Source organism: Erithacus rubecula, assembly GCF_903797595.1.
Source record: "Erithacus rubecula genome assembly, chromosome: 16".
Classification (NCBI taxonomy): domain Eukaryota; kingdom Metazoa; phylum Chordata; class Aves; order Passeriformes; family Muscicapidae; genus Erithacus; species Erithacus rubecula.
This window is the reverse complement of record NC_136668.1, coordinates 8,783,169-8,855,257: the sequence shown is the minus strand read 5'-3', so window position 1 is coordinate 8,855,257 and position 72,089 is coordinate 8,783,169. Positions and strand designations below refer to the sequence as shown.

Here is a 72,089-nt window from a genome sequence, read left to right as displayed (position 1 = left end):
CACTACACCCAAGTTTGTCATCTCAGTTCAACATCTTCCCTAATGAGCCACATGGTGCTGCCCACCCTTTTCCATTCCAAGGGACCATGAACAGAAACCTGTCCCTGTGTGACCAAGGAGCTGGATTTGCCCCTAACCTCAGACATTGCACCCTTTGCACTCACACAAACAGGGTAAAAAATGCCCATACTTCTGATTTGATGGCTTCTGTCCAAATCCAACCATCAAGTGTTACTTGGGATTCTTCTGAGACAAAACCATCCCCAGAATAGCAAATTACTCCTGTTCTTAAAGGTGCTGGGATTTACAAAAGAAAGCCACTTCTGAAGGTTGAGGACAAATTTTTCCTGAGATAAACCTATAAATCCTTCAGGATCCCTCTCTAGTGAGGTTAGAAGTAGAAACAGGAAAAAGTCTGCAAGGCTGTTTGGCTGGAGAAGCCACCCACTGCTGGCACTGCAGGGATTTGGGAGCTGCAATAGCCAGATCCAGCACAGGCACAGAATGAGAATCACAGAATCATAAAATGGATTGGATTCTGAGGGACTTTAAATGTCATCTAATTTCAACCCTGCTGCCATGGGCAGGGACACCTTCCCCTAGAGCAAGTGCTGCTGGGGACATGAACCCAGACAGAGCCACCAGGAGGGAGGGACCCACTGGGGACACTGCAGTGCCCAGAGCCCCAGAGCTGGTCACAGGCAAGCGGCTGAGAGCTGCTCTGAGCCTGAATTAGGTAAACACATATTTAGGGAGCTTTTACAACAGAAAGCACTCTCCTTATCACCTCTCAAGTCCTCCTTGGAGTTGTTAGGGTCTGTTGTGTAAACACAAGGGAATGGACACTTTTTAAGTTCTTCACCCTGAGGGAAAAGGTTTCTAATGTGGTAGTTTCATACAAAATCCCTCCCCTTGGGTGCAGTTTGGCAGATAGATTATATACCAGAATAATCATTTGGATAAAAAATAATATATCAAAATGATGTATAATATAGTAATATATTATATATTATATATTATATTATATTGTATTATATTATATTAGTAACATTTATAGTTAAAGTATAATTAATTATATCATTATTATAATTATTTTATAATTAAATTGACATATATTCTATTAATAATATATATATTATAATTTGGATAAAAATAATAGATCAAACTATTTAAGCTACTAAAATAAACTTCCAAGAAGATCATAATTGGGAAGATACATTATTATCCTTAAAAAATACCTCAGAAAATATACTTACATTATATTGTATTGTACTTTGGCTATTATATTAAAAATAACAAAATATAAAAACTTATCTGGAATTTCTATTATTATATAAACTCATAGATACATTAGGGAAAAAAATAGAGGCCTAAAAGATATTGCCTTCTTTTTAATTATTTTATTCTTGCCTTTCTGATACATTCAATGTGATTTTCCAGCTGCAGAATCTTCTGCCTGGAAAAAGCTGCTGTTCACCAAAATGAGTGTAAATTGCTGTTCTCCTTATCTGCCTAAAAGCACATTTTCTCCTATTCATAACTGGGTATTCCTATACTGTTGACCCAAACAAGGAGAGGACAGAGGTTCATATTATCATTTTATTCTTCACATAAGCAGAAAGCAGAATTTATGGCTCTGCTTTGGGGAAGTCCTTTTCCCCATACATGGTAGCACACAGAGCTGTTGTGTTTTCCATATTAAGCCATGTACAAGGGCAGCAAACAGGAGGGGTTGACTGCACCCATTACAAAAATCAGAGGCAGATGAAAAGTACTGGTTGGGCTGGATGATCACATCCTGCCTTTCTTTCACTAGTCCAGAAGGAAGACCTGGCTGCTCTTGAAGCCAACAGAAAAACAGTGGTTTTATGGAGAGTGAAGCAACACTGCACATTTTTGTTGATTATTGCATTAGTTGTTGCTAGACTCAAATTAAAACTCAGGTAAAGGGCAAGCACACAAAGGCACATCACAGTCTTCAAGGAGGATTTGCCTTTAAGAGGGCACAGGCTCATTATCCCTGGCAGTATTAAAGTCCTGGGAGCTTGGAAAAACCTGGTCTTGTGGCAGGTGTCCTGGCTCATGGCAGGGGGTTGGAGCTGGTTGGTCTTTCCCTTCCAATCCAAACCAGTCTGTGCCTCTATGATTACACTGCAAGGCTTCTAAATACCTTCTGGGAGATCTTGTGCCGTTATTAATGTCATTAGCATTGCCCCTTCTTCTGTCATTACCACCCATTACAACAAGGAGCCATGGAAAATGCATGGCCTTTCACCCAAAACCTTCTGGCAGAGGAAAGATCAATGGTGAAGCAATGGTGGGAAGACAACCCCAACCACCCCAAACATCACAGAGCCCCAAGAGTGTCCCAGGTGCACCCAGGTCTCCTTGTGTGTGCCTCCTCCTTCTAAGCAATGCATGCAAGATTCTTTGGAGAAACAAAAGGCAGAGAAATGAGCAGAGCCTTGTTTTAGTAATCCTTATGCAGAGCAAGAACTGAGAATTTGGGCTTTTCGGTAATGGTCCCTAGAGGTTGAAAATTATGGGCTGGAATTTGGGAAGAGTCTGTTTTTTTAAATTATGGAGACAACAAAATAAAAGGAAAATTGCCTACATTCTCTTCCAGGGAAACAATCCATGCTTCAGTTACATGTTTCTGTTTAAACTTGAAGATGCTTCTGGTGCTATTTAACATATTTTTGCATTTGGTGTTCTTGTTTTATTTTGTTTCCCAAAACCAAGGAGTTTTGTTTAATATCGCCTGGAAAATTTTGGGTTCTGGTCACTTAATTTTCCTCAATCACAAGAACAACATTCATGTATTTGATTTATCCTGTCTATAGGGGGTAGAAAAAAAAGAGAGAGAAAAAGAGAGAGAGAAAAGAGAGAGAAAAGAAATTATTTTGGAATAATATATTTTCTTTTTTTTTCTTTTCTTTAATAAAAACACTGCCACTTCATTTGTATTTTGTGAAACTTTCTTTTTACTGATTTTCTTTTCTGAATCTAAGTTTCAGCCTCAACCAAGTTGACATATTTCTTCTAATGTGTTTTTAAAATATGCTTAATGGTGCTGATAGCTAAGGAAGCTCAAATATAATTCCAAAAGCCTGAGCCCACCAGAAGCCTAATGCAAACATTATTATAAAAACTCCACCATGGTTAGAGGTTTCAGGGAAACCTGGGTGTTCACTAACAACATCAAAAACATTATCTGTGCAAGGAAAATATGTTCTGTTGTTTGGCAACTTGATGGCTGATTTTCTTTTTTCTGCACCCAGAAAATCTGTTTCTAATGTTTCGGCTGCAGAGAATATAGAACAGCAGAGCAGGAGCAGAAGTTGATGCAAGGGGGGGATTTTGTGATTGTTATTCAGCTCACATCTCTGGAAGGCCCTTTTCCTTTTCCCAGATTTCTCCCGAGAAATCTGCTGAATAAAGAGTGCCTTCAATATGAAGGGCAGAAGAGAGAAATAATATTTCTCCTATCCACGTGGGACTGGCATGAGAGTTGTCCAGCAAACATTAATCAGTAGTCCTTACCTTTCCCCAGAACTCAACTTTTGGCAAGTGGAGAAGGATGGACAGTATTTGGCCAGACTGGGGAGCAGCAGAGGACACAGGAGCCCCAGGGCAGCCAGAGCTGAGCCCCTGGTCCAGCAGCCCTCAGCTCCCTGCACTGCTGAGGACTGGCACTTCCAGCTAGATTGTCCCCAAGGATATGCCCCCAACACCCACTGCAAACACCCATCTGGCCTGGTGCAGGAGGAGCAGAACTGCCCTGGCTGAGCATCCAGGACAGACTGAGAGGCCAGTTTGGAAACAGCAGCAGATTGCTTCAGTCCTCAGTGAAACACCATCTGTGAAGGTCTGTGTCCATGGGGTTTTCAGAAGAGCCCCCTTACTCACCCTGGCACCAGCCCCTGCCATGTAGAGGCAAAATTCCAGTGGTGACTCTTTGATGGTGTCAGGAATTCTGCTCCGGGTAAGCACACAGCTCAAACATCACCCTGAAATATTTGCTGGGAAGCCACTGGCTCTTCCAAAAGAGGCAAAAGCCTCTGGATGTTTTTCCCTTCCCACCTCAGCAGGCAGGAGCATTTCATCTCCAATCAAAACATTTCTGGTCACATAGGGATCCTGGATTTTCACACAGTGACAGTCCTTTATAGGATGGTGTCCCAGGTTACAATGTAAAGATGTTCCCAAAAGTCTGTATTCTACCATCATCTGCTGAAACCAGGTGGGGCAGTGACCCTTATCTGTGTGGGAGATGTCCTCTGCTAATGGGCCAGCTGTTATAATCAGATGGGGCAATGTTCTTTATTTTTCTCATTACCCATCCTCCCTCCAGGAGATATCTGCTGTTAATGGGCCATTGAGTCCCAGTGCATGACTGATAAAATTACATCATCCCATTGTGGGATGCTCCACCCAGGGGGAGGAGCCAAACATTTCCTACCTAAATAAAACTGAAATTTGGAACACCAAAGCTGCTCTTATCCACTGGTTTCCAGAGGACAAGAGCTACCAGACCTTTCTATGGGATCCCTGCTTCTAGAAGACCACTTCATCTGGGCTGCTGCCACCACCTCAACTAGCGGGGTGCCAGGTTGTGTTCTGACTCTGTCAGTGGTTCTTTTTTTCTTTTGTACTATTGCATGTATTTTTTTTTAATTTTTTTTCCTATTAAATTGTATTTCTAACTTGGAGTCTTTCACTGGTTTTGCTTTGAAAACCATTACAGATGGCAACACAAAACCCAAATAATCTTCCTGTGGCTATGCCATCAGCACAGAAATAGCACAGGGCTTCTCTCCCCACCAGCCACAAAGGAAGGATTTTCTTCAATGCCAGTTGCTCCCCCCTGCATTCCTTGCTCCAAGAAGCACCTGAAAAACAGGATTGCAGTGCTGCCTGCTGCCTTTAGAGAAAGCCTTCCTTCCCATGTCACTTGTCACTGCTGCTGCCTCCCTGGTTGCTTCATGTGCTGGCTTTGAATTGCAACTTTGTCATTGAGCTGCATCCAATCTGGCACAAACCCCTAAATTGTGTTATTTGGAATTTTGCATCCTGCTGTTTCAAGCCAATTTTTTTCACTTTTTTTTTTTTTTTTTTAATTTATTTAAAGTCAGAACTAACAATTATAAAAACAAAGCTTTTTTCTTTAGGACTTTTTTTCCCTACACTTCAGATAGAAAATTATCTTTGCTAGAAAAGATATTCTTTCTTCTAAAATGTGCTTAGCTGCATGACTTCATTCACAAGAATATTCACTGTTACTGAATTAGCAGCAAAAAAAAAGAGAACCTGAATTCAGTGAACCATGATCAAGTAATCCAAGGAAATCAGCATGTTTCTCTCTAGACAGTTCAGAATACCAAATGCTAAGACACAAGAATCCCACTAAATATACCTCTTCTCCTTATCTCTGTAAATGTCTAGCAGTATCTTCAATTCTCATCATTTTTTCATGAGTCATCTGCATTTACTGGTGATTTAGAGCTTGGATCAATTTTTAACCCAACAATTTTAGCTTTCTTTTTTTTTTTTTTCTTTAGAACATATCCAGCCTTCTTGGATATGTCTGGAAAGGCACATGACTGCAAAATATTCAGCCTTCTGAGAGTGAATAAAAGAACCTGATATGAAGTATTTTCAGCTCTAGTTTTAACCCAAGCTCATGATTTCAGAAAGCGTGGATTAAGCTACTAATACAGCTACTTGAAAACAAAGAGACTTGAAACAATATGAAGTGGAGTAAGCAGTGCATTTGGCACACAGGTCCTCAATTTTATTTCTATTCATACTTTTTTTCCATTGCTGTTTGCCTACAAAGCTCTTTTTAAAGCATTATTCTAGGTTTCAAAGCTCAGCACCAGGCTAAGCACCATCCAATCTTTCCTCATCTTTCTACATGTGACTACGAATTCATACTGGGTGGATTAGGACAATGATGATGATGATGATGATTAATATTATTATTATTATTATTACTATTATTATTATTTCTATTAGGAAGAATTTTTGTGAGGATGGAGGGAGTCTGGCATAGGTTGCCCAGAGAATCTGTGGCTGCTCCATCCCTGGAAGTGTTCAAGGCCAGATTGGATGGGGTTTGGAGCAACCTGGGATAGTGGAAGGTGTATCTGCCTGTGGGAGTTGGAATGAGATAAGCATTAAGGTCCCTCCCAACACAAAATATGATATGATATGATATGATATGATATGATATGATATGATATGATATGATTGATATATGACAGGAGTAAATGGAAGACAAGGTCCCCTGATGAAACTCATCTTTGGCCACTTCCCTCAGGCATGAAGGAGGATAATCCAGCAGCTCAATGGGATGGAGATCCTGATATATATATATATTTACTTTATTCCTTTATTATAACACAATAAGAAAGGGAGCAGAGGAATTCAGCCAGCAGCCAATGCAAGCATCACCCGTGAGTGCTGTTAGGACAAGCCCTGGCCATGCAGTGAAGGAACCTGACACAGAGAACAGCACAGAGAACACACAGCCCTGTTTACTAGGGCTGGTGCTGCCAGCTGCCCTACACAAAACCCATGGAGACCCTGCTCTCAGCTGTGCCCTGGGCTGGGCAGACACCCCAGGAGGGTTGGGAATGCCCTGCCACCTCCACCCACAGCTCTTGGTGTGCCAGTGCCCATGGCCACAGGCAGGGCAGATGGCCAGAAGTGGTTCCCATTTGGAGAAACAGGCAAAACACCATAAATCATATTTAGTCTGCTGAAACCTCCAAGTGATAAAACAATTGAAAAGACTACTTTATTTATAAAACACATATGGAGGCCTTAATCAAGCCAGGAATGAGGTAATTTCTGCCAATTAAACCTCCTTCATTCTGCAGTTGGAAGCAATCAAAACAAAGGCAGAATTATCAATGGCATGTCTGTGTGCTGCAGCCCCAGCAAATACCTGTTATGTTGGGGCTACAGTAAATCACCTCCCACCATGTGAAGGGAGACTGTTGCTCTCAGCTCCCCTGGACTTCAGAGGAAACAAGAGCTTAAAGTATTTTCCTAATTAATGGGTGGTATTTTCAACATATCCTAAGTCTCTTTCAAAGCAAAAGACAGTATTGTAACGAAATGGCAAAGGGATAGCATGAACTCCAAGTTCCCACTTGGAAACAGGTTATGTCTTCCCTACACTTCTCCCACTACTCACTGGAAATGTTGGAGGATTTTTTTTTTTGCTCAGTGTGATTTATCCAGATCAAAAAAGTTGCACATATTGCCTCTTGTTGGAATATCCCACTATTATTTTATTTGTCCTACTGGTGATCAAATGGTGAGAATTGTTCTTGTGGAAAATAATAAGGGAAGTACTGTGGCTATAATTATTCAATATTAGACATAGAATACCTGCCAGTCAACACTAAAAAAGAACATTAATTAATTGGATTATTGTAATGAGTGATAAACTGACAGTAACAGTACTTTGAAAGCCTATGCAACTTCACACGAAAGTCAGTGGGTCACACATTAATGATCTTTCTCATACCTCTATAATTATTAATATATTAATTTAAATTAAGAGAAAAGTGAGACAGAGAGAGATTTCTTACATGTGGAAGTAGCAAGCTCATATATCCTGAGAAGCTTGCATGCTGCCCTAATCCAAATCATTCCTCTGCAATTGCAGAAATGAACTGTAGAGCCAAGAAATCTGCAGAAGGACTTAGCATGAAATTATGATCTTCAAACCTTCGTGACTCTGCAGAAAGCATCTATAAACATCTGTGTTTTCTACATTAAAGTTCTCTAGATGTCTAAAATTCCCTGTAGCTCTCTGCTCCTCTCTGTGCATTTGCAGCTCAGCACTTATCTCAGATGTAAACTGTGTTTGCATCTGCAAAGATTCCTCTGCACTTTGCCCCTGCAGCACCCTGCCTGCCAGGCTCTCACATGGGAGAGGAGCTCCCTGAGCTCCAATCCCAAACCCAGGTGAAGTTTAGAGCTGCACACAGAGACTTCCTCCTCCTAATGCAGAGAACCCTTCCTTCTTGTGCACCAGCTAAGTGCATCATCACAGGTGATATGCCATCAGTGGAGCACCAGGGAAGGTTGGGCACCAGGGCAGCTCTCACAGGACCCTGCAGGTGCAGGGGAGCACCATGGAGAGCCCAGCCTGTGCACCCTCCTCCAGCAGCACAAACCAGCGTGGGTGAGGAGCCCTCAGCAGTGCCATGCCTGTGGAACACTGCAATGGCAAGGGGTGTGAGTGTCTCCACCCCAGCCCTCGTCTTTCCTTCACCTCTGGAGGCTGCAGACATGTCCCAGCAGGTCAGTGTTTTCTTGGGGAAACACTGGGGCCAGGTGATGAAAGCTGTTTCTGCAAGGCAGGACTGTGACCTGAGGATGATGCACATTTCCTGCTCCTGATGTGCAGCTGAATGGCTGCAATTAAAGCATGTCCTTCCTTCTGCTCTCACCTGGGCTTTCATCTGCCCAGCCTCAGCATGCCCTCGTCAGGCTCAGGATAACACCTCATCCCTGACATAGCTCAGCATCTCACCATGCCCCCTGCAAGCACAAGATGAGGATGTCACTGCACTGTTCCACAGCTCCAGCAGCAGCAGGACTTGCACTTCACAGTGCACAGTGGTAAAAATACAGACACGAGACCAGGGCATGCAGAGTCAGTAACAGGGACTTTGTTGGAGATATATCAGATGTGCTCCTTCAGTTATACATCACAGACATTGGGAATGAACATGTTTACTGCCAACAGAGAGTCTGACACAAAAGGATGAGCACCCTTAATCTGTCCACTGGAAGACCACACCAAGGAAATATATAAATTCCTGATATCACTCTTTGAACATCACTCTTAAATTCTCAGCTGCTGGAGACATATAGCAATTGAAGCAATAATTGAGGCAATTATCTCAAATTCCTTTTCTTCAAAGGCATAGTGAGCCGCAGAAAAAGCCATCCTGATTCTAAACTGAAGGTTCAGGAATGAAAAGACAAGGTATAAGCACATTCCTGCTACTACTGAATGAGGATCTCAAGACCTTTGAGACAAATTCTCAGTTTTCTGAGGCCAAATTTAAATGGTTTTATTATTTCTAGAGTTAGCAATATTTTAATGATCCATTTGAATAGACAGAGAGAGTGATTCATTTCAGTCTCTTAAATAAGGGATGCCTGCAACCTCAAGTGACTCTTGGTTTACCCCAAGCAAAACTAGTTATCACTACACCAAAATAACATCAAACCAGTTCAGCAGGTGACTCGGGGTTTGTTTTCACTGAGCAGATCATGTCTCCCTCACAGAGACTGGTAGTAGAATTGTACACCTGCTTTTCAGAGATGTTCACAGCTGCAAAGGGTGGGGAACCTGGGCATCATTAGAGCAAAAGTGGACTTTAAAAAAAAATAAACAATTGTGGGTATTAACTAAAAACAAATTGTTCTTCTGAACAGCATCATATTGGTCAAAATATCTTTCAGAGGCTGGATAGGTCCAAGGTGGAAGCTGGTGCTCAGTCAGAGCCATTCCCAGTCCAGACAGGGACATGTCTCTGCCCAGCCTCATAAAATAATGAAAGGAAATATAGAAAGATTCACAGAAACATTAATTCCATTTTAATTAAAAGCTTTATTCAACATCTATTTCACTTATAATAAATAGGCAATTTCCTACTTCCAGGTACATTTTAAGGCTTGCTTAAGCTTCAGTGGTGAGGCATTTTTATTGGTGTACTTAACAGTGGATTTAGGTTGCTTGTTGTTCCATTGTAATCCCAAATCTGGATTGAAGGGATACTTTTATGTAGATGCAGAGCAGGGAATCAATGGAGCTGTGCTTGTGTTTAACCCAAATGTTGTGTTGCATTAGGGCACTTGTACAGGAAAGGTTTCTTTTCTCTAATAATTTTCCCCTTTTTCTGGATTAGTGGAGAAATTGTGACTTTGGGGTCACATTAAGGCTTGCTGTAAGGAGTTTCAGCATCACTCAATGACAACAGGATCTCAAAGAACCAAAAAGAACAATGCCAGCACAAAATCAGAGGGGAAAAAAGTATTAAAAGTAGGAGGGATGTTGCTGGGGCAGCAATCCTTGAATTTTGTGTTTACAGGAGATCTCATAACACCCTTTCCTTCTGCCTACCTGGCATAACCTCCTGCTGCCTGCTCACACTGTCCCAGAATTGACTGATAGAAATTGTGCTGCTAGGCAAAGGAGAGGAGAATTGGAAAGTCACTCCCATTTATCTTAAATATTTGAACCAGGTGCACCTACACACAGAAGAAAAAAACCCAAAAGGTTGCTATTCATTACTGTAATACTGCCATTATTTGTTCTGTAATTAGTGATGATAGGTAAGCAAGCTGGAGGGAAAGCAAATAAGAAGTTAGTAAATGGAGCAGCATTCCAAGTGAGCAGAAAAGCAATAAAACGGGACCTGAAAATGACACTGGAAGAGTATGTTAATCTCTGTTCATTTGCTATTTCATTTGCATCTGGCTTTCAGATTCAGGGGTTCCTCCCTGAGCACGGTGAGAGGTTGGAGCCTCTGGATCAGCTCCAGGCTCAGGTGTGCAGCAAACCATGCCAGGCCAGTTGTAGGACATCAATCAGCAGGCTCTCACTGATGAATGAACCAGCAGAGAGGTTTTTACCCCAAGCCACACGGCCAATGGAAGGCAGAGGGGCTTCCACTGCCATGCCCAGAGATAGAGCCAGTACTGCTGAAGCTCAGTTTTGCTGTTTAAAGAGGGGGAAGGGCTTCCCAGAGGCAGTTTTTTGCTGAGATTGAAGCTTTTGCAAACAAGTTTTAAAAGCCCACTTCCATCACAGACTGTGGAATGTTTGAAAGCTTGGAACTTCCAATATGTGGCGTGTTATCTGACATTTCATGGGGCAAAACAGTAACAAAAGGGGAAATCCAGCTTGGCTGCATTTGGGAAAATGCTCTCTAGCATGGACCCATGGCTGAAGGCTGCTTCCAGCTGACTGATGGCTCCTTCCAATCGTCCCTGGGGCTGAAACCAACCATCCAACCTGTCACCCTGCTCATGGCAGCACAGCTCCCACCTCCTCAGTGCACCAGCAGCAACAATGGAGATGAGAGTTAGCAGAATATTCTTCTGGGGAAAAGAAAACAAAGAAAAACCACAAACCAAAATATGTTTTGGTGTTTTGAAAGCCTCATGTTGCACATGCTGCCATTCCACCACGCAATCACACCACCACACCACGCCAGAGCCTTTGTGTTATTGCACTCATGTCTCACACTGGTCTCAGCCTCATTGCACATTTTTGGGGGAGGAGATGCAGGTTAGTTGTCAAAATTATTTGTGTACTGAAAAATGAAGAGAGGAGCTTGAGTGATGTGAGGGCAGTCTAGAGCAGGGACTTTTACAACACTGTTTTTCTATCAATTTTAGCTCCAGCCTGAACACACATACCCATTACCTAGAATGCACTTCAATAGATGGCAGGTTTCTAAAAGTTTTTTTAAGTCTCCATATCTTATCTTCATCTTGAAGTACTCAAACAACTTCACACCTAGTCAACTCAGGCCCTGAGGCTTCTCAAGGGTGAGGGCTGCACCCTGATACCTCATCACCCCCGGAGCTGAACAATGGAGAGGTTCAACCATGGAAAATTCTGTGTTGGGCAACAGTCCCGCCCCACGGAGGTCACAGCAGCTGCAACCTCCACCACCCACAGACGGCAAAAGCTGCAGTGCCCTGAACAGCACCGAGCACAGGGAAACTCACTGGGGATGGAACCTCTGCAGGATTCAGCTTTCTTCCTACTTTATTCTTGCCCAGGCAGGATAGAGTCCCCAGTGGGCTCCAACCCTTGGCTTGATGGCAACACATGTTCTAGGGTTCAACCACTTTGTTGGGACTTGAGGAGTTCCTTCTCAGTAAATTACTCATAGCAAAAACAATCTGCAGAGTCAGCTTTGTCAGTGACAGTCCTGAAGGGTTGTCAGCCCCTCCTAGGTCACCTGGTGCACAAAGCATCATAACACATAGTATAATTTAAAAAAAAATTAAAACCAGATAAAAAAACCTGCCATCCAAGGCCCTGGCTCTATTGTGGAGACCTTGTAATTAAATAATTTCTAATGAGCAGCCTAGAATATCACACAAAGACCTGAAAAAAGCCCAACAATGTGATAAGATCACTTATTAGTGCCAAACTTCTGATTTAATTATATATTCCTGGAGCCCTGTTCTCAAGGGAACTGCTTACACAACTACATGGTGAAACAGAAGAGGGGATTAGAGCCTGTGGGAGAGAAGCTGGAGAATTTGCTCCCAATTCACAAAGAAAAGTCTCTGCACACCCGACCAAAGAGGACTCCAAGATTAAAGTACTGAGAAGAACGAATAAAGGACTTTTTACCTTTTTTTTTTTTTTTTTTTTTTTTTTTTTTTTTTAAGTGATAGGGAGGTAATAAAATACTTATTATCAACGTCAACTGGACAGTCTGATACAGAGGGAGTTAATATTAAGGGAGTTAATATTCTCACCAGGGACAGGGTGCACCAGAAGGGCAGTGTGCCATTCAGTCACCATCTCTCTTTTTTTTTTCAGGTAAAGCCCTCCAGACTTTATCTGTCTCCATATTTTGCTTTATCCCAAATGCCAGATACAAACTAGCTGGACAGGGAAGGATGGGCTAGAACCAGTTCAGTTCACAGGAGAGTGATACAAGGGTGAAGGGCTTCACTCCGCGTTTTGTGGCCAGACATTTGGGCCATTGGAAATGTCTAAGGACAGGAGTCACCACTGCACTGTCACTTCTGCAGAGGAGCCACCTGATTTATCTGTCCATGACAGAACTTGTAGTTGAGCTGTTAGCTGTGATAACCATCTCACTCTTGCCCACACATTGAGCCTGTTTTGAAAGCCTTTTGTTTTGCCCTTGTAACATTTCTTCCATTCTTTCCTTTTCTTCCTCTGTTGTCATCTCCGAAACTCTATTCAGGACGTATCTTTTGCCATCTTCCTTATCAAAAACCCAATTTATTTGCTTCCTCTTGACTAATTCATTTAAGCAGTGCCAGCTCCCAGTGGTGACACTGCCATTGCCCCTTATGGAGGAACCCTCACTGCTGAATGCTGTTTCCACACCTTCATCTTCACAGGACTTGTTCCTCATAAGCCCCACAGAGAAACTAAAATTAAATTGAACCCTTAAAAAATCTCCAAATTCACATGCTTACAAAGATTCACTAAAACCTTCCACGCCCTCTTCCAACAAACTTCCAGGCTCCCACCCTGCCCTGTTGTTGGAAGCCACAGCCAAAATGGAGACTGACCCAAAAAAATATTTTCTCTTTGTTTACCCTCCACTTTTGCCCAATTCCATCATGACAGCAGAACAAATTTTCTTCCCTCACTGGGCCAACTACCTTGTAAAAACTGCCAGCTCCAAGCACTCTCAGAGAAACATGGAAACACCCAGTAGGAGTGGCAGCCACAAGCTGAGATATCTGCAGTAAGCTGGCCAGCCAGCACACAGGGCACATGACAGGAGTGCCCCAAGTGCTCAGCAAGTCACCCCTTGGCCCATCAGAAGTGGTGTCAGGGATGCAGCAGCTTGGTGCTTGTCAGAGCCCATCTGGCTTTGCCTTCCTGAGCATCCTGCCATGCTGCAGCTCCTGCTTTGCAGAGGGCTTGGCTCAGACAGCATCTGCTGCCCCCAGGAGCTGGTCCCCAGCCCAACTGCAGGCACCCTGTGGCTCTCCAGCTCCAGCTGATGGCAACCAGCCCTCAGGTTTCACCCAAGTGAAGCTGCAATCCCACGATACACAAAGATATGTGCACTTAAAAGCTGAGCACTTAAACAGCAAAACACACAGCAGGTTTTCTCCCAAAATTTGGAAGGCTCTAAAGGTGAAGAGAATCATTACAAGGGGGTTTAACCAGTAATCAATCACTCTTAAGGACCAAGGGCTTAAAAGCTGTTAGAGATGGGATCACAGGTGCAGAGTTTGAATGCTAGTCAGGAGGAGGCACTTGCCAGCAGAGCATCACAGCTCAGTCTGGTCACTCCCCCCTCCCAGGGCGAAGGCGGCCCCGGCACTGCAGAGATGATTCTCTGCCTGTCCAAGATAATCCTATACAAAGCAATCATCTGTTAAACAACTGGAGAGAGGCCAGCCCACACACTGCAGATCTGAACCTGAATGTTCCCACAACCTGAGAAAGGAGCTCAGGATCAGGAAATGTTTGGGAAAAAATACATATCACGTGAGAAGTGAGAAGAAGGCTGAACTGCTCTCCAAAGGCAGTGGCCAAGCTACTGTTTATTCAAGGAAGCATCTAAGCTTTACAAAAAATGCCATTTTCATGCGAGGCAGACCCTCCTCCCAAGGAGCAGCCAAGGGTGGCTCATGCAGCCAAGCACAGTGTGGTACCTGGGCATTGTGCTCCCATATCTCCACTGCCAGGGTGGAGACAATGTGTGCCAGCCTGTCTGGGTACCACAGGAGCTTTCCTGCTCCATCACCAGTCCCAAAAGGAGCTCAGCAGAGCTTTTTACCCCATCCTGAGCCCTCCACCCATCTTTGCAGGGATTTGGGCCAAAGGTTCCCAGAAAGGACCCCAGAGCAGATTGACCCTGGAAATATTCCCCCACACACCCATCTATGAGGAACCTTTTGGGTGGTTGTTTGGCTATTTAAAGAAAAAATTCTGTGTTATGACAAACAGACAGTTTTCCCCATTTATTAAATGCTCATAATTTGTTTTAATGGTTTCTCTAAACAAGTAGACTTTTTTCTCAGCTCTTTGAGCTTTTAAATGACACAACTGTTATGTTAAAAGGGAGAAGGGTGATGATTTACATTTGGAGCAGGGTGGGGGTGGCCAGCAGGCAGAGGGACAGCTGCAACCCGTCGGACGTGGCTCGCCTCCACACAGATATTTTGTTTGCACCATTGCTGCAGCCTGGGTCTGTTGGTGCCCTCAACACCAGCTGTGGCCTCGATCACCAGCACACAGATGGTGGCTGCTCCCCTGTGTCCAGCACCCACAGTGCTGCAGCCAGACTGAGTCATCCTTTCCTCTGCATGAAGCCAATGCAAGATGGGAAGTGTCCCTTAAAACCCATGTGAACTTCTCTGGACAATGACCAAACCAGCATCCTTGGCTAATGCCAACCTCTACTTGTAGCTGGGGAGAACCAATGTTCAGGAAATCAGACACTCTATATTTTCAACTTACAGTATCAGAAAGGAGTTGGTATGCTTGGCTCTCTGAATGGGAAGTATGGCCAACAGAGATTGTATGGAAATCAATGAATTATACAAAATAGCATTAACTGTACTCATGATGAACATTGAAAATACTGCTACATCAGTTACAAGTGGCAAACCAGATGAACAAGCTGCACTTGCTTTTCCTTTACATATAAAATCCATTTCTTCACAAGAAGGCTCCCAGCCTTGGTGCTAGCTGGAGGAATCTTTCCACTCACCCATTTCCCTCAACCACTCCTCTTTGTGTGTCTGCAGATCCCTCACCTCTCTGCAGCAAAAAATAGAACAGGAAGATAAAACGATTTTGTGTGCAGGAACCCCAGAAATTATTTTTCTCAGGAAACTTCTTTGGATAGCAAACACCTGACTCAGGATTTTCAAAAGCTGTAGAGCGGGTTGGGTTATCTGATCACCCACAGGTATTTGGGTGGCTTCTGCTGTGATTATTTCCTTCATATGTACATAATCTTCAGGAAGTATGGAGCTACAAAGCCAGGGGATGAATTAAAAAGAATATACATGAAAGAAACACCATGTCACTCTCATTTACAGAGCATAAAACAGGAGGTTCTTCATGTCCCAAACTTTGTAAAAATTAATGCCAGCTTGAAGCTCCAGATGGTAAAGCAAAGGATGCACAGACCCACTTGAGAGCTGATCACCCTGCTCCTTGTTTTCTTTTTTTCTTCTTTTGCCTCTGGTTGTTGTTTTTCAAAACTCTAAAATGTTTGTACAAACTTCCATCTTGGAAGCCCAGCAGAATAAACAAGAATATACACGAGGCGCAAGAAAAGCCAGCAGACGGGAAAGAGATTTCTTTTTTTTTTTCAGTTTATGGGCGTAACCATTGTAGCTGTTGAAAATATGGACAAAAATAGCTATAAACCACACACAGGAGTCATTAAAATTTTCCTCCTATCCATACCAGCAACTCAGGTACTCATTCAAAATAGAAAAATTTACAGTGAGTCCTTGCAAAATACTTAGGAAGACAATAAGCCTAGATTCAGATAAGTGAGCATTTTTCACAGCCAAAGATGTCCTTCCAAATCTATCAGGGATTGGAACAAATTGGCGAGGTATCCCAAAAAATCCCCTCTGAACTCACTATCTGCTTTGGAATACAAGGGACAAGGTGCTCCCTCAGAGAAGAGCACCCAGATGCTAAAAGGTAGATCCTGCACAAAAATGAAGTCCCAAAGTTGCCTGGAGGTTGCTGTAGATTTGAGAGAGCAAGGGCTGGCTGAGCAACAAGAATTCACTTTTGAAAAAAAAAAAGAAAAGAAAAGAAAAGCCAAGACCCAAGCTTCAGTAATGAGTCCTGCTCCAAATTGACGCAAAACTAAAATCTTTCTCTGAACAACTCTGAGGAAAGTCTGATGTGCTGGGGGAAACTCTGTCTCATGCAGAGGATCTTCAACTCACAGCTACAGCACCAGGGAATACTTGTGTTTCCTAGCAGGCCACACAGAGCAAGTGAGGAGGATGAATGAGGAGGTTTGGCAGACAAGTGCAGCCCCTGTCAGGGTGTTTAGCTTTCTGGCCTTTGTATGCCTTAAAAGAGATGCTACTCTATCCCAAGAGACCTTTCCCAGTGCAAGCTGCATTAAAAAAATAATACATTTCTTAAGGAAAAAAAGAAAAACAACCCACAAACAATTTAAAAAAGAAAACTTCCTGATTCAAGCAGTGCTGTGCTTCAAATTTTAAAACATACTTGTAAAACCCCTCTCCCAACCAGCTGGAGAGGTTTTACATACCATACACAGAAATGCAACCTCTGCAAGCCCCTTCCACAGGTGGACCTCTGGTCACAGTGGGGATCTGCTGAGCCTCCATAGTTTTTTCTGCTCTCCAATATCCTTGAATGTACCTGCAGAAGTAGTTCCTCTGGCTTCTCTTGTCCTTCAGCCCTTGAGAGGAGCTGCCTGGGTGCCTGGAGTGCAGTAGAACACCCTGGGGTAAGCACAGGCAGGGTAAGCACAGGCCTGCACCATGGGGATCTCTGTGCTCAACACCATTCTTTGGGGCAGTGGCCAGACCTTCCTATAAAAAAGAAATAAGACATTTTTGCCAGGAGAGTTTCCAGTCTGCAATCCAAACAGGTCTTCTTGTGTCCTCAGGCACTCACAATTATGGAAGGCTCCCACATGTAGACGTGGTGCATGAAGACATGGTTTCATGGTGGACTTGGCAGCTTTAGATTTACATTTGGACTCAATAATCTTAATCATTTCCAAACTAAATGAGTCTATGATTTCCAGAATGTAACTCAGGAACACTTACTGTGCAGAAGACCATATGCCTATCAATTTTACCCACTTTGGACACAATTGAACACCACCAGACTTCTGATCTGTACCTTCCTACCCACACAACATGGAGAGAGCACTCCCATGACTGAAAGACACAAGTAAAAACAGTAATTACCTCCCTTGCCAGCATCTATTTGGACAATGCAAATGCCAGTAGCCCAATGCAAAATATTGTGGATAATCTTGGCTCTACTGAAGTCAGTGGAAATGTTACCCTTAGTTTCAACAGAGCCACGTTTTTTACCCATCTTCTACACAATCCACTTGCTTCACACCAGTCTTCCACCCACTTACAGGATCCAGGGGGTCCTGAAAGAATAGTCACCTCTTTTCCTGTCATCACAATGACATACTTACAGCAGGCAGGCTGCAGTACACACAGAGTGAGAAAAAGAGTCAAAAGAGTCACAGATGTTCTGAGTGCACTCTTCTTGAGCTAAATTAAATTAAATTTATAGTAGTCCTATTTGGAGAAAAACTGTGATAGACCATCTTTCAGCAGCTTATAAACAAACCAAAGCAGAGATGCTTAGCACCCCTCAGAAGAGAAAGAGTCCTTTGCTGCACTACAAGCACCTATCATTAGTTAAACTGGAATCAAAGCTAATCCCTGGATTTCTAGCCTCACACGGTTATTAGGGTAGACATTAAAGTTTAATAGAGCAGACTGTATATAGAGCTGGAGTGACAGGCCAAAGATTAGCATTTCAAATTATGAGTTGTGATTGCAACTGGTTCTGAATTTCCTATAAATTACAAGATAGCAAAAGAGATAACAGCAGTGCAATGGGAAAGCCAAAATCGCTGTGTGGACAAGAAAGTGGTATTTTAGCCAGCAGCCAATACAGAGACACACAGATTACCCAAATAATCAAGTTAAATCAAGTGCATTTTGTAAGAGGGTGGTTTATAGAGCTCTGCTGCTGTCTCACATGGCCTTAGTGCATGTTATTTTAGGATGCAGGTTCCCAAGTCACTGCCAGGAATTCTGTGTCCTGATCACATGGGCTTTCATGGCCCATGAGTGTAACTTCCCAAAATCACCTGAAAACCTGAATCTTCAATAAGGCACCCATGAAAACGAGAAAAATATTTCCATGTTTCCTATATGCAATCCTTTATGCTATGACAGATACCTCATTATTTTTGAATTGAGAATATTTCCCTTCTAAAGCAAACAACTGTTCATAATAATAAACTAGTAATTGCACAAACAAATAAAGGTTAATCAATACTGCAGACCTTGGAGTTGAGGATTGTTCCTTCCTCTGTGTTTGGACAATGCCTGGCACAATGGAATTCCAGACCTAATTGTGGCCTGGGGGCACAATAGCAAGGGCAGTAAAACCAACCATGTTTTCTTGCAATGATTGTCCCATTCCAAGTCCACATTTCTTTCCAACATTTAAGTAAAAAAAAAGAAAATGTAAGGATCTAAATTTATTCCCTGCTAAGAAAATGTTGTGTGACTTTTGGCTGGTTTGTGCCTTCCCTTGAAGTAGCCTCGCAGAGAAACTCAATTCTGGTTACAGACATAACACAAAAAAAACCAGCAGTGGAATATTCAGGTTGAAAGCCAAATTAATCCATGGTGTAATTGCACTGTCTTCCTGAGCTTTCTGCTCATACCTGCCAGATGGGATGCAAACACTTTCCTGTTTTTGTTTGGCATCACTCAGTTCTCAAACTGGATTTCAAAAGTGGCATTGAGCTGGTCATGCCATTATTGGTCTTTGTGGTGACCTGTGAGATAATGCCCTCCTAATGCTGGCCACAGGTCAGCTCAGTCAGCAGGCAGGGGAAAAGGCAGAGGCCCCTTCTAGGAGGAGTTTCCTCCTCATTCTCTCTCCAAGTATAGAGCTAGTTTTTTGACATGCAAAAAAAACGGGACCAAAACCCTGCATGAGCAAAAATCATTGCTCATGCAAAATTATGAGAGCAACTTTTATAGTTCATCTGAAAAAAAAAATTTTAAAAAATATTTACAGCATTTGCAGATGCCAGAGCCTAAAACCAGGAATCATAAATTGGCTTTCTAGCCAGGAGGTCCACAGGCTGCTGCAGCTGACCTCCAGCTTCTTTTAGGTCAAGCACATCTATGTTCATTCCACACTTCTGACAACCACTCCTTTTGCAAGGCTGACTCAGTATTTATTGGGATAACCTGGGTGAGACAGACAAATCTATCATTTTTGGACCAATTTGTCTGCTCTGTGATCAAAGATGTTTAGATGTCATTAAGACTTTGGAACATTATTATTTTTGAGACAAGATAAATGTCATAGATACCAAGTTGTTGGATGATTTAATGGTTAAATTCATTTTTTTTTTCGTCTCCACCCATTCCACAAGATTTTTGGATTACCTCCAAGCTGAGTTCATTCCAAAGTGTTCCCTCATTTTAGGTCTGTCCTTCTGCAGAGGACTGCACATCCCAAACCCAACAGAGGATTTGTTTAACATACTTACAAAAACTATAGGCTAGATCTCACTAGATACAACATGTTTATGCAAATGTACTTTATAGGGGAACTTGAAAACATTAATGTCTTTTCACTTTGTCAGTCCCATTCTGGTGTTTTTCTGGATATATTTCATGTTGATTTTTAAACAATAATATGAATTATCTTACTTTCTGTCTTTTCCAAAAAAAAAAAGGAAAATATTTCTACTTCGCCTAATGTGTTCTCGTCAAGTCAGTGACTGAGAGTTACCCATTAGCAGACAAACTAATTGTCTGGAAAGTAATCCTGATATCCATCTTATCCCCTTACACTGCATCAGAATGGAGGGGCTTCTCTCATCCCATCAGCAATCAGCAGGTTCAAGATGATACCACACAGTATTTTGCAAAAGAAAAAAAATCACACTATATAAAGCTATTTTTGCTTTGCAGCTTTTATTGGCCTATAAAATATTTTTACATTTATTACACTTTTAATGAGAACTCCTAGAACCAAGACTGGTGTAAATAATGAAAACAACACCAGTAAATGTCCCCATAAACCTCGCACCAAGGCTTTGATGCTAATTTGCAGGCCTGGCGTCCCTCCCTCCTCCCACCACCTCCTGCAGCAGGGCAATGGCCAGACTCAGAATGCAAGATATCAACAGGAAAGGCATCCTGCAGGTTTGCTGCTCCCTGCCTGGAGCTGCCACAGAGAAGAAAGGAAGGGAGAGAAGGGAAAACTCAGGCTGAGCAGGGACCAGCACTGCCATCTCTGCACCCCTCAGTCACATCAGCAGCAGCATCCCTGCATCCCAAGCAGCTCCACAGACACAAATGCTGCTCCCTGTGCTGTTGGACAAAGGGCTCTCCTTGTTCTAGGAAGCTGTGTGTCACTTGCTGAGTCATTTAATTGAGATCCTTAGACAAGTCAGAAATTTGGAAGCACCTTTACAATTCTCAGATGCTTGGTAGCAGGCTTTACAAATCCCAGCATTTCTGGCTTAGATGACACCACCCAATGCCCAGGGGAATGCAGTGGAACTGGTCCCTAATTCTCTCTCTTTCTCTCTCTCCCTCTCTCTCTCTCTCCTGGACACTCTGATTTCTTGATGTAGGTGGGACCTGGAGACAGAACCAAAAACCAGTTCAAGGGTCCATTTTGGCAGCAAAATTCAAGCTCACAGTTAGTGCACACACAAAATGCAAGAGGTGATTGTCCTGCATCACCTTCCATTTCGGGCTACAAGTGTAAATTAACTGAGTCCCATCAGATTCCAAGCTCACCATGCACAGAACAGAAAGATAATGCAGCCAGGTTGGGGATGGAGCCCAGAAAACACCTTGAATTACCAGCACAAAGGGCTGGACTTTGAACTGACATCCAGTTCTGTGCTTAAACCCTCAGACCATAATATCTCCTTTATTCTATCCTGCAAGCCTGATCACACATTGCTGCATTTTGGGTTAAATCCAATAGAAAAGAGCACAAAGGCTGCTGATGGAGCACAGATCAGCACTCCATGGCAGCACATGATGCACAGTGTGTTGCTGCAGCCTGGCAGCAGTGTGGGCTGCAGTGTCACACAGAGATTTTGGTGATTTGTTCCCTGTCTCAGGCACTTTCCAGCTGGGCTTGACACTGCACTCTGGACCTTCCCTTTGGCACCTCCAGTTCAACACATGTGGATTAATTCTGACACATGGACTGATGGCTTCAAAAACAAAAAAAATATCACAACTCAGGGGGCTGTGTCCTTTCTTCCCATCATGGCACATCCTTCCTGAAGCCATGAAGAAATGCAGGACTGCTGCAGCTTATTTCTCCAGCCCTGACTCCCAGGCTGTTGCTGTTCACAGCTGGTTAGAAATGGCTGACTACAGCAACTGGGATTCAAATTCCAGTTCCTACCAGAACTATCATTTCTGTGCACTATCAGTTACAAATAGCACATTGGTTTTTCCTTTGCTATTTAATCCTCTCAATTCCAGGGCCAGATCCCATAAAAATTCCTTTCAGTATCTGCATCACAGAAACACACCCAAACCTTAACAAATCACTTTTTGCAGGGCTTACCATCCCTGCCTGCTGCAAAGGGCTGTGCTCATTCCAGGTTGGGTCAGTAGATCTTTTTTCTCCCCAACTTTCCTATGACATTTCAATTGCAGTTTTCTCAGTTCCCATCCCAAAACACTTTGTGCCAGTACAATGCTCTTTCAACTTAAATCAATGCATCCCACCCACATCAGATGGATTTCACTAGGAAATTAAGATAAGAGAGCTTTGGGTCAGACTAAATTCATATTTTGGGGGGGGGGGGGGGGGTTTGAGATTCTCCTAGGTAGGAACAATATCTTCTACAACCACATTTCTTAGCTGGAACTAATGACTATTCATTCATGAACTTTGCAAAGTGTTGTGTAATAAAGGAAATAGTAAAATGTCATGGTAATACACCATGATAAGTCATATAAAAAAACAAGCACACACAAGAGTTTCAAGTACACAAGCATTGAACATGATGCTTCACAACCTCTGTGAAATGAAGGAAAAGGAGAAAAACCATCAGTGTCCATGAGGATGACTCAGGACATAAGATGAGCAATGTGTCATTGTGACATTCCCCACATGCAAACTGAAGATGCCACGGAGCCCCCAGGAGCACTGCCCTTGCAAAACATTGCACTGAGTCTTCTCATCACACAGACACACCACCTGATGCTCCCATCTTCATAAAAGAAGAAAAAACCTCTTTATACCAAGTTAAAACCCTTTGTGTTAGTTTATTTTTGTAGCCCAGAAATACCCCTCAGTATCGTTTTCCCAGATTTCGCTGGGGAGGGCGGCGTTCCCACAAACCAAGACATGAGGCACTGAAAATGCAAAGGGGTTTCACATTGCCTGGCCCAAACTCAGCCAGAGTGGGCCAGCGGCAAGGAGAGAGCCTCTCCTCCAGCAGATGTCTCCAATAAGGGGCAACCTAAAACTCAGCCCTGGTGGGATCCAAGTTCACCCTTAAGCAGTGGCAGTGTTAACCATCGTGCTCGGCTCCCCAGTGGGAATGCTGCTGCTCTTGCCACATAAATCAAACCCGGCTGAGAGATCAAAACCTTCAGCAGAACCAGATGGCTGCACATGGGGCACACAGTGCACGTGCTCGCCGTGCAGGCAGCCCTTCTGCAGCTCCTGCAGCAGGGGGATACAAGAAAAAGTATTTATTCCTGCAGCCTCCCCAAGTTTGTGCTGTCTGTAGGGACAGGAAGGCTGCCACAGGGAAAAAATTGCATGTGCCAGTCAGCAAGGTAAAAGTGTGCAGTGCAAGCACACAGGTATGCACTGGATCCATTAATATCTGAACAAATAGCCCAGAAATAGCCTTTCCTCATGTTTCCAGCAGGAAAATCCTCAAGGAGGGCAGTGGCACCGGATCCCACCTCTCTTCCCATGGCACTTGTAAGAAGTCTCTGGCTAATCCTCCAAGTCATGTGGGACTGGGGAAAAGCTGGTGTCTTCAAGGACATTCATACTCCAAATTCCCTGGGTTGGTGCCTATGTCATACAGCCTGGAAATCTGTCCCACATACAGCTCTATGAAAAGAGTTGTGACATTGTGGAATGTGGAAAACTAATTAGTATAAAAGCAATAAATGAGATGGGTAACCTAAGCATACAAACTGGAGGTAATTTCTAGATGGCAAATTTAATGTTTGACATTTCCTCAACCTGGCAAGGGCCAGGTAAGACCCAGGTACAATCACCTGGAGAGACCTGTCTGTGCAACTGCCTGGTGCTGTGCCACCCCTGCCCCCTCACAGCACGTGTGGGGTCGGACTTCACCAGGGGTCATGCAGCCTGGAAAACGCACCTTTGAGAGAATGACACCAAGACACATAGACCTGTTCTTCCCTTCCCTGATGTCTCTTTCACGGGATTGTGATCCATAGAAAGGAGCAAGCGAGGGCTTGCTGCTGCCACAGTGATGGATGGCTCTGAGCAGAGGCTGCTCAAGGGATGAGTGACAAGCTCCAGGACAGAGAGCTCGTGGCAAACAGCCCAGCCCGCCAAGCTAAAGAGGTGGAGCTGCAGTGCACAGTGGGACCACTCACAAGTGTGATTTCAGCAGTCTGAGGCCACTGGAAAAGCACTTTCTGGGAAATGCAAGATGTGTGGAGAGCTTCAGCTGTGTCTGTGCTCAGAGCAGCCATCAGCAGGGACACGAGTGCATCACACAGCATGATCTTGCCAAGGGAGGTGACAGGCAGGTTCACTTAACCCATGGTTGTTGTCCAAAGATGGATGTTGGAGTTCCTACAATCCTTTGTGATAGCTATAAAGTGCCACCAGTGTCTAGTTCACTGTGTGCCAAACACTGCAGCCTTTGTTAAAATAAGTATAAACATGATCTTCAAGAAACAGGCAAGTATTCACAGAGAGCATGGGGATGGCATTGATTTACTAACAGTTGAAATTTCAATTCAGATTGATTTCCATTAAACATGCCAAAGGATATGGGGGTTTTATGGTTTTTCCTGAAAATAAGATCTCCATGTCATGCAAGATCTAAGAATTCACCAAGAAAAAAGAATAACTATGCTTCAAAGTTGTTTACTTCACATTTCATTTCAATGCTATTTAGCCTGTTATACATAGGAACTGCTTCAAACTTTATTTCTTTTTTACCATTTTCTTCTGAAGACTGTTTTAGAGCACTTAAGGAATGAAGTATCTTTTCTAACTCTTGAATAATACTCAAAAGAAAAAGGAATAAATTGACCCATATCCTTTTCCTCAGACCACATGTGAACAAAGAACTTGTACAGAAGCCCCCAGAATCCAGCCCACAACTCTCTGCTAGAAGAGCATCTCACTTATTTACCCACTTTCTGTACTTCAATCACAGCAAAACAAAACCAGAATTTCCACACAAAGCATTATGCAGTCCTGGAGAGCTGATGCCTGCTCAGGAGAAAAATAAGCTAATTAATAAATAAAGCTCTTTTTTTATGCCCATCCTGAATCTGCCATTTCCAGATATCTTTGGGCTTGGTGAGTCATTCTTATATTGCAATGCCAAGGGACACAAGCTAAGAAGTTTGGGACAGGGCTTGGAAAACCAGTAGTAGTTTCACCAAATGCAGTTGGGTACCAAGACTGAGGGATAATTTTTTACCAAAGAAATGTTGCCTCACCTGCAAAATGCCTTTCCTGCCCTCAGCAGGAAGCCAGGAAATGACACCTGGAGCAGGGCAGGAGCACCACCTCCCTTGCTTCCCAGCAGAGCTGCACAGGAGGGAGCCTGGTCTGTGGGGACATCACTGTTTCTGTGTGCTGGTGGCTTTTTTCTGTCTGGGAAAGAGCAGATTTGTTCTTGTTCTTTATTCTAGTGCAAAGGGTACATGCAATTTCCCACTCACCAGAGCCTAGACCTTGAACATGGAACACCCATGGTCCAACAGCTCTGGAAAACATTAATTTAGAGGGAGAAAAGGATTGTTTCTGGAACAGAAGTACATTCCTACGTCTAACCTCATTATTCAAAAAATATTTCTGATTTATGTTTAATTCAAATTTGCCAGTGCTCCCCCAAAGCCACATGAGCTCCATGTCCCACTCTCCAGTGCAGCTACTGCAGGCTGACAACCCAAGCCCTGCCCCAGCAGAATTTTTCTCAGCTGTTTTGCAAACATTTGCCATACATCATTCATTACACTTACAACAGCCCTGCATGATCATTTCTTAAACCACTGCCAAAGTCATCTGCAGGGGAACTCCAGGCAGGCAGGTACGGGAATACAGAGATTTCCTGCTTGTCTAGAATTCTGCAGTACTTTGCACTCTGAATTCCCATCTGTTGCACCTTGTCCTCAATTTTCATGACCAGTCGATGCTCTGAGACATGTTGAATATCCATATGGTACAAATATACTTGGTGGAAAACCATAACACATCTTAATTATCAGCACCATGACTTCAGAAGGACACAGCCAAGTTTATGGTAAGATCCCATTATAGTGTTAAACACAGATAGCTCCTGTACAGCAGGAAAGGAAGAGAAAATGGGTAGAAACCAATTCACTTAATCGAAAAAGCACTATCTGATTGAAAAAATCTGTTTCTTCAGCAGCTCTTTGGGCACAGGTTAAGTTAATGAAGAGGAGGTTGGCAGAGTACATGTGTGACTCTGCAGGTGACAGTAATCAAGGCAAGGTGCATTTCCTGGGGATTGGGAGCCAGCTGAGAGGAGCTCAGTGCCTCGGGTCATTAAGCACAGCTAGCCACTTTCAACTGCACCATTGCCATTTCTGCCAATACCCCTCAGCAGAAACAAGAACCCTCTCCAGCTCAAAGGGGCAGAATCCTGGGGATTTTGTCACTTCTGCCCCTTTTGCCCCTTCTGCATTTATGGAGTTTGTGGGATGTCAGGACCCTGTGTGCAAACCTGGGTGACAGAGCAAACCACCCCACGGATGCTTCTTGCAATGTGTGGTGACAACACAGTTTGCAAAGCTGGGTTTTCACCAAAATAAGCAGTGTGCTACTGAGGAATTCATAGACATCCTTTTATTTCCCTGTAGCCACTGGAAAAGGGTGTTTGTATTCACTGTCCTACAGCCAGAATGATGAGGTTTGTTCATCCCTGAGTTTGTTCCCTTAAAGAAGTGCTGTAAGATCCTTCAGAAATTATGTAGGAGAGGCAGTGGCTGCTAATTTAACTATGCTTTTTTAGTAAATACCAGAGTAAATAGACATAAATGTAGAGTGTTTAAATAGCAACAGCCCTAAGGCATAAGTAAATCATCTTTATCCTCTTTTAACGAAATGGTTTCTGAGGGGTCGGGAGGGTTTTGCACATAAATATGTATCTTAAATATTCAGCAGAACCTTTGAATTCATGTCCTGCTTATGCAAAGAGAAAAAGGAGCCTTCCAATTCCCAACACCTTCAAAGACAAAAGGAGGGGCGAGCACAGCAGGAGAGCTGCACTTGGCACAGACAATAAATGTGTTCTCTGGTCCCAGAGTGGTCCCAGTGAGACCAGGGAGCTGCCAGGGACACAGCACAGCAGGATGGCTCCTCACCATGGTGTGTGAACCATGCCCAACCTGCAGATGCTATCAGCACTTGTACTCCTCCTCTATCAGTGTGAAATCTAACATGATTCACAGCCCAAACATCACTCTTCAGGCTATAATTAAGCAGAAGTCTTGTTGCTGGTTTGCAATCTGATTTTAGGAAGGAGAGTGATGAGATTGTGGTTGGAGTCTCCAAGTGGCTTTGATGGGAGCATATTCACATCACATAATCACATCCCAAAACTGCAAGAAAAGCTTCTTAAACCTCCAAGACCATTTACGCTGAGCCTTCTTCATCTTTCACCATGTTTGTATTTATCTTTAGGAAGTAAAATGATGCTTCACAAACAAAATTATAATGACTAGTACTTAAGCTACCCATTTGATCCTGCAACCTCCCCAAGCATTTTCCTCACTCCCACCACTGCCAGCCAGGATTCCTGAGGCACAAAGAGGTGCAGCACCTACTGCTCTGCACAGGGGTGCTCGTGCCACCCCCGATCCAGCCCCAGCTTGGGCATCTCTAATAGAAATATCTCTGCAAATCTACAGGTTTTCACCAGATCTTCAAAGTGTGTCTCTGCATTTTCACACGTCTCTCCTGCACTTCTCTGGGAAAGCTTTTTTGGGAGATGGTGAGATTTTAAAGGAGAAATGTTTTGAAGGAAAAACACCATGGGGATATTTGGAAGAGAACAAAGGTCATCTAACACTGAGCCTTATTTTGTCCTGCAAAGTTGCCACACCTTTGTGTTTCCTAGGGGGTGCAGCATGTCTCACCTCTCAAAGGAAGGCCACTCTCACATTCATCCCAAGACTAAGGACGCTGGTTTCTTTCTATTTAAATTATCAAGCAGCACCAATGGCAAGGATCAGGGCAGGGAGATGTTAAACAGATGCTGAGCCCCCAGTGAACCTGGTGCAAAGTGAAGCCCTTCAAATGCACATGGTGCCAAGAATGAATGAATGAAGAAAACATCTCAACAGATGGAGTGATATGGTCTGAAGTCCCATCAAGTCTAAAAGTCTTCACAAACATGAAGTGCATATCAAGATTTAAAAATGTGGGTGCAAGCAAAAGGGAAGAGAGGTGAAAGGGATCTTTGTCTTGGGGAATCCCTGGCTCCAGAGCACTGTGTGTTTGCCAGCCCTATTGGATGCAGTCTCTAGCCTTGTCCCACAAAATCTGAGTGCAGCCCAGAGGCCCCTCAAAACTCCTGGGGTGAATTATCTGTCTTTCAGGAAAGCCTGCTGATAAATCAGCCACTGGAACAAATTTTCTTTCTGGTGCTCAGTAATTGTTACAGTCTCTCCCTGTGCCCATGATGGCTGGCTTTCTCATTAGCATCTCAGTGAGCTGAAAGATGTGTAAACAGGTGTAGCTGCAGAATTTCCTACTGGGTACACATCTGAGGAGGCTCCAAAACATAAATTACTCTTTCTAAAGTCAGTTTTAAATCATGCTCACTACCAGTCATCTCCTGCTCTTGATCATTGCTCCTAGGATGGCAATAGGAGTTTCACATATGGTTTGAGTGAAGCAGGAGCCCTTCAATGACTCCACATCCACCTGTTTCAGATTGTGTCATAGGTATGTGCTTAAGCATTTCATTAACATTTCCCTTTTTTAATCTTAACCCAAGCCATGCTAACTCTAGACATGCATCTGGAAGTTTGCAGCAGAAATGCAACTTGCACCCAAACGTGATGCATTTCAGAGGCAGCAGAGTGTGAAGCCAGTGGGTGAGCAAGGCAGCTCTGAAATAATTTTTCTGAGAACAGGATGTTTTCTCCTATTTAAATGAGATAAAACTCCGTGTATGCATGATGTGCAGTTTTAAAGATCCAGCCCTAAATGTACAGATTTGGAGTACCATCATTCCCCTGTGAAACACACACCCTGCTCAAGGATCTCAGCTGCATTCCAAGACCATATCCATGTTACTGCTTTTTCCCCATCAAAGCAAAACTGCAGCCCACCTCCTTTATTTTGTGGGCTGGGAGGGTCCTTGCTATTTCACAATTGCTTTAGGAAAACCAATAGAGTCCCTGTGATGGAAGGAGCCGCCCATGGCTGTGCCTTTGTTCCATGAGCAGTGGTATCCAGCAGCACAGCTCCAAAGCCTGGCTGGGAGCTGAACAGGTTTTAGCATGCTTTTCCATCTCATTTTTTCTGTCTCCTTTCAGTTGGAAGCTCAACTGTCAAAATTAAACCATCCACCTGTGTGGCATACCCCAGCATGGCTGAACTTGATAGATCTGCACAGTTGGATTCTGCAGCAAAGATCACAGAACTGAGACATACACATTGAGAACAGTCTACTAATCTTTCCTCCCTCCACTCCCCCCACACCCAACAAAAGGAAAAAAAAAAACCCAAACATGTGTTTTCCCTTGTGGTGCTTTCTTTTTAAGGTATCTCCTGTCAACAATGTTATGATGGGAATTCTCAGGGAATTCTTAAAGGGAAACCTTTGAAAAACTAGATTGCTTTTGGTATCTCATGTGTCACACACAGCATATCACAGCACAGCATATATATAAGAAATATATAAAAAATCATTTGCAATGGGGAAAAAAAATAGAAAAATCAGCTATGCAGCACACAGGGTGTCCCAAGTCTGAAACCTCCAAGCACAGTTTGGAAATAATGAAGAACGCTGCAGAAAAAGGAAGAGAAATGGAGGAATGGTGCAGGGTGAAGTGGGCTCAAACACCAGGCTGTGCTGCAGGGAAGCCCAGAGGTGAAGGAGGTGAAGACTCTGCACAGATGATTTGGTGCTTGTGAATTTTAGAGTAAGACACCCACCTGTACACTGCTGCCCTCCTTCATGGGAAAACATGACAGAAATGACACAAACTGTTCAGGGATGTCTCCTGAGAGGAACCATAGCATTTAGCCTTCTCAGGTCTGGGCCTGGACTAGCAGGTATTTCTCAGCATTTCCTTCACAAGGTGTTTTGTCCCTCTTGTTCTCAGTGTTGCTACCACACCACCTGCTATTCAGTTTTAGTTATAAAATCTGGTGCATTTCAAGTCCACCTTCAAACCTGTGTTATAATGCTCCATGGCATCAAGTTCTGTATCTGATCTCCTTTCCATTCCTCAATGCCCCTTTATCTTTTATTCTTACCTCATCTGTTGAACAAATGTCACAGCCACGGTTATTAGAAATATTTGAACCTGACAGCTGCAAATACTCAGAGGCAACTATATGTGCAGAGAACTATAATTAGTTGGAGCATTTCATTTTGTTTTTAAATCACTGAGATCCACTATTGGAATCTCTGCAGACACAGACAATCAATACAGACAGTGTGACTTAGTGAGCTTTACGGTCATTTATTTTCCATGTATGACAGGATAACTAATACACCCTGCCTGCAATGACATATATTGTATTGCCCAAGAAGGGATTTCTGCTTCACTAAAACTCAGACCTGGATACATCCACTCCTACCAACTTTAGCAGGGATACCACACTAAGTGCAGCAGTCAAAAATTACCCCTGAGTGAGCAGAAATTACAGGCTTGGGCTGAAAAAAATTAGTGCATAATAATTACCTAGCAATTGCTGCAGGGTACACTAAAATCATCAGCTGGAATCTCTAATGTTGCCTAAAGTAGGTGTCTCTCATCACTCCTGTCTTATGGAGGGTCAGGGTACAGAAATACCCCTTTTGCTGAAGGCAAAGAGATAAGCTTAAGTCTGCAAGTCCCAGCCTCACATCTCATTATTCAAAGCAATTCAGAGTTCCTTGGTATTGACAGTAAATAAAAATTTCTGATTTGTTGCACTTCCTGCAGTTTGATTACTCCAACTGGATGTAGTCTTCTCTAGAGCTTCAGACCACGACCCCACCACCCTGTCCATACACAATAAATACAGGGAATTTATTATTTTCCTTTCTCCTACAGCCAAAGAAGCAGCAGACATTCTCAGAGCAGAACATCTCCAAATAGCCCATCTTCAAATAATTCTAATCAAATTTAGGAGTAGATCTCAGTTTCCTTTCTCAATTCAACACATTCTTCTCTTTCCTGTTTTCCAAGGAATCCTTTCAGAGCTCGGATATCACAAGTAAATATCTCATCATCTCTGTTTCTGCATTCATGACAGATGTAGCTGTGCAGGTTGTGTAATGTTGCTTTGGGTTTCTAATTGTGATATTAATTCATTTATTTGAAGAGAATACAGTTGAAGTAATAAAATTAAGAAGGCAAAGAAGCAGCAGCCTATAAAATCTTTACATCCTAGTAATTTTATTGATAAGGATTAGGAAAAATATCAGGAAGACAGAAAAGGAATAATATTTAGTTCAGATAATAAAATTATATGAGCTGCCATATTCATGTTAAGCAAGACCTGAGGGAAGCTTAACTTGAAAGATTACACAGGTGGATTCTTTTCCTTTGGAGAACATGAAAGATTATTGTAAATGTCTTTTTACGCAGCTGCCTCTTGAAACACAGTCACAAGAAATTAGCCAAAGGCCCATTTTTCACCACATGGTCTGACACACACAGCAGTGTGGGGATGGAGCCCTTATTGCTGCCTCTGCTCAGAGCAGGGCTCAGGGGTGCTATTCTAGCACATCAGAAGTTTGAGGGGGTTGTGTTGTACTAGCTCCTTGCCCCTGCCCTGCATCCCATGGCTCAGGCACCACAGTCTGGCTCACAGGGCACCACAGGCATCCCCAGCTGGGGGGATCATGTACTGATGGACAGAGTCAGGAGATAAATGTCTAGTGATATATTAAGATAAATCATGTACCCACTGCTCTTGGAACAGGCATTTGGGTTCTACAGGCAGCCAGGTAATCCCTGTGTTGGGTCTTTCTTTTCCCAAAAACAGGAGCACCTATGAGTAAGGCACAAATGAGGAGAGAGAGAAAAACAAACCTTTATACACTCCCAAAGATGCTGCTGTTGCTGGCTACCAGTGGGTTTAATTCATTTAACAATCTAATCCTGGTTGAAATTAGCAGTTTGCCCCTGGAGACTTGCTGCTCAGTAATCCACTCTTTTGGGACTATATTCTGTTAAAATGCTCCAGCCAAGCTCTCTTTAGGTGTTCTGGTCCTTGGTTTAAAAGTTGTTCAGTGATGCACCAGGCTTAGGAAGCAAGCAAGTCTAACTTAATATGAAAGATGATGCTTACAATTTAAAAAATAAGGTGGAGAAAAATGGCAACTTTTCTGCTCTGGGAACAGGAGGCATTCCCAAATAGTCCTTGCTTGGGAATTCGTTTTGATTTTTACCTTAACATTCACTCGCTTTAAGCACGAAGATCCAAAGCCTATATGAGAGCAATAACCATTCCAAGACATTTACAAATGACCCTCTTAACTCTTTATGAGACATTATCTGAGGTAAAGCAGAGTAGGAGAAATAAACTTGAAGTAGGAAGAGCTGGCTCGCCTCCCAGATGGAGCATGATAAAGCACCAGTGTCAGTGTTTCTTCTCAGTTTTATGGCAGCCTTTAACTGCTTGGTGTTTAGGATTTTTTATCAGAAAACGGAAAGAAGAAGAAATGGATCCAAAGCAAAGAGGTTTTCACAAACAATATTCTCCAAATGACTTTATTGAGCAGATACTGTGTTATCTGGCTATCAAGATAACACCATTTATTTTTTTTACTTGCCACAACAGCCTGCTGCTCAGATTCCCAGCCCTGGGATGTACGAGGAATTCCTGAGCACAGCAATAAATTTTCAAAGGGATCTGGATGACCCCACTGCTTCTTTCCTACTAGAAAATATCCTGAACAAAGTTAATCTCTGGTCAGATTTACCTCATTAAATTGATTTCTATTGTCTCTCTTAAACAGTGTGTTATTTTTCAGTTCCCATATTTAAAAAAGCTCTCTGGATTTTGCTCATCTCCCACAAAAGTTTAATGAATGGCCCTTCTTGGAACCATGGGAATGGAATACTTTTTTTACACAGAAAGCCCTCCTGGAAGCTGAAATTGCATGAAAACTGCCTCACTTCTACTTTTTCTTAGCCCAGTGCAGAAATAAACTTAAATCACAGTTTTTACTGCCTCTTCAAAACATTTTCAGCACTGCTTTGAGGAAAGAAGAAAGGCTAAAGCTCAGTTGTTCCAGTTTATTCAAATTTTGAAATATAAGATACAAATCAGAGCACTCATGCTGGGTTTGGAGGTAAGGTAAACAGAAATGGAGGGCCCTCAACACAGATTTCTGCTTCTTACCACCTGCTTTAGGCAGCTCCTCAGCAAGAAAGAGCATGAAATGTGAGACAGGGCTCCAAATACAAAAAATATATCTATGAACCGGTGGCATTAGGTTCTGAAAGCACACCCTGATTTTCTATTTAAAGAAAAGACAGTAAGCTGTCACATTAACAAAGCTGGGGGTTGTATCTTGATTCCTTTCTATTGCTTACTCCTTGGTTATGAATTAGTAAAGCCATTCATTTACAGCATCCTCCACAGAACAGACAACCAGTCAGGCCTAGGGGAAGGATAAAGATAATACTTCATATTAAGCAACTTATTTTCCATAAAGAAAATATGCTCATTGTATTGGATATGTTGTATTAAAAGCTTCCCAGTTTTCTGAAAACTTTATTGAAATGATTGTCAAATTCACAGAATGAACAGAGTTTTGACAAAAATGTCTAAATCCATTTTAATATAATTTTCCTATGAACTTGGAAATGTGTAGAAAATTGATGAAAGAAATCCAGCAAACGGGGGGAAAAATTAAAATACTTCAGAAATAGAAAACTTAAGGTCATACTTTACACAGACAGAAGGTTTGGCTTTTCCAGGATCCCACACCTCTATCATGTGCCATGAAGTGCCAGCAGGACTAAGGGATGGACACTGGAAGGAGCAGAGCTGAGGGAGGTACTGGTAAGATCCTTCATCGCCTCAGGCTGAAGCTGAAATCAGTTTGTGAGGACAGAGCCAAAGAGCCAAGGAAACTCCATGTCTCGGCACCCATGGAGCCAACTTTTATTTGGATTCAATATCACAGGCTGCTGCCAAGTCCAATGAAAATTTATCATCAGCTCTCTAAAAACTGGAGTTCTTATTCCTAATTGATTGATTTGGTTTAGCTCCCTCAGATTGAGCTACTGTTCAGAGGCTAAAGAGGAAATGATTTCTCTTTGAGAATTTACCTGAAGATAAAGCATTTCCTGGACTGCTTGAACACACGAGCTGGAGAATGGAAGATACAGCCATTCCCAGGCCATTAACTCTCTCAGTTGCTCTGCTGTGTGACACAGCCCCAAGGCTGATGCTCATCTTTCCCTGGGTAAACTAAACCCCTCAGAGCAGCATCCCTCCTGATTTCCCCTGGGACAGCTGAGCTCAAACTCTGATCCAGCAGCAGCTAGATTTAGCTCTGTGGGGCTGCCTGAAGTGAGCTGTGTTCTCTGTAGCCCCTGGCAGGCTCTGGGTGAGGCACATGCTGCCCTGGTGGACACACACACAGCCCACACAGCAATGGGACTGGGATGCCCTGGGGCTCCCTGTCCGTGACAGCAGGCAGAGCTGCTGCTCCAGCCAGGCACCAGATGCTGGAAATCCTGGATAAATATGTAAAGTCCCCTCATTCCACTGGTATAAATTTTCCAGGCTGTCTTAGTTTGAAAAGACTGGTATTTGCTAAGGAAGGCAGAAGTCTCTCTTGAAATGGAAAATGTAAATATCCTCCTCTGAAGCATTATAATCTGACATTCTGTCAGTCAAGGTGTTGGTAGCAGTCTGATTCCATGGTGGCTGCATCCTCCTGCAGTGACAGATGTGGTTCAGTTGGAGCAGTGCTCCTGTAGAAGGTACAGTTTTCTTCCAAAAGTGGTGTTGTAGAAGGTCTGGTTTTCCTTTGGAATCCAGGGGGAAAAGGCTTGCTGTTCCAAATCTCAGGTTTTATCTAGGTAGGAAATGTTTGGCTCCTCCCCCTGGGTGGAGCATCTCCCAATGGGATGATGTAATTTTATCAGTCATGCAGTGGGACTCAGTGTCCCATTAACAGGAGATATCTCCCTGGAGGAAGGGCGGGTCATGGAAGAGGTAAAGAACACTGCCCCACCTGCTTTAACAGCTGGCTCATTAACAGAGGATATCCCCCCAGAATTATGAGGGATGGGTCATGGAAGAAATAAACCTGGCTCCAGCTGGTTTCAACAGATGGTGATAGAACAAGGTGCTGGTTGCACCTTGCATTGCAACCTAAGACAGGCAAAAAAAGGATCTGTCCAGGGAAACCATGCTGTTCAGGCTTTCAGTTCCAGGGAGTCCTGAATCAAAATTTCCATTAACACCACTTTTACAAAGATACCCTCCCCAGCCAGCAGGAATCCTAGTGAAGAGCTAAAAATTACTTAAGTCCACAGCAAGGCAAAAAACTTCATAGCTAGGTCCTGAAGGATCAGAATGATTTTGGGGTCAAAGAGAGCAAAGTGACACCACCCCTTCACATTTCCCTGTAGATTTCCCTGTAGAGATGATTCTGTAGGATTTCTCACTTCCCCCCAAGCACAGACTCCCTGCCACACCACACATTTTAACTCACTCCACTTTCTCTCACATTCAGTCTAAGTCTTATTACAGCACTACTTGGGTTTATATTTGCAGCATGTTTGACCATGTTTTTCTTTTTTGTTTTCACCTTCTAGTTGCATTTTTCTCCAGATAGGAATAAAGTTCATGGAAATGTTTATGTGAGCCACCTCTTCAAGCTGAAATTACTAGAAAAGTTCATTTATTGGACACCTTTTAGGTGCAAGCTGTTTTTCCAAGTCCAGCCATTCAGTAAGAGGTTAAGAACCAAATTTCTCTAAGAATTTAAATTGCAATTCTGCTGCCCTCATTATTTACTGGTAGAATAAAACACTGCATCCAAGTGCGAGGCAGGCAATAAATCCTTATACTTAGCACAATTCCTTTCCAAGCAAACCCCAAGCTCTGCACTGCTTGTGAGTACAGCCTAATGGCTGCAAAGATTATTTTAAGCATGTTAGCATGTCTCCACTGTTGTTACAAAAAAGAAAAAAGTACTTTGAGATCTGTGAGTCTGCTCTGAGTAGGCTGATGCCTCTGTAAAACCTGTCATACTGCCCAGAGCCCATGGCTTGGGTACCAAAAGCATAATGGCTCTGTTAATGCAGCCCAGGATAACTTATTTGGAGCAGCAACACCCTGTCCATTTTGCTGCCTTTGGCTTGCTGTTAGCTCCTGTAGGTCTGGTTTGAGGGTGTCTGCACCACAAACCTCTGTCCAGATCAGATGTCTTCCCCAGACTAAACATCTTTACCAATACAGAAAAGTTAACTTCAGCAAAAGATTGGAAAATCTGTTTCGCAACATGGTGCAACTTGACAATTTTTCATTCACATCGTCCAACTCAAAGATTTTTGGACATGGAAGTGTTATTTCCCATTTGCCTCTTAAAGGAAGAGGAAAGGAGAGCCCATGTTCAATGTGCTGCTCATGGATTAATGTTAAGAAGAGCAACTTGTAAAATAAAAATGGGGTCTTAAAAAATATAATAGCTTGACAAGGAAATATGTGAGCTGTCTAAAACAGATCTATTTATACTTTTTGGTAAAAATCACATTTTAATTGGGGTTATTGCTCACATGAGCCTGTAACTATTTAATGTTATCCAATAATATAGAGAATCTGACGCCAAAACATGTCCCAGCATACATTATATTTGCATTTGCCAGACATGGAATCCCACAAATTGTTGTCTGATAAAGGTCTTCAGTTCAATGGACAAGACTTTAAACAATTTGCTGGGGATTATGGATTTCGACATGCAACATTCAGTCACGGTTATTCGTAATCAGATGGTCGATTAGTGGGAAAGGGAATTAAGCCTTCTAAGCAGAGCCTGGCCTGAGGCTCTGATGAACTTGAGAACAGCCCCTTCCAAACCTGGGCTGTCCTCCACAGGAGCCTGACAGCCTCAGCTATTTAAACCTCCCAAGGAAGGTGAAGCTGATCTAGATGTCTGTGAAAATAAGGCACAAATCATCTTACAGCATCAAAGATCCAAAACCTGGGATGTGCAATTTACTGCAAGCATGATGCTATTCAGAGACAAAGGAGATGGAGATTTTATGGCAGCAGCTGATGTCTCCCATAAAATTCAAAGCTCACACAGGGAGACTTAGGAGGAAGCAAGGGAAACGGACCTGAACTGGAAAAGGATACAGCAAAACCACTGCAGGACCAAAAAGAAGCAATAGGGATGGAAATGCTCCTCAGGGCATAAGTCCAAACACACAGTACTCCTGAAAGATTCAGTGAGCTCTGATACAATAGTCACCATCACCATGCTCCCTACTAGGGCTGCAGCACACATGGAGCATAGTGGAAAATTTTCTGGTTTGTTATGTAAAGGGAGGGTTGGGTAATCCTGCACTGGCAGATAATGCTTCTGAGTGGGAGCTGATCTTAGTCAAGGTGCCCCAGGCAATGCCACCTCTCTGCAAGGGAGATGCTCAACCTCCCTGGGGCACCTTCTTTCCAGGCCATGTCCAAGACTCTGAGGAAAAATGTCATGGAACTCTCACACTTCATTTGGTTTAACCTAGGCTGGGTCTTGTGGACCTAGTGGCTCCACCAAGGGAGTGGTCATGGGGAAATTGGATCAAATCTCACCTTGAAGAAACACAAACCCTTGGCAGCCATGCTACTAAAAAGAAATGTCATGAAATCACAGTTCCAGGCAGAAATACCAGCTCTGGGGCTCAAGTTTTGAGTTTGGTTGTATTAAAAAATTGCAGATCATTGCCAAGAATATGTGCAAAGAACCCAGTAAAGCCCACCTGTGTCAAGGTTTGGAATCATGTCGTCATGGAACATTTCAGGAAATAATGCATTTAATGGGATGAGATAGCAGAAAAGGAATAAAAGCAGGTGTTGCTTTCACACAGGTCTCTGCACACATTGAGGGCAATAAGCAAAATACAGATGAAAAGATGGACCTGGATGGGGAGGTGCACTTGGAAACACAGACTCTGATCTAACTACCTTAGACAATCTTTGCCTTGGTCCACAATCTTGGAGCTGCAGTAAACAGCAGCAAAACACAGCCTTGAATATCTTGAATGTCAGCTGAACACCAAGGTTGTATTCCTTTCTTTCCAAAATTTCCACAGGGTCATTCTTTTCCCCCTCCTTCTATGCAGAGTACTGAAAACCATTTAAAAGAGGGTATGCTGCATGTGTGCAATAAGGCCAAAGCTTTCCAAATGAACTGAGTGCTGGCAAAACAATCCAGGCTGAGAGCATTGGGAATTGCTCTGGTCCATTTAGTAAGAGTAGAAGGGCACCACATCAGGAGTACAAACAGCCCTGCATCCCACTGCCAGGAATCTCTGCTGCCAAGCAAGGAAAAGAAAGAGAGGCTCAAAAGCAGCCATGTACACACACTCCATGCTTTGGCAACCTCTTCAAGGTGCTTTAGTCTTTTTAATGAATTAGAAAGCCTAGTATTCACAGGCTGATATGCCTTTTTTCTTGGGGACTTGTTTCCTTGAAAACAAAGGGACCCGTTGTCTCCAGAGGGACTCCATGAGCTTTCACAGAGCACAGAGCTGTGCAAATGAGGAATTCCACAGAAGTCCACAGGTTAAAAGTTGAAAAGAGATTGCAAGTCAATTAAAAATTATAAAGCTTGGCTATTATGTATCTTCATTTTCATCAGTCTTCTGATTTAAGCAAAGTCAAAGTTTAGTTTTTGTTCCTCAGGGCAGACTCAAAACACCAGGGGTTACATCAAGTAGCCTCAAATTCACATGGAAGGGGAGCTCCTGGTTTTGTGTTGCATGATGGCAACAGCAAAGCAAGTGTTAAACAAAAGGCATTAGATTTTTTCTAATGGTAAAGTCATCTCACTTCTGCTGTTCAGATTGCAGTGTGTACACATTTGAATCCTCTGATATGAGAACTGGTCCTGTTTACTAAGACAGGTTAGATTTGGGTTATGGCAGGGGGTCAAATAAAACAATAAGAAATTATATAATTCATAATAAGAAATTATAATTATATTTTAATTTTATTATATAAATTATATATAAGTATACCCTGAGAAAAAAAAAATATATCCTTTTATTATCTGATAACAAAATTAATCTAGTATAAGAGATGCTTGGAAATACTCCTGACAGTTACAAACAACACCTTCAACAGCTACCACAGAGCATTTTGAAATGGGATATGATGATATCCATTTTACTGATGGGCTCCTGAGGCAAAAAAAAGGCAAGAAGTGACAGCCCACACACTCACCCTGGAGAGCAACTGAATCTGGGGGCTTTGCAGGTGTAAAACCACCACAGAAGATTGACACATCCTCCTCAACTTACCAGAGCTCCATGCAAGTTTTCTGGAGCAAAACTGACACCTGTGTAATTTCTACAGCATCTGTGGTGGGAATGAGACTATATCAGTATTAAATAAGTACAAGAAATAGGAGTCAAGCCTCATAGGTAAAAGCCTTGAAATTCTTATCTCTGATCCACCTGTCAGCATGAAAAAACAGAATGGTCAACAAGTATGAAATGCAGCTTTTCTTAGATACTTTTGGCTATAAATGTGAATTGATAATAAGGAATACTACAACTATTCAATGATTAATATAGGTCTTCCAAGTAGTCATGCAGGTGGTGCCACTTGAGGATTTTTTAATACCACTTGAGATTTTTCACTGGGACTTTAAGTTTTCCTGACAAATGATTCAAACTTTCACAAAATAATTCCATTATATAGAAATGCCACTGAGGAGAAGTGCACACTTCTCAGCCATCCACATGCTTGGACAGGGGTGACCTTAGTCCTGCCTGGAGCAGTGCTGTCCCCAGGGGAGGGCTCCCAGGAGCTTGCACATCCCTGGTGCTTCCAGCCCGTCTTCTTGCATGACTCTTCCTGTTTGGGGCATGCAGTCAGCCTGGAACAAACACAGAGCTCATTCCAAACTGGCTCCAGTGCCTACTTCCTCATTGGTGCCTAACAGTAAGGCTTTCCTCCCGGTGTGCTATTCTTCTTTTTGTTTTTTTAACATTATTAATTGTCCCCATTGACAGTTCTAAAGGGTTGGTTGGGTTTTTTTCCTTCTGATAAGACAAACATGTTTGAATCAAACAAGCCTTGACAAATGCTGGAGATACACATTGCACTGAAATAATGAGGGAGTTCTTTAATACAACACCACAATATGTATGGGCAAGTTGTTGCACTGGAGCAGTATGAGCTTGTCAGATCACAGTGGAACGTTATTCATTGAAAGAATAGGTACAAGGAAGAACAGCAGAAAGTATTCTGCTGTACAAACATGCAGCTAAGCAAAACCTTTGGAAAAAAAATAGGACACATGCAACATTGAATCATTTCTGTGCAAAACTGCCTGATGTTAATAAAATTACCCACAATAAATAGAAATATTTCCCCAACAAAGACGGAAGCACAAATTAAGTCTCAAATTTAGTCAGGTCCAGATATATAAAACAGAGAGAATTAAGAGCTGTCAATAGCTGCTGATTTGCAAACTATAAAGCTGAAAGAAGCAAACAGAAAAGTGACAGCATGATGGTTGTTAAAATACACAGGCTTACAGCAAATTCAGATAGACGTATACAAAGTTACACTTCCCATGCCACTCACAGTTAACTTCTCTGTATTCCTAATAATGTTAATTTGCTAAAACCAGGAAAAGGAGAGTGTGACAGCCATCCTTCCCACCCGTGTTTGCCTGTGTGCATAACATGGGCAACAGCCTTCCTAAAGCACAGGGCAGCATGACTCACACTGTCAATAAGAACTCCCCAATTCATAACTAAAAGAAGGTGCCAGTTTCGTGCTATTCAAATCCTATTTTGAAGGGCAGATGCTTTCTGGCCTGACAGCAGGCCTGCCTGCAGTACATGTGCTGAGCTGTGTCCATGGAGCTGAGCTGTCCTGCTGGCTGTGTGACAGGAAGGTGAGGTGCTGTGAGCCTCCTCCTCCACACCATGCAAGAGCAAGCCCGTGGAGCTGTGCCTGCCTGGTGCCCCTGGCACTGCCCTCTCTGCCTGTGACAGTGACAGCTGGTGATGCACAGCCCTTGGTGGGTGTTTCAGCATGAATAGGCTTGCAGGGAGCTCCTGCCCTCACTGGAGGGGTTAGCAATGGAAAGCTGTGAAATGAGCCTTTCCAAGGGCACACCTTTTCTGGGGTTCACACAGGTGAGAAATGCAAGGAGCAGTGTCACCACCACCAAAACTAGAGGTGGCAGCCCTGATGTTGGATGTTGGCTGCTCCACTTCAGAGGAGCTATGTGTTTGTAACCACCCACCTCAAGAGGAGGTCCTGGCAGAAGGAATGGATTCTGCCTGAGGGAGCTCCTATCCAGCACAGTGACCACAGGCATTAGCCATCCCTAAGCATGTGCAAGTGGTGGTTTGCACAGAGTCCTCCAGGGCTGGTTTGACTGGACCAGAGGGCTCCAGCCTGATCTGATCCTGCTGGGTTTGTGCCTTCAGGAGGAAGGTCATGCCCTGCCATCATGACCAGGCCGATTCTACTGCTGCTCTGAGCCAGGGCTCAATCTCCCCTCCCAGCCCAGCTCCCCACTGCCTTCATGCAAGACAAGAATCTGACCTCCAGAGACACTTTCTGGAGGACAGAGATCATCATCCATGGGCTACACAAGATGTGACCTCGCACTTGGGCATTTGCCTGCTCTGGCATATCTCCTATCACTGATAAGGCACATCTGGATCCTTCTCACATGTTGGAGAAGGAGAAAGGAAAAAATCCTGCTGCTGAGACTTCCAGTCCAGCACTGGCACAGCCATCCTGGAGGGAAAGGGCTTGCATGGAGCCAGCTGCCCCACTGCCACCACCCAGGGCTCCAGTCACCTGCTTGCTTTTGCTCTTGCTCTTGTCGTTGCTGCAGGCACAGCTGCTCAGGGGAAGATGATAGCTGCAACCTAACACAGAAATAATTAACTGTGGGACACCGAGGGGAACATGCCACGATGATCAAGAGCCTGCAGCCCGAGGCAGCCCAGAGTGTCAGGAGAAGTGAGCAGCATCTCTGCGACAGCTGCCACTCAGCGCTCGCATTTCTAGCGGCAGGGCACGCCGCAGCGGCCGCCCTCCGCCCGCCGGCAGGAAAACAGCTCCGAGTGGGAATTTACACCGCCAGGAATTAACAGCCTGCCCCGGGCTGGCGGGAGGCGTTTCGGGTTTCACGGCTGCCGAGATGATGGGAGCCGAGCGCTCACAGCATCCCGCAAGCTGCGGGAGGGCTCCCGGGGCAGCGCCCTGGGCAGACACCCCGGGACTCCCTCCCAGACGTCAGCTTAAACATCAATAATCCTGCAGACAGCACTGGGGTTTCACTGCTCTGTGTGGAAAAGAGTCAAGAAAATGAAACAGCACGATGGGATCTCTGCAGTAGCTCTGAAGTCCCTGCCCAGGGAAGAGGGAAGAAACGGCTCCTGTCTCTCTTTTCCCTGGGATAGAGAGGAGCTGAGAAAAGGTCTGAGAGAAGAAAGGCAAAGCAGGTTGGAAACATTGCTGGGTCCAAAAAAATGCAGGAGATGGGGAAAAAGCACCGATGACAGCCCAGGCAGGTCATGGGGACCGGTGTGAGTCCTGCAGGACACAAGGACACCCCATAGGGACAGCCCTTCTGATCCAGCTCTGCGAGGACAACTCCAACCAGGCTCCCTCATGGCAGAATACTGGCAGGGAAGAGGCTGGAAAGAGGTTGGGAGGAAAGCAGAGGACCATGGTAAGGCAGCTGGGATAGAGAGCACAGGCTGAGCTCTAAGGAGAGGAAAGCAGAGCCAAATACAGCTCGTTCAGCTGGGGGATAGCAAAGGGGACATAATAGGAGCCTAAAAGTATCTGGAGGTTGTAAACATCAAGGATGGAGGGAAATTATCTGCAGTTGTATAGAGGGCATAATTAAGAGTAATGGGGTGAGATTAGGAAATGAAGGGTTTAGACTAAATATCAGGAAATATTTCCCAATGATGAAATGTGTTAGGCTGCTGAATAATCCTTCCAGGGAAGACATGGGAGCACAGCAATTTAGATGGTTATAGCTACCCATGACTAAAGCCTGGGCTATGTGCTGCCAGGCGTAATGGATAATGTAATTTTTGTCTCTGGCCTCTAAGGTTATTTCCTTTCCATCTCTACAGGAGGAATACCTTATCAAGTAATACATGCTTTGGACGTGATGCTCCTTTTGTCAGAGACAAAGAGACTCCCAGTTCCCAGCCCTGCCAGGAGTGTCACTGCAGTCAGCGGATTAGGGATGCACCCTGCTCTGCTGGTCACACCTCTTGCCTCTAGGGCACAGCCACTTCTCCCAAATTCCAACCAAAACAAATACAATCTGCGTTTAAAAAAAAAAAAAAAAAAAAAAAAAAAAAGTGGAACTGGTTTGTTTTGTTTTGCATTGATTTTCAGTTTGCAGTTAGATAACATGAAATGTGTAACAGTAAAACAAATTACCCGAATGAAGTGCTGGAAAACAGGGAATGGAAGCATTGCAAGTTTGTAGCAAATTTCCTTGTTCTGCCTTATTTTTCATGGCCAGATCTGGACTGACAGCATCAAACTACTCCTTCATCAAATCAAGGAAGCTCTTGTACCCCACAAAATCTACACCTGCCCAGAAAACAGGATTTCTGGTCATTCTCACGGGAGGGTTTCCATTCAGTCGTTAATGAGGAATAGTCAGTCACTCAAACAAGAGGAAGGCAGCACAGAAAAGCCATCAATCGAGATCTGACTCACTGCATTTACATGTGTAATTAGGGGGCTGGAAATGCTCAGCAGCAGTATTTGGTGACAGAACTAGGACAATATTACCTTTCATAGCTCTTGAGAAAAGCATCAGGTACAATTCCTCAGCCTCAGCAATGCCAGTGGGGTGACATAGCTTGGACATGGAATGAGACCACAGGGACACAAATTTTCTGAGGACAGGTGTGCTAAAGCTTCAGTCATACTATGTTTCTCCTGTTTATTTATAGTGGACAGCAGGAGAGCAGCACAGGTTTGAGCTCCAGAACTAAACGGAGATCCCAGATGCTGAACATCAGCGATGAGGCAATCAGGGAGAAGTGGGATTTCTGAGTTTTTAAGAGCCCCAAGGCTGGGACACGGTGGGAGGAGGAGGACTAGGGAGCTATAATAAATAAACACTCTTTAACACTGGATCTCAGTGATAATAATCCATCAAATCCTAAAGGTTTGCCCTAAGCAACTACCCAGTTTATGTACAGTGGGTTACTTCCTTTGTACAAAATCTTTCATGCATCCTTATTTGCCATATACTATTTCACCTCATGTTATACCTTGTAATCTTGGCTTGTAATGCAGTTTAGAGTTACTGTGTGTCACATACGGGTTGAGGTTTAAAGAAACCAAACCGCAGCTGAGCTCAGACGCTCCGTAGCCCTGGGAGGAGCACTGAAACACTGAAGAGAACCTGCGGAATGCTTTTCCCACCTGCAGATTTTAACACCAGCAATTTCTATGTGAGTGAGCCACAACCAAGGACCTCAGCACATCAGGGGGAGCAAGAACAGAAACAACTGGAGGTTTCTCATGGCAGAGTGTTGCTACAGCAGCAGTTGTGCAGGCTCTGTTGATGAAGGCAATGAGGCTCTCGTGAAGAAGCATATCTAATATTTCATAGTGTTTTAAAACCAGTGACGATGTAACAATGTGAACAAAGGGTTTGCTCCCCAGAGGGGCAGGATTGGAGGATGCAGTGCCCAGCTGGTCCCTCCATCCCAGCCCATATTCATCCCTCATCCCTGCCCCACTGCCCCGCTGCAGGCAGGCAGCAGCTTCTCCCATATCAGATGTGAGTCACTGCCAGAGGCACAATGCCAGACCTGATGAACCAGAGGTCTTATCCGGTCTGGAGGATCTGAACTTCCAGTGTTTACTTAAGAATGAAGAGGAATAAACTCTGAGTTTTAAAGCTAAACATCTAAATGCACTCACTAATCTGAAGAGGTACAGTAAGCAACTCTACAAACACACCTTAAATGTTTCTTGGCAATTTTTGCAGTTCACTCAGAAAGATGTGTCGTCTTTCAAAACAGGAAAATTCAGCTTCCCCAAGTCCACCAGAAGTGTTCTGCTTTTGTCTCCTGCAGGTACCAAAAGCAGCCAGGTACACCTTCACACAAAATACCAACCACTGTGAGAGACACAGAGGCAAAAACACTTCTGCAAGCAGGATATGCAGGTGAATTTTCTCTGCAGGTTGGGGGAAACAGGGCAATTAAAGTATCTGACACCCCCATCTGTAGTGTTTGATTTTATGACCAGGAGCCTAAGCATGTACTTCTCCCCAATAGCCACGTGTTGATCTTTTTTAAAAAATATTTCACTCCAGCCATAGCACTGAAATATCATTCAAATATATTCTGAAAGGTTTTTCTTTCTTTCCTTTTTTTCCCCCTGAAAACATAAGCAGTTACTGAATTTCATGTTTTGTAGAGCAAAACCACAAGGTTTCACTCAGTCCTCATCTATAATTGTGGTGGACACTAAAAAATCCCTCGAGAGCCCCAGCACACACACAGCCAGACCAGATCTTCCAAGTTCCTTCCACACACAAATCCTCCTGAATAACAAATATTAATATATAGTAAATAATAATTGTAATGCTTAGCACTTCCCCCCCATAGATCTCACAGTATTTCACTGAGCTGGATGAATGCCTTTAATTCTCTTGCTCCCAGGCAAACAAGGACTTGTCTTCTGCAAAGGTTTTCCATGCAGGTGTTTCATTTTAACCTTACACTTAGTTTTGGTGATTATGCTGTGGTCAGCCCAGTCACTGGGAGAGCTCCAGGCTAGTCTTCTTCTGTAAATGTTCCCCTCAGGAGAGCAAAAACACTAAATGTGCTTTTAACCTACAGATATGGATGATTCATCTGCTTTTTAAGCAGCAAATATTTGCACCCAAACTTGAAATCAGATGGGCTTTAAGGTCCCTTCCAACCCAAACTATTCTGATTCCATGATTCTGTGGTATTTGGCAGGATGGTGTTCTCTGGAGCATGAGGACAGCCAAAATAGGATGGCAGGAGTAGCACCATGAGTGCACAGGAGAGTTCTTTGAGGATGCCCTGAGATGCTTTTGGGTGCAACAAGATCCAACAGGTATTTTCATGTGCAACTACCAAAACCACCTTGAGCATCTCACCTCAGTGCTTTGTTCTGCTGTAAAATACATGAAGACATAAAAAATAATGGTATTCCACATCAGCTCTACTAAACACTCCCAGGCTCCCTCTGAAAGTCATCTCTCCTTTCTGCTCACTGAATTTAGAAGATCTTGATGATAGGTTTGGTAAACCTTAAAAATCATCTAAATACAGCTACGTATGGTAGGTTCATGAATAATGAGATGCATGTTTATAATTTAGTGCCAAGTTGGTTGTATCCTCCCTGGAACCACACAGAAAGTGCAAATTCACTCAGAAATGCTGCCCCTAGTGCAACTGCAGCCTGTGTTTAGCCCCATCCTCATACACTGGTGGTAGGATATGCTGGTGCTGAGCACAACCAGAGCAAGAAGTGGGAATAGCAGGGCCCCTGCCCCTGGGTCACAGCTCAAGGCTAACACATGGCAGCCTCTCCCAGAACAAGAACACTCTACAGTTCAATCCATCCTGCAATTAGGAGGCAATAACTCTTGGGGAGGAAAATGTAACAAAATATTAAGCCATCAGCTTTCATTTGTATGAGATCCTGTGTCTGCTGCCAGAGAGCTCTGTCCATGTATAGCTCTTGCCAAATAATGTGCATTCACCTTGTTTCCACCCACAAGCTAGCGTGGTCACCTATAAAGATTAATGTTTGGGACCTGTGCACAGACTGGAGATGATTTTCAGATGGATCATCAGGCAGTTAAATAGTTGTAGAATGGCCTTGGAAGTCATTAATCTTAATGGATACAGCAATAATAATTTAAGACAGAGAAGGTCCCATGGGGCAGGGGAGGACGTGGTCCTGGCTCTAAGAAAGTCTCCTTGCACTACTTAACTTCAGGAATCAAGACTGGCTGGGCCAAAGACCCCTCTCCTCCCTCTCACCTTGGCCTAAAGCCAGTCTCTGGGAAAGAGGGAGAAATAAGGTACATACCCACTGACAGATATGTGTACTGCACATCTCTGCCCTCAGCATCTCCTCAGGAATGAGCAAAATTTACCTGTGGGTACAAGCTTGGTCCCTGTTGCAACCAATGTTAATGAATCTCAACTAAAGTATCTATATTATACCTATATGGTTGTTGGGGTTTTTTCCTGACAAGGTCTAGTTTGAGTAGGTGCCAGGGTCTAATACAGGGCACATTCAGATCCAGTGTGCCATTCACACAGTGAATAAGCTGAGATACTTAGTGTTATTCTCCCAGGTGAATATTTGGAGCCAGAGGTAACAACCACCTTGTGAGAGCACAGGAGGCATCTGGGTTGATTTGAAGGTATATGGACAATTTATCACCTTTCCCAAAATCCACAATGCATGGAGTAGACTGCAGTAGAGATATTTGGATCGATGTCTAGACTTTAAGTAACTTTTCCCTAATGCCCAAATCCCTAGGACTCTGTTTCTTGGCAGTCAGTCATCCAACAGATCTCTGGAACATGATTAAATGTGTTGTGATTTCACTGGCAAGTAAACAACTGACCACAAGCTGCAGAATCAAAAGTGCAAAGATGAGAAATATATCAGTATTTCACTGATGGAGATCCACTCCCATTAACATCTACACTGTATAAGGAAACATCTCCAAATGTCATCCTGAAGAATAGCAAGCACTTTTATTGGAGTAAATGTGGCCTTTCCAGTTGTCACAAACAGGGCTATAATTATTTTTAAAGAGTATTAAAGTATTACCACCATCTACAAAACTTTGTTTGTTTGTTTCTGTTTGTTGTGGGTGATCCTTGGTTTGCAGCTTGTTAGCAGCATGTCACCAGGGAATAAACACAACCACACACACAAAAGAAACTTCTTTCCCAACATCTTTTGAGGCTCTGGTTGCTGCTAATTGCTGACGCACACAATTGCTGCAGGTTTTTGTTGTTGTTGTTGTTGTTGGGGTTTTTTTGGTTGTTGTTGCATAACTGTCACTATTAGTAGTTGGGGATGCATAAATATCACATGTGTTTATTACTCAAAGATGGTAATGATGATAAATTCAGTGATTTAAAAGGAGTGAAGGGATTCCCTTGCCACAAGTGTTTTCTCTGTTTCCATTTGACACAAGGCAGTGATGCACACCTCCTTTTTCGCATAAGGGATTTGGGTCTAACATTATTGATCCAGTACAACTGCAAGAGCCTTTCATAAGCATGATCAAAATGCCAATAACCTCTGCTCTTGTATAGCTTCTTCTATTTATCTAACACCTCTTCCTGCCTTAACCTGCCCATATCCTGGCAGGAGGTCAGCATACTTCATTGCAGGCACATAAACCTCATAAAACATGCTGGAATCACACCAGGAGACTGGGCAGGGCTGGAAAAAGGACTTCTCCCAGTACTCATACTTAATTTTCCTTGCATAAACTCATGGATAGGTTTTTTAAGTGACAGAGCTGCTCTGCTTTTCCTTCATGATGGATGCCTTTTCCACCAGCAATGTCAGGCTGTGGATGAGGTTAGGGGGAAATGGGGACAACACTGGGTCTCATCTTGCTGCTCTTCCCATAAATCTGAGACATAGACTTCTTCCAGTGGGGAATAGGAGTGAAGCAGGGAGGGGACTGAAGTTCTGGAAATATTGCCCTGAATGGATGATCCTGCAGGCCTGACTCACACCAAGCTCCCAGTGGAGTGAATGGGAGGGCTGTTGGACTCATACGTAGAGGGAAAATTTCATTATTGACTCCCTTCCCCCCATACGGTTAGGTCTGTCTTGGGAAGGACAATATTTTCCAAACAATTTGTCATTTCTTTTTCTGAGCTCTCCTTTCCATTTGGCTCCAAAACAAATGTGTGTGCACAGAAAGCAGCTTATTTCTTTACAATTTGCTTCTTCTGGGAAGCTTAGAAATGTTATAATCCAATCTTGTTCCAAACATCTCAGTTTCTCCCAGAGAAGCAATGTGGCCCTTTAGACATTATTCCAAGGATGGACTAACAGGGAAGGCTGCAAATAAAGGAATGGGTGAGTTTGGAGAGTCATTTCTTCACTATATTTGGAAATATGGAGAGACATTCTTTTAATGAATGTTTGTGATGGTTTAAAAAAGAAATTGCAAAGGGTTCTTCTGTTTGTGAAGGAATAATCTGTGTCACCATCACACAGAATACCATCTTGGCTATGAAAACAGCACTTTTGGAAACTGGCTTGGCTTGGAGATGATTTGTTGCTGGTTTGGTTGGCACCAGGAGGGTCGCCTGGTTATGAAGTGCCCTTCCCTCCCAACCCCCTGCAGCTCTGGATACTCCTCACTGTCTTTTGGACACAAGCCCTGGTGTGTTATTGATACCCTCCATTCATACAATGTCTTCTCTGGGAGAGGAGCTTTGCAATGACCATCCTTTATTCTGAAAGCTGAAAAAAGCAGGCACTGAGACTAATTAATCCACCTCTGAATCAAGCAATGTGATTTAGGCACTTGCTTATAGTCACAGCTTCTATTCCACCTTATCTCAGTTGACTCCTACATCTTGCCTCAAAGCTACATTTGTTTTTCTAGTACCTGAAGCTTGCTGTTGGTGCTGTTAGTGTTCAGAAATGTTTCAGTCACAGAATTCACAGAATGACTAGGTTGAAAGAGACCTTCAAGATCATCAAGTCCAACCCATGCCCTAACTAGACAGCCACAACCCGGGCTGAACAAAGGCAGGATGCTCTCAGTATTTTTCCTATTCACCTGTTCACAGTAATGACTCAAATTACTTGAAAACCTTCACAGACTCAGAATCACAGGCTGGGTACAGTAGGAGGGGATCACTGGAGGTCTTCTAGTCCAACCTCCCTGAAGAATTTCTTCAGCACCCAGCCATAGACCTGGGCAAAGCCTCTCCTGGTGCTGAGTGAGCTGTGCCCTGGTGCTGGGCCATCTGCAAGACTGGCAGGACACAGGGTGTCTCCCCAGCTTCTCAGCCAGCCAGCCAGCCAGCCTGGGAAGCTCCCCTCCATCCTCAACATGTAAACATCTGCTGGAGGAAGACTTTTCTCCTAATAACACATCATTAAACATTGATTTAAAGACAATCATCTTCCCTCTTTTCAGTTTCACAGCACCTTTAAAACAGCTGTTAGGCTGCAGAGGGGATGATCAGCTGAACAGGAAACACATTGTTAGCTCCCAGCATTAAAACAGTAGAATGCATTAATTTATGAGCTCCTACTCCCTCTCCAAAAGTTTTATTATGTTAATATCACCTTGATGTGCTGGTAGGCCCCAGTGCCAAAGCCTCTTTCACACAGTATGTGCCATCCTAAATTACAGGCTGGGTGCCTTCTGGAACTGCCCTTGGAAAACTGGAGTAAACCAGTAAGCACTGAAGTTAATATTATCTTACAGACTAACAACCAGCTAATGCTAGACATGTGAATCCCATTTACTTCTTCTCTCTATAACAAATGGCAAGTGTTGGACTGGACTGTTCCTGATTTTATGCTATTTATCATTCTGATCCATTCCATACACGTTGTCCTTAGATTTCAGCTACAGTTATAGCCTGTGTGTGTATGAGTGTGTGACCTGCTCTACTTAGGAAAGCCCTAGGCACACCCCTGCCGTCGTGTTTGCTTGGTCACTGCATGACTTTTGTGTTTTGAGAGAGAGAGGGAGACTTCCAGGGGGTAGGTATGAGAAGTGCAGTGTCTGGAACTCCAAAAGCATCCCTGGAAAATTAAAGCAGACTAAGGGCTTGGGAATGAGCAGTGAGATCATTGTGCCGGTATCACCCAGGCAAGCATCTCCTAAAGCCCTGCATCCTCCAGCCTGAGCAGCCTGGCTGCTGCTCACAACCTTTCCCTGGTGTTCAGCGCTGTGCTCCCAGCTCCACACTGAGGTCCTGAAACAAGGGAGTATTTCAGGGGGTGGAAAAAGAAGTTTTTAAAAAAGGCCATTCCTCGTTCCTGTCCCCTCGGACAAAAGGGAGGAAATTAAGAGGGCAGGGGGCGCGCAGCCAGGAGCACGCAGCCGCCCCCCGCGAGAGGCTCGGCCGGGCGGGAGCCGCCGGCGGGGGCCGGGCTCGGGATGCCCCGGGCAGCAGGACGGAGGTGCGGAGCGGCCGGCGCCGCCGGTCTCCCGGTGCGGGCGGCGCTGGCCCCGGCCCTCCCCCGTCTGTGCGGCACCCTGGGACGGGGCTGACGTCAGGAGGAGACGGGGAAATCTCCCAAGAAAACCCTGGAGCGGCGGCCGGGGCGCGCACAGCGCCCGCCGGGCCCGGCTCCCCGCCGCGCAGCGCCCGGTGAGTTCCCCACGCGCGTCCCCGCCCCACGCGCGCTCCCCGCGCCGGCCCGCCCCCCTCGCGTGCGCCCGTGCCCGGCCCGCCCCACGCCGCGGGTGCCCGCCGCGCCGCGCTCGGCTCCCCGGGGCTCTCGGGGTGCGCAGCGTTCCGCGCCGCCAGACAAAGCCGGCCCGGGGCGGCGAGCCCGAGCGCCCCTGAGCGCGGCCTCGCCTCCCGCCCCGCGCTCCCCTCCGCTCTCCGCGCAGCCCTTGACATCTTTATACCGTGTATAAATTCTTTCGGGGCCTCTGCGCTTCGTCAGCTCTGACAAATGCGCTGGGAAAGGCGATTCCAGAAGGGTTACCTCATTTTATAATTTTTTTATGTGTGTGTATATATATTTAATTTTTTTTTTTTCCAAACGCACCGTAACGTTTCCAGCCCCCAGCGCTGCTGCTCGGGGCGCTCCGCGGCTCGTCCCGGTGCGCTGGGCCGGTGGCGGCAGCGATGCCCGGAGCCTCGGGCGCTCCCGGCGGGGCTGGGGCTCCCCGGGACGAGCCGGGGATGTGGGTGATGGGACAGGGGCTGCGCGGTGCCTCCGCGGCCAAGAGGCGGCTGTGCCGGGGATGCGCGGGGCGAGCGGGCGGAGAGACCTTAGGCCGTCGATGAATCTTCCCTTTCAGGAAAATAATAGTCTACAGCCCCTGTGCTTTCCTCTGTTTGGTTTAGGTTGTTTTGGTTTTGTTTTTATTTTAATTTTTGAAATAGGCACCATCTTTGGGAAGTATATGCATCGCGGGTTCCACGCAGCTCCTGTGGCGGAGTAAAATCCTGGAACTGGGAGAAAAATGTTTTTTCTCTGCGTGTTAACCTCGGTTAAATGGACATGAGGAATGCCCACCGATGTTGCCTTTCGGGGATTTCGTTTTTCGTCTCGCGTTAAAAACTTTGTCACTAAGCGAATTTTCTATTATTTGTATTATTTATTTTCTATTATTATCTGCTATTTTGCTCCCTTTCCCCAAATTTTGCCAACCGCACTGCAGACAAACACAAAGTTCGAGTCACGAATTGAACATAAAATGATACGTAGTGCTTGAATCGAGAACCTAAATTTTGTTTGCTTTTTTTTTAAATAACAATTTTAAAATACGTATTTTCCACTCAACAATCCAAGGTCCGTGTTCTCCAGGTTATTCCCTGCACCAACTCCAGGCGCCTATATAAAAACTGACTTCTGAATATTTCCTGAGGTCTACACTGGCAGAACTTCCCCAGAAATCCTTCATTTGTCTGAAATATGAACAAAGTTCTTGGAAATCCCGCGCTGGAGCCGTGGCCACATTTTCCTGACAAAGTTTTACACTAGTTAGAGGCTCCTGAGACCGAGGCAAATTTTTCCTACCGAAACCCACTGCCGAACAATAACCTGGTGGCTCTGCCACCTCTCCTTTACAGCACGTTTTATTGTTCATGCATGTGTTACCATGAAAATTTATATTTCCAAATACATATATATTTATATAAATATCTCCTTTTTATCGGGTTTATAGAAGGGCGCATTTCTCCCAGAAAATGACAGCATATGAAACAGTTCATTATTTCCCTCCCGTGATGAACCGCTCAGATATGTATTGCTTCTAAATAACAAAAGGGGAGGAGAAAACATTCTCTAGTAAAGCCGAATTCCTTCGTTAGACCGCCTCCTAAACGTGCTAATAAAACTAATTCGTTTTATTTGCCCTGAACTTTTATATCTAACCCGGCGCGCTGATTAGCACAGCCCTCTGGAAGGCGGTGTGTTCCTATCTCTCCCGAGATGTGCCCGTTAAGATACGGCCGTTCCCACAATGAAACTGGAAATAAAAGTGTCCCGTGCCTTTATCTCGGCGGTGTTTGCTCCTGGGGCAGTGGAGACGAGCGTAGCTGCGCCGGGAGCAGCGCAGTGCTGCCCAACAGCGGGGCGACATCATCTAATTCGGGGGAAATAAGAAAAGAAGTCAGAAGAAAAAATTGAAAGGAGAGAGGGAAAAAAAAAATATATATATATATATATATATATATATATATATATGGGGAGGGGTGAAGAGAAGAAAGAAAGAAAATAAGGTAAAATTTTAAAAGAACAAAAAATAAAAGGAGGGAAAATAAACAAAATAATATAGATTATAAGGTGAATATGCTCAAAGGTTAATTATTTCTCATATTTTTGCAAATTAGGAAGTGTGTAAGTCTTGCAGAGATTCGCTGCTGTTCTAAGCACATTAAAGAGTCCAGTGCATTATTAGAATATTACAGCCCTTCAGGAAATGTCCTCTTGGAGGGAAATGTGTTTCTCCCATCTTAATGCTGGAGCAATTAGGAGGTTGCTCGCCCAAAACAAGGTGGGGGAAACCCACAAGGAAACCTTATGTCGTTCATTCTAAACGTAGACTCTTTTCTTCTCCTGAAGACGAGCCTTTAACAAATGCCAACGGAGTGCTCGGGCCTCTGATTATCCTGTTTCAGAGGCATCTTTTTGAGCCCACAAAAGAGCCACATTTCGGGATCTAAAGATGCACAGAGTAATATGAGCAGGCTGCCTAGCAAACTCCGGTGCCCCTTCCTCCGTCAATTAATCAGAAAAGCATGTTCGCTCTGCCCAGAGAGGGAATTGTGTGGCTATATTGTGAATTCTCTCTCTTTTTCCCCCACCTAGGGAAAAAAAAAAGCATATTCCTGAGCTGTCCATCCTGCAACGCTGTCATTGCAGTGCACTGACATTCTCCCACTCACATCAGGTTTATCAGAGATAAATCCAAACCGCTGCTAGCAGCAAAATCATATTTTCTTGGAGCAGAGTTCAGTGCTTGTGGTCTGACAGATGTGAGGAGGGCTGGAAGGCAGCTCCTGGCAAGGGTGAGACTGTGCCGAGGGGGTTTGGGATAAAAGAAGTTGTCCCAGGTCGGACAACTACGAAATGGTTTAATTTTCGGGGTGCTGGTAGAATGATGGCCGAAGTGAACCAAGCACCATCCCACTCCACCCCCGGCTGCTTCCAGCTGCAGAAATCTGAATAAGAAAACCGTTTCTCCAGCCGTCAGTCGCTGCATTTCAGGAAAGCCTTGGGGTATCATTTGTATCTGTCAGAAAACATTAAGCCTTCAACTTTTTCATCCCGAGTTTTTTCAAGCGCTGCCGCTGGCCGCCGCGCCGGGAGAGCCCCGGAGCGGGATGCGGATGGTGGGGCGAGGAGGCAGCCCCGGGTACCCCAGGTGCCGCGGGAGGTGTCCCGGACCAGACATCCCCTTGTGTGTTTCCCCATCGCCTTTCCGTGGGTAGAGCCGGGGTGGTGGGGCAGGGTCGGCCGGACCGAGGGGTGCGGAATGGGGCAGGGAGGCACTCGGAGGCCAGGGGGGCCGAGAGCGGCGGCTGGAATCCCTCCCGCAGAGCATCCGCGGTGCGGAGGGGCCCTGCGCTCCCGCGGAAGGCGGAGGCTTGGCCGACATACGGAGGGACAAAGGCTACGGGTCCAAAAGGGGCTGATTTCGTTTTGCTCTACTTCTTAGGAAAATTGCCGTCCTGGCTGCGCAGAGGACGACAGGCCGGCCGGGAGCCAGCGTAATTTTCCACCTTCCCCTCCTGAGCGATTTAACACGCACTTCGAGCTGGATTTCTTCCCTCTCTCTGCTTCCCTCTTCACCCTCCCGTGGGGGACCCGGCTCTAGCTCCGGCAGAGGTCGGGGGGTTCTGGGGCTCCTTTCGGCGTTTTGGGGTTTTGTTTCCTTTTCCCTTCAGGTCGGGGCCACGGTCGCGCGGGGAGAGCAGAGCTTTGCCTTGCGCGGGGGCATAAACGCGGATCTCCACCTCGTGCGTAAGGTCATGCTTTTCATTTTGGGGTGGTGCTCTTTTGGGGCAGGACACCCCCGAAACATTTCAACGACGGACACCACCCCCACGGTACAGCGAAACAGCAGCCCCCGCTCCCCGCAGGGCGCTCCGTGCTCCGCGGGGCATCGCGCAGTCCTGCGCACACTCGAGCGCGCATCGCCGGACCCCGCTTCCTGCGACATGCGTGGTCATCCCGTGGGTCAGAGCCACGCATCAGCAAAGTGCGCCCGCGGGGCGCTTTTTGGATGGTTCCGTTATTAAAAGTTGTTTTCCCGAATCAGGTCCGGTCTCCTGGGTTCAGCGAAGAGGGAGCCGGGGGAGGTTGGCGGCCTTGGTTTGGTCGGGATTGCATTGTTTGGATTTGGCTTGGCATGGTCTGGGTTTGGTTTGGTTTGGTTTGGTTTGGTTTGATTTGGCTTGGTTTGGTTTGGTTTGGTTTGGTTTGGTTTGGTTTGGTTTGGTTTGGTTTGGTGTGCTTTGGTGTGCTTTGGTGTGCTTTGGTGTGCTTTGGTGTGCTTTGGTTTGATTTGGTGTACTTTGATTTGGTTTGCTTTGCTGTGCTTTGGTGTGGTTTGGCTGAGTGGACTTGAGTTTGGTTGAGCTGGATTGGGTTTGGTTGGACTGAGTTTGTTTGAATTGGAGTTGTTTGGACTGCGTTTGGCTGGGTTTGGTTGAACTGAATTTGGTTGGGATTGCCTTGGAGGGTTTCTCCCTCCTCTCTTGCCTCACTGCAGCTCTGTTTTTCTGAAGACTTCCCTCTCTTCTCAGGTAGAATTGCACTTGGGAGGAGGTGCCTTCATTTTTGCAACAATTCCTAATAATTTATAGACTGAATCTGAGTCTATACAAAGGTAATAAATCTGAAAAGGAAAAGCTGGCAGAGACTGAACTTCACCACCTGATATACGGCCCAGGTGGTTTGGCATTGGCTGAAACCATCGCAACCAGCCGGGGATGGGAGCCCCTCTCCGAAAGTAGGGACCCCTCCAGGCACCTGGGAGTGAAACGGCCCTGTCCCCTCTCGGGCAGTGAGTCCTACTCTCGGACAAACGCGTCTCTTCTTCATTGGGCTGTCACTGGCGTGGCCAGCGCTGATTTATTTCTAAGCGCCATCCTTAGTTCTGGGGATATTTATAGCAGGAGGAAGTGGTGCGGTTTTATTTGCAGGTTTCCAGCCTTTTACAGATCCCTGACGCAGTCCCGGGCCGGGGTGCCGGGAGCGCGGTGGCTGCGCGGGAGCGGAGCAGCGCTGCTCCGGCCGCCCCACGGAGCGTTCCCACGAACGGAGCTCCGGGGTCCCGCTCGGCCCGGCCCCACCCTCTCTCCGCCTCTGCCCGGCCCTTCCCACGCCCACGCAGGTCGCGGCTCCCCAGGGCCGTCCTGGCGGGGTCTCTGCGGCCGGGCTGCTGCGGCGCCTCCTCCTTCCCGCAGCTCCTCAGCCCCCCGCCGGGTGATGGGAGAAAGGGGAACCCGAGCCCGGTGCCCCCGTCCTGCCCAACAGTGGGGCCCGCTGGGCCCGGGAAGAGCAGCCGGCTCCGGGTGGGACGTCAAGGCTTGCCTTGGGTCACTTTGCCTGGCTGAAAGGTGAGACGTGAAGTCAGGGAGGCAACAAATGACGTCACGCGAATGGACCGGTGACGTAGTGCCTGGTGGAAGGAGCTGCCTGCCGAGGGGTGTCCTCGCCATCCCGAAGCAGAGAGCGCTTGGATGGGAGGAAAGAGGAGAAAACTTAGGTCTGGGGGTGTCCGCCCTGGAGCGCGCTCTGTTGTCGTGACATAAGTGTCGCGAGCAACGGGAATTACCGGGAGGATTTGGTTCTGTGCTGTAGGACTGTGCCCGCTCCACAGAGCGCGGTGCGAGAGGATGCTCCTAAATCCACGAAATATGTATGAGACATACACAGAAGAGAGATACATGGTGTGGATTAGGTAGATATAAGATATCTATTAGATAGATCTATGATACAGATATATTTTACAGTTGCCGACCCGTGCGCAAGTGCGCAGTAAATGCCCGTCCTCACCTCGGCCCGGGCACGGACAGTGATGGAGACTGTCAGGAGAGAGCCAGGAGCTGCTCCGGCTCCCGAGGGCCTGCCCGTTACTCTCTGTTTAAGGGCGATATCCAGGGATGTCTGCCCGGAGGAACCGAGGGCTGCGATCTCCTGAGAAGACAACCGGACCCGGCATTACCGCGGTCACCGCCTGGGCAGAATCACGCCAGTACCCAGGCAGAGCCTACCTTTGCGCCCAGGAGGGAAGAACTGAGCCTAGAACGCATTTTTTAAAACTAGATTTTATAAAACAGAATAAAAACTCTAATTAGGTGCATTATTAAAAAAAAAATAAATGTAAAGGAACGAAAAAGTGCCGCCTGCGGTTCGGATGCTGCTGTGAGCAGTGGGTTTAAAATAGCCGGAGCGAAGCCTGGCTGTTGGCAGACTTGTGGAATCATAGAAGTATCAAGGTTGAAAAAGACCCCTAAGGTCAACGCCTCCCTCCAGCCCGGCCCGCCGGGCTCCGTCCCCCTTCCGCTGAGGGCGGGGGAGCCCCCGCAGGCCGACCTTGGGGTGCCACCCACGGAAATAAAGGAAAAAAAGGGGACGGTGAAGGGTCTTAGACAGTGCATGTTTGCAGTATATTCACCTCCCTCCTCCTTGGGAGAAAGGCCGCTCCCACCTCTTGCTTCTCACACGGATGGAGGTCTCCTCCATCCTTCCCATGCCTCCTGAATCAGCTGAGCCCCTCGAGGTTCAGAGACCCTGGTAAATATTTGCATTTTAAATCACGTCCATCTTTAAGCAGCCCCGAGGTTGTCTGGTGCACCTTGGGTGCTCGAAATTCCCAGTCGTTTGCAGACTCCTGAGCGAAGTTCAGCCGGGAGCAGTGAACAGGCAGAAGGACGTCAAGATGTTAAAAAAAAAAAATTAAAAAAAAAAAAAAAAAAAAATTAAAAAAAAAAAAATCGAAAAGAAAGAGAGCTCTGGAGAGCTGACCCTGACAGCACTCACACGTACATCCCCTGAATGGTGCTTTAGACCAGAGGTTCGGAGCTTTGGGCTCCCCACGCCTGGGGTCCCCGGGCCTGGCGGGGTGCTGCCGGGGGTGCGGGGCGGCCCCGACTCCATCACCCCTGCGGGGTCGGAAAAGCCTGCGCTGCTGGAACACTGCTTCCTTCCACTTTTCGATAAAACAGTTCAAAAGTTCTCTCCCACATCTTTACTTGATTTGAAAGCAAAATAGAGTGTCAGGATAGATCAGTTAAAGTGAGACGAGAAAGTGGAGAGGAGAGAGCGTCCCTTCCCTAGGCAGGATTTTCCTCCCGTTTCCCTTCTCCCCGTTCCCCTCATCCCCAGTACCCGCTGTTCCCACCTTTCTTTCCCCGTGGGTTTTTCCACTTCGCCAAAACACCGAGGTGTTATCCAGGAGGGCTAAAGCCGTATCCCGGCCTGCGTGGGCAGCACCGGGGCCCCGCTCCACACGCCCCTGCCTTGGGACAGGCTGCACCGGTGACCGATACAGGAGAGGGGTTCTGCCGAGGAGGGCTGAGGGTCTCCCACCCCCTCCTCGCCGACTGCCCCGGACTGGCACAGTCGCAGAGGCCCCTCCCGAGGGTCACCGCGAGTTCGGCTGCAGCAGGAAAATTATTTGTTATTAATCATGTGTTGAAAGATGATGTGATGGGAGAGATGGCACTGCCGCTGGGCTCCCCCGCGGCCAGGTAGGGCCCGGCCAGCGTTGCTATAAACCCGCAACCTGGAAAATAATGCTTATAAAGGTTTAAACCAGGTCAGACAGAGCCCACAGTCCAAACACCCCTCCAGGAACATATTCCCCTTGGGACTGAAACATGCGGTAGGATCGTTCAGCCCCGCGCAGAGATGCTGAGGAGTGCGCGGAAGGGTGCGCATCCACTGCTGGATGCGGAGGTTCCTCGGATCGTGAGGCCCAGCCTGGAAGGGTGCAGGGATACCTGTGGGGATACCGTGCTGCGCGGGGGCGCAACCTGCGCGCTGCCGGCTGGTAGGAGATTAGGGAAGGGGGCGAATTGACGGGGCGCTGGGGCAGGACGGGGGTCCCCAGAGGATTGTTCACCTTCCCATTCGTTTGTGAAATATTTTTAATACATCACCAAGTTTCGGGCAGGAGGCGGGTGAAGAGGAGGAGGGAAGGCACTCCCGAAGGAGCAGCGGGCAGCGGCGGGGGCCGCGCAGGGGCTGCGGGGGGCTGCGATCTGGCCGCGGGCGCGCAAGGGGCGCGGGTGGCGGGGAGTGCGGAGGCAGGTCCCGCGCGGCCGGGCTGGGCCAGCGCTAGATGGAGTGATGCATGAGCGAGACGGGGAGGTTTTAACCTTCAGGGGGAGGAGCCCCGTTTAACTACAGGCATTTGTTCTAGGGCAGGTCACTTTAATCTCCTTAGCTTTAAACTGTCCAACTCGCAACTCGCGTTTCTCTATAAGGGATCTTTACTACTTCCCTGCCTATGCGGCCGGAGCGCTGTGCCTCTCCCCAGCAGAGACAACCGCCTTCCAGGCACTGCTCAGATTGCTTCCGACACCCTTAAAATAATACTGTTAGTAATAAGTGGATTTGCTTTTGGGTTTTGTTGATTTTTTTTTTTCTTCTTAAAAAAAAAAAAGCTCCTTGTTCCTTTCTGTGTGGAATAAACACCTGCAAACTCCCCCAGGCAGCCCGGCGCCCCTGCCATGGATTCCTTTAAAGGTGGAATGAATTTGGAGAGACTGCCTGAGAGCTTGAGACCCCAACCCTCTCATGACATGGCTTCCAGCTTCCATTTGCAAAGATCCTCGGAACCCAGAGACCCGATCGACAACTCAGCCAGTGAATCCTCCGACACGGAGGTGCCAGGTAACCCTCCCCCTCCCCGCGCCCCCGCGGCCCCGGCCCGCTCCCCCCGCGCTGCCTCCCCCTCCCCACCGCCCCTTCCCTCCGCGGGGCGCCCGGGGGTGCTGTGCCTGTGCCCCCCGCGCAACCGGAGCCGATGGAGGGACAAGGGAGACCAAGAGCTGCCGGTGATCGCGGCGGTTCCATCCCAACCGAGCCCCGGGAACCGGGGCGGGGGGCAGGGGCCCTCTTGGAGCTTCCTCCCCCACCGTGCCCGGCTCTGACAGCCCGCGGGGGGGACACATGGCTCCGTGGTGCCGTCCCAGGAGCTGCTCTCTTTTGTTTATTTTATTTATTTTTAAATAAAAAAACTGTAGTTATTAATTGATGGGGTCGGGAGGAAGGGGGGGGGGGGCTCTTCGGGGAGTGCGGTTTTGCCGAATGTTTCTGAAATAATGTCAGCTTTTGCCCGGGTTTATTTTCCAGCTCGAGTGGTGCAGAGATGGAAAAAGATCTCTCTGTCAGCGAAAAAAAAAAAATTAAAAAGAAGGAAAGGGCAGGCAGAGCCGGAGAGGCAGCGTGGGGCCAAGGCAGGCAGCGCGGGCCGCTGCGCAGGGGATGTGCGCGGCCGCGGAATGATTTTGCGTGGGGGTTGAGCGCTTTCCCCGCAGGAAAAATGAAGGATCCCCATGCCCTGACCACCGTGTGCTACACGGGAACAGGCCGAGGGCTACAAAGAAAGCTGTGCTCTCGCAGATTGCATTTAACTAAAAGTACAACATTTTTGTAATGACAAGGGAAAGGTAGAAGAGAGGAACAAAAGCTTCAGGAAGGAACGTGATATTCCTGCTCCAGCAAGACTGTTCCAGAGGAAGTTTATGTTCTATATGATTTTAATTTTCTAATAGTTATTGCTGTTCTTCGGAGTGGCTAGAGAGTTTTTAACCTAGAGAGTGGCTGCGGTAAGGGTCGGTCCCGAAGTGGCACTCGGTGATAAAAAGGATTTGGGTTGTGCCTCCCGGCCTGATTCACAAACAAAGTTAGAGACCGGCGTCTGGAAGGGACTCTGAGATTAGAGGGGATTATTGGAGATTAGAGAGGGAGATTTGCTCCATTTTGCCCTACCCCTGTGTGTGACCCCTCGGTGCTGCCAGAGGGCTGAGGAGCTGCCTGTTTTTCTTCTCCGAGAACCTGCAAAATACCTTTAGATTTTAATATTTTTTCAAATGGTTAAAAACAGTTACAAACACCGACTAAAAATGCCTTAATTTACGGTTTGGAATTGTATCACAGCCCTGCACTGAGGCAGGATTTTTAGGGAGGACCGGGAGAATTAAGTCAGCACTGGGCGAGGGGTCGGGGCTGCCCGATCGCCCCCCGCTCCCTCTCGGCCCGGTCTGTCGGAGCTGTTCGCAGCCGAAAGCGCGAGGATTTGTTTTGGCGGGGATTATTTTTGTTTCTGTTTCGCCGCCGCCGCCGGGCCACGCGGCTCGCCCGGTCTGGGGAGCAGGGGCCCGGGGCGATGGGGTCTGTGCTGGGAAGCCTTGCTTGCTCTGCAGACCCCAGAGCCATCGGCCCCTTTTGGGGTCCACTGAGCAGATGAGGTTCGCTCGCACCCTCACCCCTTTTCTTATGGAGGGTTCCCAGCAAGGTGCGATTCAAGGGTGACTTTGCAAGGACGAGTTCTCCCGGCCTCTGGATTCAGCACGCGATTATTTTTAGACTCCCATTTACCTCGCAGAGGTCGAGGCTGTAGAAATGCCCCCGGTCCCGCTGGCGGCGGGAGAAAACCCTCTGCAAGTGGGTTTTTAAAATAAAAACCTCTTAAAAAGAGGAGAAAAAAAAATCTCTAAATGAGAAAACTCGCCGTGTTTTTCCCTTCTGCAGCAGCAGGACCGAGGCCGGGGGTGGCTCGTCCCCCGGCCCTGCGCGGCCGTGCCGCACCTTCCCCCAGCCGCCGGGGCCCAGCCCGGAGCGCTCCGGTTCAGGGCCTCCAGCCCCTCTCCCAGCGCTTCAGCCGGCCCAAACCAGGCCCAAACCGGGCCCGAACCGGGCCCGAACCGGGCTGCGAGAGCCGCAGAGCCCGTTAGTAAAGGCGAGAAGGGCTTCGCAGGGCCGGTGTTGAATTCCTGCTCCCAGCCCGCGCAAATCTCAGCCGAGAAAACCCTCCTGGGCGGTTTTTTTCCCTTTCCATCTTCCGATATGATTTTTTGCGGGAGGCTTCGCTCAGCCCTGTGTTAAAATAGACACCAAAATCCTCAAAGATGAAGAATAAAATAATTATGGAAAGAGAATGAAGTGGGGAAGCGGAGAGGGGCCTTTTGCAATAAATTGCCTCTGGGTTTTCCACCCTTGCCCTTCCAAAGTTTCCTGTCGCTGCCGAGCACAACAAAGACAATGGAGCAAAGATCACGTCTTGGTTTGGAGGCAGCGAGAAGGTGCCGTAGAAAGGCGGAGCGGGCGGTGATACGGGGACCCCGCTCCTCACGAATGCGGTCACCCGTCGGGCCCGTTTTGAGGGTCTGGGGTCCCTCCTGCTGCGGCCCTGGGTGCCCCGGGCCCGGCAGGGCTCCCTGCTCCTTCCGCAGCATCCCGGGAAAGAGCGGGTTGGGCTGCGAGGCGCTCGCTGAGTGCAGGGCCCAGCGGGACACGAGTGGGTGCCCCACGCGTGCCTCCCGAGGGATGGGCAGCGCTGGGTGCGGAGCGGGGGTATCTGCCTTTGTGTGCGTGCACTGGGGAAAAAAAAGAAGGCAAAAAACCACAAAACGAAACAAAACGAAAAAGGAAAAACATATAAACCAACTATCCCCAACCCTACCCCCTCGCAGAAAAAGAGCGTAGCGGCGAGCAGAAAAACGAGGACGGAGCCGCCGACGACCCGGCGAAGAAGAAGAAGCAGCGGCGGCAGCGGACCCACTTCACCAGCCAGCAGCTGCAGGAGTTGGAGGCCACCTTCCAGCGGAACCGCTACCCCGACATGAGCATGCGGGAGGAGATCGCCGTCTGGACCAACCTCACCGAGCCCCGAGTGCGGGTAAGAGGGGCTGCAGCCCCGCCGCGTACGAGCTCTGCTCCGGGGCGGCCGGAGCGTGGGGGGCTCGGGGAAGCTGCTCCTCTGGCAGCGCTGCGCCGGTTTGCTCTGGGCTGGATTTTAATGACCAAATCTCAAGGCCGGAGAGGAGAAATTCAGCTCTCGGCCACGGAGCGGGTGGTGACCGTCGGACTCGCACTGGGGACCGGCTCGGAAGGTGGGCGACGAGCGGTGCAGGGAGCAGAGAAAGGCCGGGGTGGGGAAGGGTCTGGCTGCAGGGGGGACTCTGGACTGGACGAAATACGGCGCGGGAATGGAGCAAGCTCCCATCCGAGCAGCTTCCTTTTGCTCTGGTTATTCCCAGTGATCGCAAAGGCCATCCTCCACCAAACCAGTGCCCCTCGCTATTGCGGCGGCGGGATGGCGAGGTCCGCTCCGCACGGCGCGGTCTCGGTGCCGGCCCCTCCCAGCCGCGCATCTCCGAAGGCCGCGGGCTGTTTGCGGAGCTCGAAAGCGAAGGGCAGGGGCTGGGGAGCGGTCGCAAAGTCAATATATGCTGAAGACACAAACTTGTACGGCGAAGGCGCTCGATTTTTACACACCTCGGAGCCTATGCCACCATGTAGATTCATATAGATATATATCTGGGGTATATGTACGCATATAGTGTGTGTGTGTATATATATAAATATATATAGATACTCATATAGTGTGTGTATATATAAATATATATATATGTATATATATATATATACGCCTCTTAGCTAAACTCGAGGGGTTCGATAATGTTGGTGCACACAGTGAGAAATATATATAAAAATATATACATACATACATATATATATATATATATATATATATATATATATATATATTTACACGTGTGTGTGTGCTTCGGCAGCTCCTTAGAGGGATTTATGAATGAAAGATCCTGGCAAAAAACGACCGGGCCGAAGCGGCTCGGTCTCTATCGATCTATCACTGTGTCTCGGTTTTTCCACTTCCCAAGTGCTTTTTTCCACCCGAGACGTTTCCCCGCGCGGTTTCGACAGTGGTCGCACACCACGGGACCGTGGGCTAAGCACGGGAGGAAACGGGAACTGCAGAGCGAAGCCCCACCGCACAGAAAATCCACTTTTTCTTTTTTACTTTTCGTTTTTTTTTGTTTTTAACTTGGCAATTAAACCTTGAGTGACCAAATCGGATTACAGAGATTCTGCTTTAAACATTTACAAAGTAAACACCCATCTGAAACAAATGCGTCTGAAAGCATTGTCTTAATTGAGTTTAAAACAAAACAAAGCCTGAGCATTAATACTGGTTAAATATTTCAGGGAGCAAATATAAGTAAAATATGAGTTGCAATTAACATAATTTCGTTCCCTTTCTTTGTGGAAATGTTTGGGTTTAATGTTTTGAGATGGCAGATTGCAAATCTAACCTTAATTTGCTATGAGGGCCTTCCTTTAAAATGTCTAGGAGCCATAATTAAAACTATTACCCTCATTTTCAGGAAATTCCTGTCTGGAAGCACCTTCCGAGGAGTATATTACAGGTTTTGAACATGTTGGCTTTCGTTTCCTATTTATACGGGATTCTTTTTATTATTGTTATTTTTTAAAATAGACTCCGCCATCCGTTCCCCCACGGAGTTTCCATCCTTGAGCCCGGTATTTAATAATAGTTATGCCATTTCTGCGCCGTGGAGGGGAGGCCCCAAGAGCCGCCCCCCGCCCCCGCCCCGGCACCGGAGGGAGCGCAGCCTGCGCGGGGCCGGGCCCGGTGTCCGCAGGGAGCGCGGGGCCCTGGCTCGGTGGGACAAAGCCGGGGTGCGCTGGGGAGGATGCTGCAAGGGAGGCTCGCAGGCTGGGCGCAGGCAGCAGATGCAGATTTTAAACCAATTTTGAAAGATTTTTGAAGCTGTCTAGCTTTCATCACGGTGGACTCAAATGCTTTCCGAGGGATATATATATATATATATATATATATATATATATATATATAATAAGAGAATAAGAGTGCGATTTTAACCGGGCTTTTGTATCAAACATCAAGACCAGCCCCACTTCCCTGTTTCCTAGTTAGGGCTGTAAATTCTCATTAGATATAAAGGCAGAGGCTGCATCTATCCGAGGGATTGATTTTTTTTTTTTTTTAAACCTAAACATACTAATCCAATCCCTTTTTTTATGATCTGTAACAAGGGACTTTTATTACACAGCATTAGCGTTCGGAAACGCGGCAGAGCCGGGGCGAGCCGGCCCTGATCAGAGCGGGCCGTGTCTTCGCCCCCTGTCTGGCTCCGGGAAAGGGGCGGCGGGGCCCGGGGGGCCGGGAATCTCGGCATCCTCTGCATCCTTGGCAGAGAGGCGGCTGCACATCCCAAAACCAGCGAGGGATGCGCGCAGAGCCCTGCGGAGCGGGGCGGGGGGCGGCGGGGACAGGCGGAGCGGGGCGCGGAGCTGCGGGTACCTGCGCTCCCCTGCGCGGGGACAGGCGGAGCGGGGCGCGGAGCTGCGGGTACCTGCGCTCCCCTGCGCGGGGACAGGCGGAGCGGGGCGCGGAGCTGCTCTGGGCTGTGGGAACAGGCACTGAGCCGCGGGTACCTGCGCTCCCCTGCGCGCATCTCCGCGCCGTCGGTGGGGTGGGGTCTGCCGTGGCCCCGCACTCACCGAGACGTGTCGCTCCCCCTTCCCCACGCAGGTTTGGTTCAAGAACCGCCGAGCCAAGTGGAGAAAGCGGGAGCGGAACCAGCAGATGGACCTGTGCAAGAACGGCTACGTGCCCCAGTTCAGCGGGTTGATGCAGCCCTACGACGACATGTACGCCGGCTACCCCTACAACAACTGGGCCACCAAAAGCCTCACCCCGGCGCCGCTCTCCACCAAGAGCTTCACCTTCTTCAACTCCATGAGCCCCCTCTCCTCGCAGTCCATGTTCTCGGCGCCCAGCAGCATCCCCTCCATGAACATGCCCTCCAGTATGGGCCACTCGGGCGTGCCGGGCATGGCCAACTCCGGCCTCAACAACATCAACAACATCAGCGGCTCCTCGCTCAACTCGGCCATGTCCTCGCCGGCCTGTCCCTACGGGCCACCGGGCTCGCCCTACAGCGTCTACCGGGACACTTGCAACTCCAGCTTAGCCAGCCTCAGACTGAAATCAAAGCAGCACTCCAGTTTCGGCTACAGCAGTTTGCAAAGCCCCGGCTCTAGTTTAAACGCCTGTCAGTACAATAGTTGACGGACTTGACACAAACCACCTCCGACAAAGCACCGCCGACAAAGCAAAGCAGAAGCAAAGCGACGTTTAACGGAAAAGAAAAAAAAAAAAAAAATTAAGCCCGATGATGATTAAAAGCAAAACCCAAGCAAGTGAAAGAGGGAAAAAATAAAATAAAATAAAATTAAGCACACACACACACATACCCCCTCCCAAAAAAAAGGAAAAAAAAAAAAGCCCCCAAAACTCCGCGAACTTCGATTGTCTAGGAAAAAAAAAAAAAAAAAAAAAAAAAAGCGAAACAAGGATGCAACCAACAAAACAGCGCTTTTAAAATATATTAAAACAAAAACAAAACAAAACAAAAAAAACAAGCAAAAAAACCATAAAACAAAAAAAAAACCCCATCTAAAACCGTAAACGGACCAGAAAACTTTTGCAAGAGACACCGAAATCTGGTACATGGATGAGTTGCAATTTTTTTCTCTGGATTATGCGGGTTGTATGTGTTTACTTGAACTTGCACAGGAGTCGGTAAGGCGGCCGCTGCCCCGCGGGGAGGGCGGCAGGAGGGGACGCCTCGGTGGTAAGAGCTGGTGGGACGGTTCTTGGCCGCTTGTCGCACGGGAAGAGTTTGGTTAATGTTTACCACTGAGAAACAGAATCATACTCGGAAAAAAAAAAAAAATAAGGTTGGGGGAAGAGGAAAGGGGTACAAAAACCAAATCGCAGAGTAGAATCTGCGGGGGAAAAAATGGTTGAAATATTAGGTATGAAACTATTAAAATAATAATGACAAGGGTCAACCACTTATATAAGGTTATATTTATATCTACCGTTGCATTGTGCCGGATCATTGTCCTTGGCCGTTGAATAAACTGTTTTTAAAATGCATGATTCTTGATGTTTTTTCTTTAGTTGGAAGTTCTAATCCAGTCATTCCTGATACTAAGCAGCTCAAGGTTCCTACCTCTTCATCCTTTCCAAAAGACTGCAGTATCCCCGGTTGTGAGAGGGCACAGAAACCCTTCAGCAGTGCGAAAACTGTTCATATTTTCCCCATCCAAAGTCTTATCCTGATAATGAAATTATCATTCATCTTTATTTAAATGTAAGGGGGTGTTTTTTCTCTTTGAAAAGTAAAACCGATAACCAACCCCAGTTTATAAAGTCTCGGAAAAAAGACGAAAAATGGTTTGTTATGAAGTGATTTCAGATACTGCATCTCTGCTAGAGAAACAGCGAGCTTCGGCGTCCAGAAAGGCTCTTAGCAAAGCTGAAAGCGTTCCTTGCTTTTCGAAATGTGAAGGAAAAACAAGGAACCAAAAAAATTTCTTAAGGTATTATTATCTTAAGGTGTTATTATGTAAATATAGATACTTTTACAAGTGCTTGTTGGAAAAAAAACCCAAACAAAATATGGAAATTATAAATATGATTTTTATTAATACGCATTCAAAAGGCATATGAAGTTTAATTGCAGGCATATTTGTTGCTTATTTTTGTCGATACTTATTACCTGTAGTTGACAAAGAGACATAAAATGCACACGGTACTTCTTTCCCAGTGTATTTCACACCTGTGGTAAACGTTACGCTGGATGTTTCAATTATGCTGTTGTGGATAAGGATGCAGTATATATATTGTTTTATAAGTTATGTTTTGTGATTATTTTTTTTTTTTCAAAATTAAGAGCATGGGAATAAAAAAGAAAACTTTAAAAAAAAACTGAACCGAAACGAAATCTAGAAATGCCTTTAATGTTCTTTCCTAGCTGTGTTTAAGAGAATGATTAAGCAAGAAGAAAAGCAACTTTCTTCTTCCCGCTCCCCGTGATGGCATTTTGGGGAGGCTCCCCCTCCCTCCCCCCGCTTTCCCCGGTAGTCGCGCCGTCTCCCCGCTTCCCCCCCAACATCCCGACAGGGAATGAGCCCCGTTCCCTTCCCCCTGGCTGTGGAAACCCTTCCCAGGTCCAATTTTATGGCAGACTGTTAGCTCTGTTTGCCGGAGCTGGGGATCCAGCCCTCCTTGCGCTGCATTTCTGAATCCCACTAAATCCCAGCGTTCCGGCCGTGGATCGGGTTTTTTTCCTCCCCAAAGAGTCAATCCCCGCGCCCTGGCGCACCCCCGGTGGCTCGCAGCCCTGGCACTGCTCCTTCTCCCGCAGCCGCCCGTCCCGTTTGGCTAAGGTGCGTTTTCCTCTTGTTTCTCCAAATTCTGGATTTTAAAGATTGTTCCATTAATCCTCCCTTTCCTTTAAGTTTTTGCAAGCACGAACCCCTCTGAATTCATTGCTATTTATTTGCTATTTGATGTCAATATATTAACTATTGCGATCACTACTAACGTTTTGCCCCAAATGCCATAACCGATAGAAGGAATCGATTAAATTCGCGGAGCCCGCGGCAGGAATAGCCGCGGCCGGGGCCCTTGCCGGGCCCAAACGCGCAGTTTGCGCGGCCGCGGATGGCCCCGTTCCCGAGGATCGCAGCTCTCTGTGCCCCGGGGGCTTCGCAAGGGCTTTGTTCGCAACACGGGGGATCAGCAGAGCGGACCCGAGTCTCCCCGGCCGCTCCACTCCTCACTGCGGCCACGGGAGAGTCACCAGAGCAGCACAAGGACTGCTTTTCCCCCAGTTTCCAGGCGGGAGAGGATCTGCCAGCCCTCCGCTGGGATTGTAGCCAGGGTTTTAGGTGCTCGTTTTCTCCTGTTCCTGGAGGTAGCACCATCAGTCCTAAATCAGAGCAGCGGCGTTCACGTTCTGCCAAAACCTGCCCCAGGTTTCAGTTGTTGTAGTCCTGAATCACCCAGCCCCTCCCGAAACTGTCTGCAGGAAGGAATTGGGGGACAAGGGACACAGCCTTCAGTGCTGGTGTCCCTCTGCGGTGTCCCCCCGCCCTATGACTGTACCACGGAAAGGCCGATCCGCTGCTGGGCGACATTTGGGCATCCTGATACATTTATGGCTCAGGAAAAGGAAAATTCCAAGGAGACACTGAGCAGAAAGCAGCTCCTTCACCTTCCCTGTGCACTTTTACGGATGCCCAGCTTCCAGCAGCCTTTTGGTTTCCCCCAAAATGGTTAGAGCTTGAATTATTTGGGGGTTTAGAGTGTTTGAGGCGCAGCTTTGGACTGCCTTGCCCAAGCACATTTTCCTTAGCGATGTGTCTTTGGAGGAGCCCAGGTGTGTGCCCACATTGGGGGCAGCTGAGGAAGGCTGTCATTTAATGGTTCATTAGTCCTCGAAGTCCCCACGGGGGGGTTGCAGTATAAAATACCGCTCACCACCACCCTTCTCGCTTTGGTTTTTGAACTCCCCTTGCCGGCGTCTGGCTGGTGGGTGTTTCCACACACCGGAGGCGATGGTTTTCCATCCCATCCCTCGCCCTGCACATTCCTCCCGGTGGTTTCCAGTGTGTGAAGCTGGAATTCCTGAAGCTGCATCACTTCCACCTCGCGTGGCTCCATCCCGGAGGGACCCTGCCTTCCAGCGGGTGCTGCAGAGTCCCCAGATTCCTGCCTGCTGATTGCAGGCTTTGTCAAGGCAAGCAGATCCTTAGAGCCAGAGGAATACCGGGGGAAAAAATGTGTTCCATTTGTTCTGGGTGTGCTGGCTTACCTATCAGCATTTCCAGAGCAAAGCTGCCTGGGCAGAGCTTTGCTTGGGAGCACTGAATGGTCCTGAGAAGTCCCAGACCAGCCCAGGAGCTGCTGCACAGTGGAGGCTCTGGTTGCACCAGCCCAGATGAAGTTCACAAATACTTTATGCCTCAGACTGCGCAGTCCATTCAAGGTTAAATGCATTCTAATAAAAAGCTGTGGTCAGTTTAATTCTAAATTGCATACTTCTCTTTATCTGTGGCCTGGAACTCAGCAAACTATGCAAAGTCCCATTTAAATTAATGGGATGCTTCAGTACCGATTTTAATGGGGTTTTGTATAATAAAAATAACACCTAGAAATGCCCTAACATTTTGCTGCGATCTTGCAACAAAAGTCAGTGGAACTGGCATAATAAAAATACAGGTTTTATATGAAACCTATGAAGGGCTTGTCATTAACTTCAGCGGCACAGTTTCAGGCCTTATTATTTTAGTATATGCTTGTATAAGTAAAAATTACTTTATCAATTAAATGAGAATCTGTGACTTTTCTGTTTGAGTCTGGCAACTTGTATGTGAAATATTTAGTTTGATGTTATCAAAACAGCCAAAATATACCAACTTATAAACCAGGTCATATACAAAGACTCAGAACAAATAAAAACAGAAAATTACACATTGTTTTTGCTCAGTTTGCCCTTCAAACAAAGCTGAGTTGTTACTTCTAAGAAAATACTTCATATCCCTCCCTTAATCTATCCAAGGGAACAGTTCTCTGCTCAGCCTCATAGAAAACAGTAAAAAACTCCTTCAAAGTAAAATATATTTTAATTAACAGAGCTGCAAAATAAAATCCACAGCTATGCAGCAAGCCTCCTATGTGGCTCACCATTGTGTGAACTGCTTGGACAAGCTGCTCTTATTAACAAGCTACAGGCTACACTCTGTTCCAAACTGATTAAGCAGTAGGGCTGCAGGCAGATTTTCTATCAAAAATGTTTCAATGGCAGCCAGCCTGTTCTTCTGTAGAATGATGGGCTTTTTTAAAGGAAAAAATAATTTGTTTATCCCATCTCCAATTTTTTTTAATAAAGAAAGCACACACACCAAAAATTTATTTACCAAATAACTTCCCAACAAATAAAAATTCTCATAGGAAATAAAAGAAGAAAAATGAAAGAACATATGTATTTGATTTTTTTTTCCCCTCTTCTTCACTCAAGTAATTTCTTGCAGAAAGCCAGGTAACAATGCTCAGTCTCTGCTAGAGACAAGCAAATTTGCTCACAAATCTTCCCAGGAGATCAGTGGAGCTGAGCGAAGGCTTGTGCCCAGGGGCAAACCCCGCCGATGTAAATGAGGAGCCCAGAACCAGCTCCTCCCAACACCTCTGCTGATGCAGCCCTACAATCCAGGGCAGCCCGCGATTCCTCCCTGGAATAACATGTAAAACACCACTCGCTCCGGGTTGCTAATTCCAGCCTTGCAGAGCAGCTTCAGACCCTCCACCATCACAATCCCCCCCAGAAAACATAAGTGCTAACATGCAAAACCCAAAAATCTGACCTAGTATGTGTAGGGACAAAATAGTTGCTGTCCTCCAGAAGCACAAAGTAATTTATATTACATGGTTCAAAGTGATGGTACATGCCTGGGTATAGGAGATTAACAGTGGGATTTTCAAAAGCCCTATGTGAGTAAGGACCAGATTAAAAAAAAAAAAAAAAAAGAAAAAAGATTCACTGAATCAGTCCTGCTGTGAGATTTTCCTAGAACGAGTTAGGCACCTGGGATTTAGACACTAAGAGTGAGACTTTTAGAGGGATTTAGATGTCTGAAGATACAGCTAAGTACACAGTGGGATCTTCGAAAGTACCCAGTACCAGTGTCTACCAGAGATTTCTGCTCTGGCTCCTTCTGAGGCTCCTCTAACTGCCTGGGTGAAACTGTGAGAACCCAAACCCCTTCCAAAGTCTGGCTCTTG

General features: G+C 46.1%; 1 protein-coding gene across 1 annotated transcript; it reads left to right on the top strand.

The window, feature by feature from the left end:
- Positions 1-51,516: 51,516 nt before the first annotated feature.
- On the top strand, positions 51,517-66,533 carry PITX1 (paired like homeodomain 1). Its single transcript, XM_079320172.1, has 4 exons — positions 51,517-51,558; positions 60,093-60,274; positions 63,079-63,284; positions 65,985-66,533. Exons 2-4 carry the CDS (start codon positions 60,112-60,114, stop codon positions 66,522-66,524), a joined length of 909 nt encoding a protein of 302 aa, XP_079176298.1. The 5' UTR covers positions 51,517-51,558; positions 60,093-60,111; the 3' UTR covers positions 66,525-66,533.
- Positions 66,534-72,089: the final 5,556 nt, after the last annotated feature.

Bases quoted from the DNA above. Each gene is read 5' to 3' on its own strand.
- PITX1 (XM_079320172.1), top strand. From the start codon at position 60,112: ATGGATTCCTTTAAAGGTGGAATGAATTTGGAGAGACTGCCTGAGAGC. The intron at 60,275-63,078 runs GTAACCCTCCCC...ACCCCCTCGCAG, and splicing joins CTCCGACACGGAGGTGCCAG to AAAAAGAGCGTAGCGGCGAG. The intron at 63,285-65,984 runs GTAAGAGGGGCT...TTCCCCACGCAG, and splicing joins TCACCGAGCCCCGAGTGCGG to GTTTGGTTCAAGAACCGCCG.